The sequence below is a fragment of the Cervus canadensis genome, chromosome 10 (genome assembly GCF_019320065.1).
Source record: "Cervus canadensis isolate Bull #8, Minnesota chromosome 10, ASM1932006v1, whole genome shotgun sequence".
NCBI classification, from domain to species: domain Eukaryota; kingdom Metazoa; phylum Chordata; class Mammalia; order Artiodactyla; family Cervidae; genus Cervus; species Cervus canadensis.
The window spans coordinates 58,981,579-59,053,232 of NC_057395.1; the positions used below are offsets into that span (position 1 = coordinate 58,981,579).

At 48.0% G+C, this 71,654-nt stretch overlaps 1 protein-coding gene across 1 annotated transcript; it reads left to right on the plus strand.

The window, feature by feature from the left end:
* The first annotated feature begins 11,757 nt into the window (after positions 1-11,757).
* RSPO4 (R-spondin 4) lies at positions 11,758-45,532 on the plus strand. Its single transcript, XM_043479946.1, has 5 exons — positions 11,758-11,979; positions 36,541-36,729; positions 37,553-37,693; positions 41,041-41,226; positions 43,863-45,532. Exons 1-5 carry the CDS (start codon positions 11,901-11,903, stop codon positions 43,964-43,966), a joined length of 699 nt encoding a protein of 232 aa, XP_043335881.1. The 5' UTR covers positions 11,758-11,900; the 3' UTR covers positions 43,967-45,532.
* Positions 45,533-71,654: the final 26,122 nt, after the last annotated feature.

A 71,654-nucleotide genomic window follows, 5' to 3' on the forward strand; every position in this document is an offset into this window, starting at 1 on the left:
TCCTTGATTACATGGTCAACGAAGGCCTCCCCGAGGAGGTGACATTCAAGCTGAGAACAGGAGGACCAGAAGAAGTTCAGCGGGGGAGATCTGGGGAGTGTTCCAGGCAGAGGGAACAGCAAGAGAAAAGCCCCCAAGACCGTTGTGAGTGGCTGTGTTTGAAGAGCAGGAAGGTACCCAGTGTGGCCCGGGGGAGAGGTGAGAAGAGGTCAGCAGGACCGCATCCTGTGGGCCCTGCGGGTTGTGATGAGGGGAGAACCGAGGGCCACAGCAAGTATTAAGCAGGAGAAGGAGATGACCTGGTCTCCTTTATATCAGATCCCTTTGGCTTTTGGGGAGTCAGAGGCAGAGGCAAAACTGGAAGACAAGCTGGGAGGTCTTCACAAGCATATAGGCAGGAAGTGCTGGGCACCTGGACTAGGCAGGCAGTCACAGAGGTGATGGAGAGAAGGAGCTGGGTTTGAGAGCTATTTCACAGGTCAAACTGACTAGCCATGGTGATGATCTTAGCAGACTGAAAATAAGAGTTCATGTGCAAATGGCTTACTTGGGAGCAGACCCCAGAAAGCAAGTGGGCAACCTGGTTTCCATCCTACTGGGAAGTCTGGAGACAAGATCATCCCACCCAAGAGGTAAGGAAGCTGAGGCTTATCCACCATCTCCCAGGGTGCTCACCAGCACTCCCAGCCTGCCTGGCAGGTGATCAGGGCCCCAAGTTCTGGCCAGCAAGTATCTAAATTGTGAATACCAAATGGTATGGGCAGGGCATCCACTGATGGAGCTGGAGAAATGGCAGGAGGGGCAGACTTGGGACTGTGGATATCTTTACCAAGAATTCCCAGGAGCTGAACCGGTCCAAAGTTACAAGGAATTGGAGAGAGACTGGGGAGGCCCCCAGGTAGGGACTGGGATTAAGGGGGCTGAAGATAACTGGAGGGCTGATGCCTGTCACTTCTTCCTCAGTCCAATTTTGGTTGAGCCAGCTAGGAAGAAGGAGGCTGAGGACTGTGTGGGCTGCGGGAGGCTGTGGGTTCTGAGGATCCTTAGGGCTGGGAGTCAGATGCCAGAGAAGACAAGGGGGAGATCAGGGAGCCAGGGCTCTGGAGCTAGCGGCAGCCAGATCTGTGTTCCCTCTGTGTGACTTTCTGGGGCCTCCACTTCTCCATCTGTGAAATGGGTTGTTGTGAGAATTAAGGGGAGAGAGTGGAAGGACCCAGAACTCCAGCCTTTCTAATGCCAGTGTCTGATCTTGTCCCTCCCCAGTCCTCCTCAAAGGCGGCAGCCTCTGCTTCCTTATCCCCACCACCATCCGCCCCTCCCATCTCCCTGGGAATATACCCAGACAAGGCTGTGCAGGTCCCAAGCCCATCACGGGTGCTTCTTTGCCCCACTTCCCACACACCACCCCCTGCTCCCTCCACCCCAGCCACTCTACCTCCCTTCACTACCTTGAGCCCAAGTTCATTCCCACCTCTGAGCCTTTGCATCTGCTGTTCCCACTGCCTGAAATGCTCACCCAACTTGTTGACTAAACAACAACACATATGAGGCACTTACAATGTGCCAGGCAAGTTCTAAGTGCTTTGCATGTATTAACTCATTTTAACCCTCACAATAACTTGATTACCATTCCCATTTTACAGATGAGGAAACTGAGGCACAGAGGGTTCCACAAATTGCCTAAGGTCACACATCATGCATGTGTGCTCAGTTGTGTCTGACTCTGCGACCCCATGGACTATAGCCCACCAGGCTCATCTGTCCATGGGATTTCCCAGGCAAGAATACTGGAGTGGGTTGCCATTTCCTTCTCCAGGGGATCTTCCTGACCTAGGGGTTGAACTTGTGTCTCCTATGGCTCCTGCATTGCAGGTGGATTCTTTACCTGCTGAGCCATGGGAAGGTCAAGTAATAAATAATAGAACCAGGATTTGAACATAAGTGGTCTGATGCTGGCTTACATTTACCACCAAGTTCTACTGCCTCTCAGCTGACAAACAATATATTTTTATATTGTTATATATATATAAACATATTTTATATAAAAAAATAAAAATAATAACAATGGCAGGAACTGATATAATTTGCACCCACCAGGGTCAGGACTTGACCTGGGTACTCTGCAGTTGTCATTTGATCTCCAGAGTCTTCCTTGGGCAGATGTATTGTCTCCATTTCATAGACAAAAAAAGTGAGGCTCACAGTCAAGGGTGCGTAGCAATAAGAGGTTCAACTCCTTCTAGAGTGGGAAGGTACAGAGGCATGAACCTTGACTTTTTCCTCCACCTTTCTGCACTCAGTTCCCCCCCATCTCCCTAGAGCCAAGGCTGGTCCCTGCACCCCTGCCCCAGCCCACCAGAGACCTGCCTCCCCCAACTATGCAAAACTTCTCTTTGTCCTTCCCTTCTCTCCCCCAGCCAATTATTGAGAGATCAACTTGATGATGAACATGTTTTAGAAATATTTTCACTGTTGTTTTAAAATTTTTCCCTTTGTTTGAAAAAGTGTTACAACTTTAACCACAAGAGCAAGAAAACCCTTATCCCAGCGGACCAGGGCTGTGAGTGTAAAACCATGAACAACTGTATTAAATAATCAGAACTGAAAGGCACCCAAACAATAGAACTCCTCAGAGTTCTGGCATCAGGAGGACTTGGGTCTTCAAGACTGGCTCTGGGTGGCATTAGGGGGGTCTGCAAACACAGGCAAGGAGATGAGGGTCTTGCCTCCTGTAATAGGTTGTTAACCCTGCTCTGATGCCTGGGTCTTCTCCAAAGGGTGCTGAGAGCAGTTTTCTTTCCTACTGTCTTGCAGGAAATGGACTAAATCCTGGGGAAGATGGGAAATTGGGATTCATAGACCAGATGCAGGAAGAGGCTAGAAGTAGTGTCCCAGGTTAGAGACCCCACTGAGGGCTCTGTCTGGGGCCAGAGTAGAGACTCAGTATGAAACCAGGATCATACGTCAGTATGGGGCTAGGGGTATAAGAAGGACTATAAAAAGGACCAGGATTCAGTCTGTCACAGGATCAGGGTTCCATCAGAGCCTGAAGTCAGCATCTACTGTGAAACAATATCAGAGGTTCCAACTGATCCCAAGATGACAGCTTAGACTGGGACTCAATCCATGATCAAGAATGGGGTCAGAGCCCCATGTGGGACCAGGATTATGATTCAGTCTAAGATTAGGGTCAAGAATCAGTGTGTGATGAAGGACCAAGGTTCAGTGTATGATGGGAATCGAGGTAGAGTGTTACAACCAGGATCAGGATTCATCTTGGGTTCTCGAACCACCAAATAGGTGTCTATCACTTTCTGAGACCTTGGGGGTGTCTGTTCACCTATTAGGCCTCAGTTTCCTTTTTTGTAAGCTGGGCTAACCATAACCAATGCCCTGAATCCTTCTGCAGTTAAATGTCAGGCAGGATGAAAGAGCAGATGTCAGCAAGCTTTGCGAACTGCAGGGCACTGGGCAGATGTTTACATAAACACCCCAGAGGAAACCCCAAACAAGGCTCACTGTGGAAAATCTGAATGTCACTAAGCCTCCTACTCCATCTTCTATTCTACTTTCTCTTCTGCCTGTAAAACTAATAATAGCTAGCAGCTACACCAAGTGGCCTTATGCCAGGCACTGTTCTGAGTTTCATATATATTTAATCTAATCCTCAAACAACCCTATGAAGTAGGTACTAACATGATCCTTGTTTTCAGAGGAGAAAACAGAGGCAGAGATAAGTAATTTGCTTAAAAATATTTATGAAATCTCTGTTTCAAACCTAGATAGTTTGGCTTCCAAGTCTATGCTCAGTATGGGAACTAGGGGTGGGGGGTGAGTCTGAGAGGTTCTTCATGGAGCAGACAGGCTAGGGTAAGAGATGCATGTTAGCAAAGGGCCTAGGGATGACCCATGGCCCCCAGCGGCCTGCCTGTGCCCGGGAGGCGAGACTTTCGGCAGACCCCACTCCCACACAGGGACATAAAAGACTGGGGGAGGAGTTGGCGGGTGGCATTAAGGCATCTCTTTAAACTTGTTTGTTTATGGAAAGAAATTTCAGGCCAGCTGTTGAAAACCTGTATTTTATGGGTAATTTTTCAATTTATTTCACACTGGTATTAAAAACAATAACCCCAACCTACCATGGAGACTGTGATTCCACTGGGGCTGGTGAGGGGTGGGGGGGTGCGGTGCTGGCTTAAAGCAGTGCCTTTGTTTGCCTGAGCACCCCAGGGCCAAGGCTGCTAGCCTTCCCCTGGGAAAAAAATAGCCCAAGTGAAGAAGGAAGACAGGGGTTGTTGCAGAGGTTGTGATTTAAGAGAACAAGACAAAGTTCAGTGGGAGAAGCTGGGGTTCCTCTCTTATGTGTGTTAGTTGCTCAGTCGTGTCTGACTCTTTGTGATCCCACGGACTGTGGGCCACCAGGCTCCTCTGTCCCTGGAATTTTCCAGGCGAGAATACTGGAGTGGGTTGCCATTTCCTTCTCCAGGGGATCTTCCCAACCCAGGGATCAAACCCAGGTCTCCTGCACTGCAGGCAGATTCTTTACCATATGAGCCACCAGGGAAGCCTGACTCTTTTATAGATGATGAAACTGAGTTATAGATAATGGAAATTATTAGTGAAGATTTACTCTGAAATAGGCATTGCTTTTACCTGCACACCTCAAGAGTGATCAGAAGAATTAGTAAGATACTGTATTGGTTTGGGTTGCTGAGAAGGGGACCTTGAAACACAGACTGGAGTTCAAGAAGTTTACTTGGGAATTGATCTTGGGAAACACGGGGCTGAGAATGAATGAAACAGGACCTAAAGGCAACCCATGGATCATCAAGACGATTATCACTGGGCACAACATGATCTCAACCCTGCCGGGGAGTTCTGGGAGACAGCGTAGACCATGCCTCAGGCTCCCCCACTTGCTGAAGGAGGGAACTGGGGTATTTGTCCATCATTGGGTATCTCCACTCTGTTATTGACTCTATTAGCAAAGTTTTTGTTTCAAATATTTTTTCAGTTTTATAAATTTCTTTCTGGTTCTTTTTAGTTAACTTCTATTTCTTTGTTGAGATCTTCCATTTTCATTTTTTCAAAAGAATGTATGATTTCTTCTCAAAGCATTTTTTTATGGCTGCTTTAAAATCCTTGTCAGATAATTCCAACATCTAAATCATCAGGTATTAGCATTGGTTAATTGTCTTTTTTCATTCAAATTATGGTTTTCTGGTTTCTGGTATGACAGTTAATTTTCTACATATCCTAGAAATCTGGGCTGTTATGTTATATCCAGGCCTATTTTAAAACTTTAATTTTAGCAGGCATTTTCACTATTTAGGTATACATATAGGTTCTCATCTACTTTGGGAGCTGTACTTGCAATGGCCATTTGGTTTCCAGAGCCCTTGCATTTCTATTCTGGTCTGCTTTGCTCTTCTGGTGCTACTAGTGCTAGTGTTATCCTACTACCAAAATCAGACAAACTCAGTGCACAAAATGCACAGGGATCAATAGCCTTCATGAATACAGAAGCAATGATCCTTAATAAAACATTGTCAGGTAGATTTTAGAAATATATTAAAAAAATCATACGGGTTTCCCAGGTGGCTCAGTGCTAAAGAATCTGCCTGTAAATGCAGGAGATGCTAGGAGACACAAGTTGGATCCCTGGGTTGGGAAGATCCCCTGGAGGAGGAAATGGCAACCCACTCCACTATTCTTGCCTGGAGAATATCATGGACAGAGGAGCCTGGCAGGCCACAGTCCACAGGGGTGCAAAGAGTCAAATGTGACAGAGCAACTGAGTGTGCACATGCACACACACACACACACACACACACACACACACACATAGACAAATCATACACCATGGCTAAGCAGAATTTATTCCAGGGTGGAAAGGCTGATTCAACATTTGTGTATACTACTCAATCACAAAAAAGGATGAAATAATGCTATTTTCAGCAACATAAATGGAACTACAATCATACTAAGTGAAGTAAGTCAAATAGAAAAAGACAAATATCATATGGCATCACTTACTGTGAAATCTATTTACAAATCTATTTACAAGTTTACTGTGAAACTTATTTACAAAACAGAAAGAGACTCACAGATATAGAAAACAAACTTTGGTTACCAAAGGGGAAAGGAGGGAGTGTGTGGGATAAATTAGGAGTTTTGGGTTAGCAGATATAAACTACAACATATAAAATAGGTGAATTCCCTGGCAGTCCAGTAGTTAGGACTCTGTTTTCACTACCACGTGCCTGTTCAATTCCTGGTCAGGGAACTATGATCCCAAAAGCATTATGGCACAGCAAAAAAGAAAAAAGTCTTAAAAATAAATAACAGTGTCCTACTGTATATCACAGGGAACTATATTCAGTATCTTATGTGTGTGTGCATGTGTGCTAAGTTGCTTCAGTTGTGTTTGACTCTCTGCAACCCTACAGACTATAGCCTGCCAGGCTCCTCTGTCCATGAGGTTCTCCAGGCAAGAATACAGGAGTGGGTTGCCATGCCCTTCTGCAGGGCATCTTCCTGACCCAGGGATCAAACCCATGTCCCTTAGGTCTGTTGAATTGGCAGGTGGGTTCTTTACCACTAACGCCACCTGAAAAGCCCATCTTATAATAAGCTATAATAAAAAAAAGAACAAGATGAAGAATATATATATAAGAAAACCAAATCACTTTGGTGTACCTCAGAAACTAACACAATATTGTAAATCAGCCAAATTTCAATTTTTTAAAAATCAGATGCATTTCTATAGGTTAGGAATGAACAAATGGGGAGCAAAACTAAAAATACAATTGCTTTTTTAGAAAAGAAAAGAAATACTTAGGTGTAAATCTAATAAAATACACACACACACACACACACACACACACACACACACACACACATACACTCACATACATATGCTGAAAATGATCCCAAACACTGATTTTTTAAAAAATCAAAGAAGATCTTAAAAAATGGAGAGACACATATTCATGGATTGGAAGACTCAACATAGTTAAGATATAAATTTTCCCCAAATAGATCTACATGTTTAATGTAATTCTGATCAAATTCAACAAGATTTTTTGTAGACATAGACAAAATTATTATAAAATTTATATTGAAAGGCGTAGGAACTAGAATAGCTCAAACAACTCTGAGAAAGAATAAAATGGGTAGGATCAGTCTACCCAATTTCAAAATTTCTTATGAAGCTACCATAATCTTGGTATTGGCAGACAAGACAACACAGTTTGTGGAATAAAATAGATAACCTAGAAATACATCCATATAAATATACCCAATTAATTTTTGATAGAAGAGCAAAAGCAGTTCAACGGAGGTAATGCAGTCTTTTCAGCATATCATACTGGAGTAATCGGACATCCATAGGCAAAAAATGAACCCTGACTTAAACCTCACCCTTTATACAAAAATTAATTTAAAATACACTGTGGACTTAAATGTAAAACAATATGACATCTAGAAGAAAAATAAGGAAATATTTGAGACCTGGGACCAGCAAATGTTCTTAGATTTGACAACAAAAGCATGATCCATAAAAGGTAAACCTGGGACTTCCCCAGTGGTAAAGTGCTTAAGAATCCGCCTGCCAATGCAGGGGACACGGGTTTGATTTCTGGTCTGGGAAGATCCCACAGGCCTCAGAGCAGCTTAACCCGTGAACTGCAACTACTGAAGCCCATGTTCCTAGAGCCTCTGCTCTGCAAGAAGCCACTGCAATGAGGAGCCTGTGCACGGCAATGAAGAACAACCCTGGCTTGCTGCAACTAGAGAAAGCCTGCACACAGCAACGAAGACCCAGCGCAACCAAAAATAATAAATAAATCAACAAACCACTACTGTAAGACTTTTAGAGAAAAAAAGAGAAACTGATCATGTGAACCTCATCAAAAGTAAAACCTTGGGTCTATGAAAGATGCTGGCAAGAGAATGAAAGGACCAATTGCAGATTAGAAGAAAATGTTAGCAAATAACATATAGTATAAAGAATTCTTAAAATCCAACAATTAAGAAAATCTAATTAAAATGGGCAAATATGTCTGACCTTCACAGACATTTGCCAAAGATAGGCAGAAACTTGTACACAAATGTCCATAGTAGCTTTATACTTATTAACCCCAAACTGGAAATTATTCAAATGTCTTTAGATGGATGAATGCCTAAGCAAAATATATAAAACATCCATATCATGGAATACTGCTCAACAGTAAAAAGCAGCTATCAACACATTCAATAACCTCGACAAATCTCAAGGAAATTATACTAAGTGAAGAAAGCCAGTCTCAAAAAGACACATACCGCATGATTCCATTATATAACATAAGTGTAACAACATAATTATAGAAATGGAGAACAGATTAGTGGTTTGTTAAGGATTAGGGTGGAGGGGAGGGAGTGGGTGCGGCCCCAAAGAACGGCATGAGTAAGGGAGTGTTGTGATAGTCCTGTTAGGTATTTGGATGTGGTGATGGTTACAGGAAACTGTACATGAGATAAAATTGCATCCCAGAAATCTCTTCAATCCCTGGCAAACCAGGACAGTTAGTCACTCAAGCAGGAGCCATCCAGCAGCCCTTGCTGCTCTGAGGAGGAGTTTGGGCTGCACCTGGAAGAAGAGCCAGGTCGTCCGGCTGCTTAGGAAGAAGAGCTCATAGGGGCCCGAAGTGATACAGACAGGAGCCACCACATCACTGGGGTGAGAGTGGCCCAATGGGGCAAACTGGCCAGAGGTTCACCAAACGTTTGCTTTTCCTCCTTAGCACATGGCATGGCTAGACTATATTTCCCAGCCACCTTTGCAGGTATATGGGGTACATGCCTGAGTTCTGACCAATGAGATACGGAAGGACATGCTCTTTACTTCCCATAGGTGGTCCTCCATGCCCTGCCCCTTCCACAGTGAGCTTTAAGCCATGTAGTGGCTCAGTGGTAAAGAATCCTCCTGTAATGCAGGAGGCACCTATAGTCCATGGGGTTGTGAAAAAGTTGGACACAATTTAGCAACTAAACAGCAACAAAAAAGAGACCACAGCACAAGCTGGAAGGAACTGAGGTCCTGGCTCTCCTGCAAAGAAGGACTTGCCGATCAGGAATACACACTCTGAGCATAACGCAGTGCAGCCATTATATCCAGCTTCACTTACTTGTGACAGCGTCCAGTAGTTCCTTAACTGACGGCTCCTGGTGTGTACACCTCCTATTCTGCCAGCAGCACCACTGACCCTGATGTCCTCCCTGTGTTGGGAGAGGGTGGCTGGATGGCAGACGGGGATTCCCAGACTCCCTCCCCACTACAGCTACAGAGAACCCAAGACCCTTTGAGCAGCTCTAGGTTGGGTGGGGGCCTGAATTCTGGCTCTTAGAACCCTAGAAATACCAATTCTGAAAGGATCAGAAGAAAACACAAAATCTCATCTGTGCCACTGAATGAATGGGGGAACTAAGGCCAAGAGAGAGAACAGGAGGTACTTGAGGTCCCACAATGAATCAAGGGATGAGTGGGCGCTCACTCATTCATTTTTTCATTCTTTTATTCATTTCACAGATATTTATTTAGCAGTTATGTGTCCAGTGCAAGGATAAAATAGAAGATTCCTGCCCTCATGGAACTCACAAACAAGCAAATTTCAAACATGAACAGGCCTGGTGGTGCTTGGTACTACAGGCATTAAAACAGGACCAGGAGATAAAGGGCACAGGCATCCTATTTTGCCTGGAGTAGTCAGACAGGGCCCCTCAGAGGAGGTAACCTAGAGTGGAGACAGGCCCTGAGGATATCAGGAATTTTCCAGGCAGTGTGTAATTCAGTTGTGTCCGACTCTTAGCAACCCCATGGACTATAGCCCACAAGGCTCCTCTATCCATGGAATTGTCCAGGCAAGAATACTGGAGTGGGTTGCCATTTCCTTCTCCAGGGGATCTTCCCAACCCAGGGATTGAACCATTGCAGGTGGATTCTATACCACTGAGCCACCTGGATGGGTAGGGGCTGACTCTCCAGTTTCCTAAAGGTTGATCTTCTAGGGTTACCTTATTTCTCTGCATACCCAAATTCCATGTATAAGCTGAGAGACCCTTGCATCTGAAGAACTCATTCATTCATTCATTCATTCTACAAACATGTTGCATACCTCCTCTGTGTCCAGCATGAGCCAGGTTCCGGCATCCAGATATGACCTCATCTCTGGCCTTAAAGAGTTAACAATTCAGAGGAAGGGACAGACACATTTATAGTTACCACCGCATGTGATCCAAGCTGTGACAGAGAGATTGTGGAAGCCCAGAGGAGGCCCTGGACTGGCCCGAGAATCAGGGAAGGCTTCCTGGATGAAGGGTATATTCAGGATGGGTCCTGAATTACTCAGCGGGGAAGGGGGATGGAATGTAGGCCAACATTCCATGAAGAGATCACTCATGAAAGGCTGAGAGGTGTGAGAGACTTGGAGACATCTGTGAAATACTGCAAGGAGTTGAGATCTTTGAGATTAAAGGGGTGAAAGGAGGGGTAGAGGAGAAGGCGGATATCAAAGAGGTGTGAACAAGAGGACTTGGTAGGCTCTGGTGGATGGGGACCACACTGGGACACTTTGAGGCCATCCCACCTCTGCCCTAGATTTTCTGGGCTTCCTGGCCTAGGCACCACTCATCCCGAGGCCTCAGTGGCCCATCTGTAGAATAGAGCCACCGGGAGGGACGGCTCTGACATTCTACCCAGATCCCTACTAGGTTGTTTGTTGGTCTTCATGGAACCCTATTGAAGAAGACCAGCCAGGGCAGAGAGGCCTCACTCTCTGTGTTTCTCTTCCCCTGACATGTCCTCAAATGTCCTAATTGCACCAGGGATCTCACTAAGGATGAACATAAGGGACTGGAGAAAGAGATGCGGGCATTTACTTTTTTTTTTTTAATCAAATTACCACACAGGTAAAAGGAAGAACAATGGTTCAGCAACAGACAGTCAAGGGTAAGTTCCCCTAGTAGTAGCTAAAAGGACCCAGACAGAACAGCGACCTGCTGTGTGGTCTTAGATAAGTCACTCAGCCTCTCTGAGCTTCCCTTTCCTCCCCGGTAAAGTGGAGTTAACCAGAACAGAATCTCACTGGGTTGTTTTGAAGACTGTATTCTGTATAAAGTGCTTAGAACAACACCAAGCACATAGGCCTCAAAAGTGACAAGCAGTATTATTAATTACTGTTACAGTTTTCAGTGGGCAGGGTGGTGGGAGGCAGAAATGTACCCTTTGTTGGGAAGAAGGAGGAATTTGACTCTGAAAGGGTTAAAATTGGGCCAGCTGCTCCCAACCTGTAGATAAGGTTGGAGGAAACACAGTCCAGGCCCCGGGCCCCTTCCCTGGTGAATTTATGAGGTGCTGGTCACTTTGAGGCTTAGGAGAAAGAAGAAAAAGAAAATCGGAGGCAGAGAGTGGGGTGGAAGGAGAGGCTGAGAGCAGGACAGAGTCACCTGGAGTCTGAGCGTCTGTACCTGTGTGTGTGGCGTGGGGGACCGTACCTGTGTTCGCCACGGGGCAGTGCAGGAACGACGCCAGAGCGCTCACAGCCGGACAGACCGACCTCTCGGCCCCTGGCCTGGCGACCCCCTCTGTCCCCACCGCGCGCCAGCCCCTAGCGGGTTAACGCGCCGCCCCCGAAGCGCCAGCTCCTCCCAGCCCGCCGCGTCCGGGCTCTGCCGACGCCCTCACTCGACCTGGAGGCCGGGCCCTGGGCGGACGGCGAGTCCCTGGCGGCGGGACTGACCCCGCGCCCGCGGATGCGCCGGGATCGGCCCCTGCGCCCCGCCGCACCGCCGCCGCAGGGTAGCCGCTGGGTCGTCGGTGCTTCCAGGGCGCCCCGCACGCCCGCCTGGACCAGGCTGCCCAGATGCGGGCGCCACTCTGCCTCTTGCTGTTTGTCGCCCACGCCGTGGACATGCTCCCCTTGAATCGAAGGAAGAAGCAAGGTATGAGGGGCAGCCGTCAGGATGGCCGGGCAGTGCAGCAGGATAGTCGAGGGGTGGCCATGGGGGCATCTGCTTGGTGCCCCGCGCCCCAAGCCGTTAGCTCTTCCGGACTGCTGCCAACCCCACTCTACAGATGAGGAGACTGAGGCCCCAGTATACTGTGGGGCAAGCTGGACCAAGAAGTTCTCCAGGCAAAGAGCTGGCAGGGCTGGCTCCTTATGCCCACTCCCTCTAATAATAGTATTGCTGGGGGAAAGGAAAGTGACTTTTGCAGGGACAAGAAGCCTCAGGTGACACAGGCTAGGGGTGGAAGGGACTAGGGGACAGAGTTAGTGGCTCAGAAATCATCCCGAGCATCCGTACTGAGCCAGGAGGTGAGGTAAAGAGCCCTGAGTTGGGAGTCCCGATGCCCCGGTCTCAGCCCCAGTATAGACCCTGAATCTCTGTGTGACTTTCCAGAAGGCAGTAGTTTTTGGTAGGTTCCCCCTGGGTGAGGGCCTGAGCTGCGTGGGCTCAGGGAGACGGGTTTGACAACATTTATTCTGGGATGACCTGGAAGACATCTACACCCTCCAAGAGCCTTGGTTTTTCCGTCTTGACCTCCTAGGGCCACTAAGAGGATGAACCAAGGTTCAGATTATAAAGGTACTTGGGGCACAAAGCCAGGGGCCCCTTGCACTCTCACCCTGGGGCTCTTCACCATGTTCCCTCCCTGCGGGAGTCAGAATGTCCCTGGAGGTGAGTTTGAGGTTGTCCCTGCAGAGCCAGGGTTGGCAGAGCCTGTGGGGCTGAGGAGGGTGAGCGAGTCCCACACGTGAGCCGGCAGCCCTTTGACCTCTGTCCAGTTGGCAGCCTGAGAGTTGAGGGCCAAATGCCAGCCTCTGTGCCCAGGGTTTTCCACGCACGGAGGGAGTCCCCACCACATCCTCGTGACATAGGGATCATCCTATTCTTGGAGCCAGGTGCCAAGGCTCAGACAGGCTAATTAACTTTGCTAAGTTGACCAGCAGATGAATAAGACCCTGTGTCTTCTTTCTTTCCAGCTCTGGTGTTAGGTTTGAGCAAGGCTACATGGGAAAGAGAACAAGAGTCTACTCTCTGGGGGCTTCTAATCCGTTTTAGTAAAAAACCCTGAATAGACAAAATCACTCCTAGAGTGAAACAGGAGGCGGAAAGTGGTTGTGGGAGAATGGAGGGGTGGGTTTGGGTGGGACAGAGAGACTGAGGCCTGAAGGACTCCAGGTCCAGGCGTGACTAGACAGAGGGGTCCAGGGAAGGGAGAGGCGGGTAGGCTTCAGGTGAGCTGGGGGGAGTCTGCGACCTCATGGGGGCAATGCTCTGTGAACGGCCCTTTTATGGTAAAGCTCATAGGCTCTGGAGTCAGCCTACCTTTTTCAAATCTCTGCTTCCTCAGTTACCAGCTGAGTGACCTTGGGGACGTCACTTTGCCTCTTTGAACCTCAGTTTACCTATCTGAGAGTCGATTAAAAGCTCTTTAAGATTTTCTCAGTTCTCAGAAAGACCAAAAAAAAAAAAAAAAAATTAAAAACCTCTCTCCTCAGTAACTCCTCTTTAAAACAGGAATAATGATCTTCATATCCAACTCACAGGGCAGATGTGGGTAAGACTCAGTGAGTTAGCGTGTCTGTTAAGTGAGTAGCCAAATGCAGTAGTCATTCTCCTTTCCTGCCCGTCATGTCATTGGTCACTCACAACAGCCCAGGGTGGGGGGGGGGTGTGGGGTTGGGGGGATGCTTATTTTCCGCATGAGGATACTGAGATTCAGAGAGAAAGGTTGCCCAGCAGGTTAGTAGCAAAGCAGGTTTGAATCCCAGCCAGTCTGACGTGATGCTGAGAAGATGTCTCCTGAACTCTGTTGGTCTTCCTTCCCTTCTCAGAGTCTCAATTTCCCCCTCTGAAGAGGAGCTGGTTTAGAAGAGCTTCTCGGTTCTAAAACACATGCCACACAGACACACAGAATCAAGAAGAAGAAAACTTCCAGTCCCTCTTCCACCCCCACTTGCTCAGTGAGGAGGTCGGGCATGGCTGCACCTTACATGGCCACTGTTTGGTGAGGGGGCTACTGGCGCCCCTCCCCATGGTTGTTGATGTGTTGCATCTGGAACACATGCACGTCCAGGGCAGCATCTTCAGAGAGAGGCTTTGTGACTCCGTTTACCTGTCAGGTGCAATGGAGATAGCCTTGGATTTCAGTCCCACCCCACCCCCCACTCCTTTTGGGTGAGTGGATTCCCCCAACCTACCTCCTACCCACAGCCTTGGTTTCCCCATTGGCACTAGGGTGGAGGTAGGGCGGTAGCAGAAAGCTTCCTGTAACCTATTCTGCAAGGTGGTCATAGGAGTCTTGGCCAAATAACTTTGAGCTTTGCTGGCTTTAGCAGATTTCTTGATGGTGGGACTTATCAGAGCATTCGTGGTAAAGAGGCGGAGGACAGAGAATAGGACCTTTCCCAAACCACTTACAGATTAGCAACCATTTTTCACAAGACAGCTGCTTGGAAACTTCCACACAAGATCCCCGAGGGTCTTCCCAGCTTTGACATTCTGGTCTAACTTTGGCAGGAGAATGTGTCCTGAAGGCACCTAGATATTAGCAATGCCTCTTTTCTCCTTTCCTCTCCTTTCTTCTCCCCTCCTTCCCACCCCCACCTTCCTTCTTTAATTCCTTCCTTTCTTCTTTCCTTCCTCTCTCTCTTTCCCTTGCTCATTCAATAAGCATTACAGGGCAGACCCCGCGCCAGGCTCTGTGTTGGGGAATCTGGGAGTGTCGAGGTAAATGGACCTGGGGCCTGCCCTCGAGGAGTAGCTAGTGTGGAGGGATGCCCTTCCCTGCTCCTCTCCCACCTCCCCTCCAGCGTTTGACCTGCTCTTCAAGGCCAAGAGGAACGTTCTCTGGGCCCAGCAGCCGCCCAGGCTGAGCTGTCACCCTCGGGGCCTGGCTCCCACAGACCCGTGCTTCGTCAAGCTCCAACATCACTGTTTTTTGATGAAACCTAATTTTTCTGTTTCCAAGACAAGAAAGACGAAAAGAAAAGGCTTGAGAATGGTTCTCAGATCTCAAGTGACTCTTACAAAACAACATGTTGATTAATTAAGTATAAATGAATCAGAACCAGATGGGGACATTTCTCTCGAAACATGCTGGGGTGTCCCGGCAATAGGACAGTCGGGCTGGCTGAGGGGTCCTGGTCTGTAACCCTGCCTTGATGTGGAGCTTCATTTAGGCAATGAGGAGAAGACAGGCTATGCCCGACTTTCCTCAGTGTCCACGGCCTGCCGGGGAGGGGCCTTGTGGATGCAAGTGTCCCCCGCATTCACATGGTGCCTTTAGATCCTTCTGGACCTGGGGCAGCAAAGGGCAGAGGGAGGAGCTCTGGAATTCAGGGCCCTCTCTTGCCCTTGATGTGTGATTTGGGGCAGTCCACATACCTTCTCCAATTCACGGTTCCACATCTGTGAAATGGGAATGGTTGTGCCTACCTCTGGCGTTTGGGACAATTCACCACAGTCATAGAGAAAGGTGTCCAAAGGCACACAGTAGGTGCTTCATAAGGACTCAACCACTTCCCCCTCATTTTACAACAGAGTGGATGCTCCCTGGGCTGGGGGGAGGGAGTCTCATGAGGATTGAATCTCACCTCTGCCCTTCTCCCCTCTCTGAGCCTCTAGAAATAGACATTTCTTTACAAATAAAGAAAATTATCTGTACAAGGACTATGGCAGCGCCCACTCCAGAGGCCTGTTAGGTGGACTGAATATAATAATTCTCCAAACTGAGAACCCCTGTGTGGATGTCCAGACAGGCAGCACTGTTCCCTGCCCAAAGACAGAGAAGCAGGTGCCCAGGGCAGAGGCCGTGATAGAGGAGGACCTGGGTTTCTAGTCTCCAGGTCAGGGCCATGACTGAGCACAGAGCAAGGTGTATCTCACCTCCCTCTCCCCTGGGTAGAGATAAGCCTACCGCTGCCCAGCCAGCAAAGGAGACCCTTAGGGCTAGCACGTGCCAGGAACTCTGCGTGTGGGCTATGAAGTCTGACTGTGGCGCTGCCTGAATTACTCCTATTTCCTAGACAAGGAGGCTCCGAAAGAGGCAGAGACCTGCCCAGGATCTCCCTACAGCTGAGTTGGGAGGTGGACCCAGAGTTTTGGAGGCTCTGAAGTCTGTGCATAGAAAAGGAAGTGAATCCCATCAGAGACTTGCCAAGGGCTACAAGAAGGAGTTCAGTTCAGTCGCTCAGTCATGTCCGACTCTTTGCGACCCCATGGACTCAGCATGCCAGACCTCCCTGTCCATCACCAGCTCTTGGAGTTTACTCAAACTCATGTCCATTGAGTCGGTGATGCCATCCAACCATCTCATCCTCTGTCATCCCCTTCTCCTCCTGCTTTCAATCTTTCCCAGCATCAGGGTCTTTTCAAATGAGTCAGTTCTTTGCATCAGGTGGCCAAAGTATTGGAGTTTGGCATCTGAGGCCCTCCATGACTGGATGCTGGCCCTGTCTGCAGTCGGACCTCCACCCCCAATACAAGGAGGAGGGTTGGTAGTAAAACAGGCTCAAATCCCAGTCAGTCTGACATGATTCTGAGAAGATGTCTCCTGAGTTCTGTTGGTCTTCCCTTCTCAGAGGCTTACTTTCCCCATCTGAAGAGGAGCTGGTTTAGGAGATCCTTAAGATGTTTCTCAGTTCTAAAAGACACACACAGAGAGAGAAAATAAAGAAAATGAAGACTTCCAATCCCTCCCCTATCCCCAGTTGCTCAGTGAGGAGGTCGAGCGTGGCTGCACCTACCATGGCCACTGTTTGGTGAGGGGGCTACTGGCGTCCTTTCCCACAGTAGTTGATCTGTTGCATCTGGGACACATGCATGTCCAGGGTAGTATCTTCAGAGAGAAGCTTGTGGCAGTGAGGAGGCATCTGAGAGGAGCCCCATCCGAGAGCTGCGTCTTGGGAATTTGTCAGGCGGAAGCAGCAGTAGCATAAGCGCTGGGGACTCTCGCAGGTGGAGCGGAGGTCTGGCCGGTGGGAAGGGCCGAAGGGGCTGTGTGGCAGACGGGGTGGAGGTCTGACTGCAGACAGTCCCAGCATCCTGTCATGGAGGGCCTCGGATGCCATTTGCCTGTCACCATTGTCACGAAGAAATGTTTACTGAGCCCCTGCTGGGGATCAGGCCCTGAATGCGGTGTTGACAAGGACAGCGGAGGCGTGCCCCGTTGTCCCTGCTGTCAGCGCTCAGTCCCTCAGTCGTGTCTGGCTCTTTGCGACCCCATGGACTGTAGCCAGCCAGGCTCCTCTGTCCATGGGATTTTCCAGTCAAGAATACTGGAGTAGGTTGCAGTTTCCTACTCCAGTCCCTGCTGTCAAAGAGCTCAGCATTTCCTAGAGGTGTCAGGAATGAATCCAACCTGAAAAAAAATGGCACAGACAGGATCCTGCTGCTTCTCAGTATAGCCCAGAGAGGCTGGTCGGTGGTGGCCCTCGTCTCAGCTGAGGAATCTGAGACGCAGAGGTGGGACGTTGTTCAGCTGAGGTGTCACAGGATAAGGGGACCCTCTTCACTTTGTTCGCCTGCCTCCTCTCATCCATCTATTAGTCCGCTGTCTCTTCATCCATCTTTCCATCCTTCCATTTAGTGAAAAAACTGAAGCTCACGCTGATTCAGAGCTTTTCAAACTGAGGTTTGCAACCATTCAGCAGATCTGGGAAATAAATTTAGTAAATGCAGCTAGCATTTAGAATGCTGAAATGGAGTAGAATGGAATAAAACAGAACAGTATAGAGTAGAATAAAATAGAGTGAAGTCAGCAAACTTTTTTGCAAAGGACCAGATAGGTAATATATTAGGCTTTGTAGGACATACTCTTCCTGTTTTTGTTTTTGTTTTTTTTTTAAACAAACCTTTAAAAATATGAAACCGTTCTTAGCTCACAGGCCGTACGTAAAGAAGCCATAGCTCAAAGTTAGCCCATGGGCCATAGTTTGCCAACCCCCTTCGTGGAAAATATCAGAATGCATTACAGATGTTAAGTAATCATTTTGAGAAATGGGTTTTTGCTTACATATATATGTGAATGTGTGGGTGCATGTGTGTACCCATATGTAGATGTGTGTGCACATGGATGTGGGTATGTGTGAGTGTGTACTCTGTGTACTGCACATGTACTGAAGTAAAAATGTAATTTTTACTATTGTCCAAAAAGTGTGGAGGCCACTGTATCAGCTGAGCCCAGTGCAGTCCTCCCGACAATTCCGAGAGGAGGGTTCCAGGGAATCCTGGGATTGTAGATAGGGAGTTAAAGGCCCCATGGGTCACACAGCCATTGGCATGTGAACCCCAGAAGTCTGGCTCTGGAGCTCCAAACAGGAGGCTAAATTGCCTTTAAAATAGCAATCACCCTCGACACATTTGTCCTCACGCTTGTTTCTGATGGCCCTCAATCTGATGGCCATGTCCTTCCCAAGATGTTTTCTTTTCTCAAAGTGGACTTTAGCCCCAGGAAATGGAATGATCCATCGGGGTCTAAATGTTCTCCTGCATCAGACATCCCCAAGCAGCTGGCAAGTGGCGGACATTGTATGTTCCTTTCACATGGACCCTCCCCCAGCCCCGCCGGGTGGATATGGTTACCCTTCTTCCTTTATAGAAGAAGCAGTCTGGCTCAGAGAGGGAAACCGACTCATCCAAGGTCACATAGCCAATGTTCCTGATTCCATAACCATGAGAGCAGATCCCGCCTACTATAGAGTGCTCCAGAAAGTCCATCTAATCCTGCCGGTACCCACCTGCTCATTCATATAGCTCTTCACAGTTTGTAGAACAGTTCAACTTCCAGTTTCTCTCTGGAGCTCTGGAGAAAGGTTATCGAATGATGGAATGCTAGGGCTGAAAAGGCCAGTTGAGACCTTGGAGACTCATGTTTGTGTAAAAAAAAAAAGATGGAGCTTCAACAGAGGAAGTGCCTCACCCAAGATCACCCAGTCGGGGTGGAGCTGAGGATGCAGGAAAGGGGGCAGGGGCAGCGAGGGTGGCCTTGGATAGGCAGAAGAAGGCAGCTTGCTCCAGAGCCTACAATCTGGTTTGGAGCCTCTCAGAGCCTCATTTTCTCGTGTCACTTGGGAATGCTCCATCTTCTTTGTCTTTCTCTCAGGCCCAGAAGAGATGTTAGATGAGAGGGTGCAACCAAGAGGGCTCGCACAGCTCTGCAGAGGTTTCTTAGTAACCAGAGGCCAAGAGCCTCGTAAGGGCCTCCAGGGGTACCTGAGTGCCATACAGGGTCTGTGGCCTGGCTGTGTGGTTCCATGAGAGGCACCTGGTGGAGGCCTGGGACCCACGCAGAACTGCCATGTCCTTGAAGCCAGTCCTTCTGTCAGAGCCCAGACTGTGGACACTGTTAGGACATAGAACAGCCCCAGGTTCTGTGGACACCCAGGGACACACACATTATGTGTGTGTCAAAGGGTTCTCATGGGGACACACACCTCAACAGGCCAGAAGGAATGGGTTAAGTGTGTGTGCTCAGTCGTTTCAATCATGTCTGACTCTTTGGGACCCCATGGACTGTAGCCCACCAGGCTCCTCTGTCCGTGGGCTTCTCCAGACAAGAATACTGGATTAGGTTGCCATGCCCTCCTCCAGGGGATCTTCCTAACCCAGGGATGGAACCCGCATCTCTTATGTCTCCTGCATTATAGGTCGATTCTTTACCGCTGGGCCACCAGGGATGTCCCCTCATGTGTATGTCCACACACATGTATGTTCCTAAAAACATTTATTTGTTTCTTTAAAGGCACTTGATTTTCACTGCATCAAAGCTTTTAGAAAGTCTCTTTTTTATTTTGTTTTACGGTTATTTCCTCTATGCCAGATGTTACCTGTATTGTTTTATTTACCTATGTCAGGCACTATGCGTATAAACTGACTAAATTCTCCTAATAAACCTGTGATGTGGGTACTATTATTGTCCCCATTTTACGTATGAGAAAACTGAGGCACAGAGGGGTTGAGTGACTTTCCCTAGGTCACACAGCCAAATTCAAATCCTTCCTAGTCCCAGAGCCCAGACTCCAATTACCGAGCTCAGTTGCCTCCCAGCCTTATTTAGTCCTTGCAGCAACCTGGAAAGGGATGTTATTGTCCACATTTCACAGACGAGGAGACTGAATTAAGAGAGAAAGGAGCATTAGTTAAAGAATGTGAAACTGCCATTTTTATAGGCTGAAAAAAGCCAAATATTAGTGATTTCATATGTTCCAGTCTACTAGCTTGGCAAGTAAGTTTGGCAAAGCCAGGATTTAAACCCAGATGGTTGATTGCAAAGGTTGGGTCCATAGCCACCCAGCCTGGCCTTCTCGCAGTACACCCAGATAACAGCCCACAATGTGGTTGGATCCTGTTGGCCTTCCAAGCATAAAGAGGGCTATCAACTTGCCAGGGTCACTCAGCAGGATGGGGAGAGGTTGGAATGTGCCCCCACTCCAGGTCTCCGGAGCCCCTTTGTCTCCCCTCCGTGCAGCCGTCAGCACCACCCAGGACACACACACTCTCGGCCCCACCCTGGGGGTTCCTCCAGGGTTCCACAGTGCTCGGTCTGGTTCCCATTGCACGGGTGAAGCTCACTCATGTTGGGCCCTGCTGCCTCAGGCCAGGCCACCCCCACCTGCCCTGGGATGATTTCTTACAATGTTGTGTGATTCACGGGGCCCCTGGTCTGTGGCCCTTGGTGGGGGCCTCTCTGGGTCATTGTGGGTTGGGGGGGTTCTGTTTCACTAGCTCAGAAGAAAGGCATGCCCAAGCCTGGGGGACCCAGACAGCGTAGGGAAACCACTCCCTTTCGCCAGAAGCCTCCACTTTCCCTGCAGACCGACTGCGGTGCCCACATCCGCAGGGTGGGGACACCCAGAAAGGAATGTCACAACTGCTCTTCTGCAGCCTGCTCTGCTGTTGGCAGGCAGGCATGGCTATCTTCAGCACGTCCCAGATGAGCAGTGGGAGGTCGACCGACTGGCACGAAGGCCACGGGCTCTGCTGCTCACCAGCTGAGTGATGTTGGGCAGGTCACCTCTCCCCTCTGGGCCGCTGGTGGCTCATTTGCAAGATGGGGCACAAAAGTCACCCACAGCACATAGAGCGTGCTCAGCTGGTGACCGTGAAGAGTGTCCAGTGCCGGGCAGGGAGTACGGGATTTGGGCTCTGACAGGCCTGGGCTCAGCTCCCAGCTCAGCTACTGCCATGTTCGTGTGAAGATATTTCACTGCTGAATCCCGGTGTTGTCTCTCAGTACCATGGTGACGATAGTAGCATCTACATCACAGCATTGTCTTGGAGATCACAGTTGTGCATGTAACCCACCTGGGAGGCAGTAGGTGCTAATAAATGGTGATACCAGTCATGCATCATAGAAAAGTTGGCTCACTCTAGTGTCCAGGACATTCCACCCTAACGTCAGACATGCCCCTGCCTGGGTTTCAAAGTCCTTGGCAGATCTAACTCTTCAAAAGAAAGTTATGTGGGGAAGCCCAGATTCAGAGGATAGGGAGGTCCTAAGTGACCTATAGTACAGTGATTCACCTTCTCTGAGCCTCTGTTCACTCCCCTATGAAAGGGGACCTCAGAGAATAGCAGTGAAGATAGAAGTGTGTGGGTGTTGCTCGCACATTATAAATATATAAATGATGTGATGAGGCCATGATGAGGCCTGACATCCTGCCCTCTGCCCACAGCAGCTGGAAAAATGCAGTCAGATGCTGCCTTTCAGACATACTTTTCCTTCCTCCTCCCCTCTTGCCTGCTTCTGGCAGACATGTGAGTCCAGCAGACTTAATTCATAGCACATTATCAGCTTCAATTGAGCTGATAATGTTCTTATTTTGTATTATCTTATTTTTTCCTTATTTTTTAAATGGTTGTGCTTAGTCGCTCAAGTCGTGTCCGACTGTTTGTGCTTCCATGAACATTAGCCCACCAGGCTCCTCTGTCCATGGGATTCTCCAGGCAAGAACGCTGGAGTGGGTGCCATTTCCTTCTCCATTTTAAATGGTTACAAACTGTTGATGTTTAATTTTGCTCTTAACATTTGCTTCACTTATTTTAAAATTTTCATTTTTGTTTTATTTAAGCATCTTATTTTTATTAATTTTAATGTATTTTATTAGTTTATTTTTATTGAAGTATAGTTGATTTACAATGTGGTGTTAGTTTCAGGTGTAAGGCAAAGTGATTCAGCTATATATATATATACATATATATATATATATATATTTTTTTTTTCCCAGATTCTTTTTCCTTATGGGCCATTATAAAGTACTAAGTATAGGTCCCTGTGCTATCCCGTAGATCTTTGTTGGTTATCTGTTTTATATATAGTGCCTTAGCACTTTATAATTTACTGTCTTTGTTCTGGCCATCATCTTGTGGGTAAAAAGCTAATAAACTGTGTTATTTGCATGATATCTAATTTGCTTATCATGTCTCCTTAGATTAGTAAATTTAGGCACTTACAAATAAATGCTTTATATGAACTTCTTTTAAGTGTCTTTTGTGGATTTGTTCAGCTTGTCAAAAAAATGATTTTATTAGGGTTGTATCAAATGTTAATCTTTCTCCCAAGAAATATCAAACTCAGATGAACAAACGTGGTAAGAATTTCATATGATGAACATTTTTGCAGAATCAGTCTGATGCATTCTAAATGGTTGTTACTGTCAAATGAAATTGCCCTCAAATTTTCTTGGAAGGGGTTAATGCAATTTATTTAAATTTACAAGTGTATTTTTATTTTATTCTTACATTTTATTTTTCTAAGCTTTTTGTTTTTATCTTTAGTTTTAAAATGTCTTTTTATTTTAAATTTTTATTAATTTAAATTATGTTTTATTTTAAATCTTTTAATTTTACTTTTTAGGTTGTTAATTTCTTTATAAAAAATGTTGTTGTGGTTTTTATTTGCCCACTTTTTTACTGGGTTTCCTGAATTTTTCTCATCAGTTTATAGGCATGTGTGTGCTCAGTCAGTCAGTCATGTCTGACTCTGTGACCCCATAGACTGTACCCCACCAGACTCATCTGTCCATGGAATTTTCCAGGCAAGAATACTGAAGTGAGTTGCCATTTCCTACTCCAGGGGATCTGCCTGACCTAGGGATCGAACCCATGTCTTCTGCATCTCCTGCATTGGCAAAACAAATTCTTTACCAGTGCGCCATCTGGGAAGCCATCAGTTTATAAGACTTCTTTGTATCACCTACATATTAATCTCCTGTTGGTTTTGACATGGAAGATATCTTTCTTTAATCTGTTATCCCAGCTGCTAACTTTGTATGTCCTTTGGAGAATAGACATTGTTACTTATAATACTGTTCAAGAAAAGGTTTGAAGGTTTTTTGGTAGGAGTGGAGTTTTTCTACCTTATGGTCTGAGCTATTTGATCTTACAAAATATCCTCATAAGAAGGTCTTATGAGAAGGATGTGAGTTCCCAATTCTCTGTCTTTTGAGCAGATCACCCTTCCCATGAGTGATTCTTCCTTGAAAGTGTTTTCAGTCCTGATGCAGTGGCCCTAGGGCCTTCCCTGAGGATACTCCTGGAACTCTCAAATGCAGGTGACTCTTCTCTGTCCACCTGCATTCCTGGTTGTCCCTGGGTCACTGCATTTCAGCCGGCACACGTCTATTAAACCCTTGCTGTCAGTCAGACTCTGTCCTTGAGGGCCCCAGACTGATGAAGGTGGCAGGCCCAACAGAGTGGATAGGAGAGGTGTCAGCTGGATACACTAGCCCCAGGTCAGGGGGAGTTGGCTTGATGTTTTCCCCATGAGCGGAGCATCCCCACCAATGGCTGACATTCTGCGAGGGCTGCTTTCTCTGAATGGTTTCAATTCGTAGACCATCTTATTCTCTTGCATCAATAACCCTCCCTCCAGTCCCCTCCATGTTAAAGGAAAAGGAAAGAAACTGGCACTCAGGACATTTGTGAGGAATGCAGACTTGAAGATTGAAGGTCTGGGCATGCTGCAAAGGTCTCCATCTGCAGCACAGGTGGTTTCAGGCTTAGGGCCACTGGGTCATTCCTGCAGCCTCTTCTGTCCTCCTCCTGTCTGACTCTGCACCACACAGCTCCGTCTGCTCTCTGTGGGTCTTGGGCTCTGGGATGTGTGACCTTCAATGGCACTTTTCTGCCTTTGGAGAGTCCCCAGGCTTGAGGCAGCGGGAAGGGGCTGACAGGCCATCAGGAAGGTGGAGCTCCCAGCAGTTAGGAGTTAGGGCAATGGTTTGCATCCCACTTGACTCTTTGCTGTGAGTATTTGGATCAACAACTTTAGCTTTCTGAACCTTAGTTTTCAATACTTGAAAATGAGTTTACAGCCCAGCTTTGCAAGACTGTGATGGGTTTGCAGTGATTTAACAGAAGGACCTGCTGGCACAGGGTCCTGCACGCTGTAGATATTCAGCAGGCATCGGCCTGGCTCTGCCCCTCTGCAGACCTGGTCCTTCAGAGGGTCTATAGGAGCTCATAGAGATCAGCGTCTCTGGCTGTGGCTGTTTGTCTTGGTTCTAGCCATTGATCCTGCCTTTAACTGGATAAGAAGGATTACAATCCCCATTTTGCAGATGAGAAAACAGACCAGCTAACAGTGGGTGTAGAATTTCCAGGTCCTACAAGCCTGGGTCCCTCCAATTGACTGGGTTTTGGTATGGTAGAGACAGTACCCTAGGACCACGAGAGGTTTCCAAGACAAAGCCCCACGCATACTGTGCCTCTGTCACCTGCTTCTGTTCAGCTCCTCCCTGCTGGCATCATACCATTTTTGAGCACCTACTATGTGCCAGGTGATCTGTGTGCATTAATTACCCATAACCTCAGGAGATAGGACCTGTTTTATAGAAGTAGGATCCAGATAGGTGAGGCCATATGCCCAGGTTTCCATAGCCCCCGTCCATCTGGGTTGGAAGCCAAGCTGGGACTCTGAAGCCAGAGCTCTTATTCACCATGCCAGGAATTGCTGAGCTGAACCCAGGACAGCAATGAGGATAAAGTTGACTCCCATTTGGTGAGTCCTTGGCATATGAACTAGGCATGCCGCCAGTGTTATGTCCCATGTCCGTATCCCCGAGCGGGAAAAGAGAAGGCCTCCAAGACAATGCAACTGGCAAAAAGGGGAAGTTTATTACTGACTCGAGCCAGGGCCCTCTGCCGCATCCAACGCAGTGGTGCAGGTCAGAGAGCCCCGAGCCCAAGCTGTTACACAAACTTATAGGGTGAGCACACAGCAGTTGGTAGTTGGTTTAAGCGGATTGGTTACAAGTTTGCAAAGCAATTTCATTGGTCAAAACTTTCGTGTGGGCGGGACTTTCCTGGGGGTTGCCGCCCCATTCCTAATTTCCTAATTGGCAAACAGCAGTCAGTATTAAGTGAAAGCTAATTGGTCCTAATTGGCAAACAGCGGTCAGTGTTAAGCGAAAGCTAATTGGTTGTATCCAGGTGGCCTGATAATCTTACCAAGTAGGAAGGCCTACTCCTAATCTAAGCTGCGTTACTTCTGCTCACCTCACAGCCAGGTGCTCTGTAGGTTATTGCCTCCCTTCATCCTCCAGACAACCCTTTAATAGCATCATTTTCATTTTGCAGCTGAGATGTGAGGCTCAGAGAAGTGAGAGGGACCCCCACCGCCCCCCCCCAGGGTCAAGGTTGCAGAGCTGGGATTCAAACTCAGATGTATATGACCTGGACTCCTGCCTGCCCCACGCTGCCTCCCCTCATCTCCTACTTCCTGAGCTGGGCAGTTGGTCTGGGGGCCTGGGCGGGCAGATGCCTGTTCTGTTTTTCTCACCTTCAAGAATGACCTGGGGAGCCATCCAGACAGGGCCTCAGGTTTCAGCCCAGCTTGGAGGTGGCGGGTGTGCAGCAGGTGTAGGGAGCAACTGAACAGCAAGATGTGAGTGAGACCTTGTCCCAGTGGCCTGCGAACGTCAAGAGGCCACTGCAGGTCATGGAAGCACAACCCGAGCCAATGATGTGGAGGAGCAGAAGGGATTCAGGCACTTCTGGAAGAGGCTGCGGGCTAGATACCGTCATGGGATTCTCAGATCAGGTCTCTTTAGAGGATGAGGACGGGGAACTGATAGCAGCTCACACCAGCTACCTGCTGCACCATGAACTAGACTGCTTACCTTTTAATTCTCATAATTACCCTTGAGCAAGACTTGTCCGTCTGCTGCTCACAGCCAATAGCCTGGTCCAGAACCCCCCAGATGACCACAGGCCTCCAACTCGGGCTCCCAGTTCCCATTGCTGCCTCTTCCCATCCATTCTGCTCAGCCCCAAAGGGACCTCTTGAGATGCAGATGCTAGTTGGCCTGCACCACGCAGGGTCTTCCCATCTTGCTTCCAGGAAAGCCCAGAACTAGCCTTTTCTGAGCCCAGCACCTTGCTCTGGGCTGATCTGCCTTTCTGACCAATCTCTGTCTTCTGGCCTCACTGCCTTCTTCCATGCTAAGCCCCTGGACCTTTGTACCTGTTGGTTCCTCTGCCAGGAATACGTTCCTTGTAGGTCTCAATGAGTCCTGTCTTGTGGCCGGACCCTTCTGTCCTCTGCTCACTTTGTTTCCTTTCATTCACTTACTGTCACTATCTCAGATGACCTCTCTCTTTCCTTTAGAATGCAGACTCCATGAGGAGAAGGGCTGTCTTGTCCTCTGATGGATCCCCAGTGTCTACAACACTTCTTGGCTCATAGTAGGTCCTTGATACATATTTGTGGAAGGAACAGGCTTTCCAGTGAGTAGATGATTGCCCCTAGCTTACAGTGAGCAAACCGAGGTCCAATAACAGGCCCAAGGAATGAAGTTTAGAACTGGGATCTAAAGGCAGGTTTCTCGGCTTCCCTAGTGGCTCAGTTGGTAAGGAATCTACCTGCATTGTGGGAGAACTGGGTTTGATCCCTGGGTCAGGAATATTCCCTGGGGAAGGGAATGGGTACCCACTCCAGCATTCTTGCCTGGAGAATTCCATGGACTGAGGAACCTTGATGGACTACAGTCCATGGGGTCTCAAAGAGTCTGAGATGACTTGAGCGACTGACACTTTCACTTTTCCTTTCCCATAAAATAAGAAGTGATAACAGCACCTGCCTTCTTGCTTCTTAAAATGAGATATGGAGGCCAGCACCATCAGCATCCCTGGGGAGCTTTGTCGAAAAGCAGACTCTCAGGCCTCACCTCAGACCTTTAGCATCAACATCTACATCTGAACCCAAGACCCCTGGACACTTTGTATGCTCATTAGTTTGGGAAGCCCTGGCTGACCTCATAGAGTAGTTTTTTTAAAAATCACATGAGTTCATACACATATGACACCAGGTAGACCGCCGTAAAGTGTTAAGCCAACAGCACACATTGAGGAGTGGAAGTGCCTCTGTTTTAAATAAGCAGCTCCAGGTGATTCTATTTTTTTTTTAATTTTCAATAAGCATCATAAATATCTTCAAAGAGATAGGCTATTTGGTAGTAACTGATGAAATAACCGCTTCCCAGGTAGCTCAGTAGGAAAGAATCCACCTGCAATGCAGGAGACACAAGAGGTGTCAGTTCAATCCCTGGGTCAGAAAGATCCCTCGGAGAAGGAAATGGCAACCCACTCCAGCATTCCTGTCTGGAGAATTCCATGGACAGAGGAGCCTGGTGGGCTACAGTCCAAAGGGGGTCACAAAGACTTGGACATGACTGAGCAACTGAGCACACATGCAGTAAAATAAGCAGTTATTTTTAAAAGACTAATTGGAGATACAGGGTCTCACAGGAAAATGCATACAGCCCCAGGGAATTCTGATGGATTTGATTCTAAGGATCACCACTGGCTGGGAAACAGCAGATGTGGGTATGAGCCCTGGTTCCACTACCAGCTTCCATCTCCCTACCTCTCCAGCAGGTGGAAACCAATGTCTGAGAAGGATTCAAGCAGGAGCTGGGCCAGGGTACTTCCCCACTTCCCCAAGTCCAGGTGGTGGCAAAAGAATCACTCAGAGAGAGCCTGGAGGGGACCTGAAGGACGGGGAAACAGTTCAAACTCTGATTGAACACATAAGTACTGATCTGCTCCATGTCATGGAGATGAGGGGAGAAGAGCATGGGATTGAATAAGATGCAGAAGGGCGGGGTCAGTCCTGGGACAACCTATACTGCCACTGTCTGGCTAATTTCCTATCTCTGTCAAGGTCAAATGAACATTGAAGGAGACTAACCTTAGCACAGCATAGGAAACCTAGCAAGGCCTTAGCAAGGGGACCTCTTACTCTGTGTGGAGGATTAAAGGAGGCATTGGGATATACTGGCAATGGGAAGGCAGTGTGGCCTTGAGGTGAAACCTTCAGGTTCTGCAGCCACACTGCCCGGGTCAGACTATCCAGCCAAATACCTCTTAGTAAGGCACTTACCTCTTAGTAAGTGACCTTGAGCAAGTGGCAGCATTGCCCTGGACCTCAGTTTCCTCTTTTCTGAAGTGGATACAATCATTGTACCTAAATGAACCTTGCAGCGTCTCTACCTGGAGGGGGTAGCAGCTATAAAAGAGGACGAGGCAGTGATGTACAGCATTCGCCAGGATACTTTAAGTGAGCAAAGCAAGGTGCTGAAGAGTCTGTGCAGGGCACTGTGGTTTATCCTTACCTTCCTGGAGCTTACCTTTCAGTGGTGGGAAAGAGATAACAAAAACTCAAACCAACCTGTCACATATCAGATGGAGATAAGTGCCAAAGAAGAACAAAGCAGGCTGAGACAGGGATGTGCGATGGGTGTGACTTCAGGCCAGGTGGTTAGGGAGGTCTCATGGGGAAGGACGTGCCAGTTGAGATCCCAAGGGGGTGAGCCCTGTGGGTGAATGTGGGGAGGGCACTCCAGGCAGAGGGAAGGGCAAGCGAGTGCAAAGGCCCTGAGTTGGGAGTGGTCTTGGCATGTCTGAGGGACAGCAAGGATGAGCCCAGCATGGCTGGAGCAGGGCAAGTGGCGATTGGGAGGGAGGGGAATTGGTGTTGGCGTAGACTGATTTCTCATAGATTCTATATGGGATAGGACACAAGGAGAAGGGGCAGGGTGACTCCAAGATGTTTGACCACGAGTGGGGTAGCCATTGACCCAGATGGACAGGAGGGGCAGTTTGGGGTGGGCAGAGGGAGGAAAAGTATTTAAAGTTTCCATTTTGGATGTGTGCCTATTATTACTATATTCTGAGGGTTCTACCCGTTAAACCCTTGGTGTCGTGTGCTGACACTGTAGCAAGGATTTGCTCTCTGCCTCTTGCCCAAGCTCCCTCCCTGCCAGCAACTTATACCCAGTGAGTCCCCTACATACAGACGAGTTCTGTTCCCAGAGTGCATTCTTAAGTCCAATTTGTTTGTAATTCCAACAAAGTTAGCCGAGGTACCCAACTAACATAATTGGCTATATAGTACTGTACTATAATAGGTTTATTACCATTTTCACACACATAATACAGAAAAGCAAACTCACACACACACAAACCCATTTTTAATCGTCCAGTGCAGTACCTTGAAAAGCACGGGAGTACAGTACTACATCTGGCACACAGGCGCTGGCAGCACGTGAAGAGGCAGAAGAGTCACTGACTGGAGTAGGGAGAGGAGCTGGGAGATGGTGGAGCTGAAGGGTCATCGGCCATAGGAGATGGGGGCAAGCTGCAGTTTCCCTCACGCCTGACATTGATGGCACAGGCTCTGGTTCATTGCTGGATTCAATCCTCTTGCCCCTCTTGAAAAACTGATCCAGTGACATCTGGATAGTAGCTTTTTCTCTCGTCATAGATGACACAGTAGCACTGCATTGCATTCTGAATGGCTGCTGCAAACTTCATGGACCCTTTCTACATTCAGGTCCTGTTTCTCAAAAATGAACAGCCTTTTCAAATAAAGAACATCCCCTTGCCATCTTCTACATTGTGAGCCTTTTCAGCTCTTCAGTTACTTCTTCTTCCCCTTGTCTCTCTTTATCCTTTCTCTGGACACACTGGCATCTTTGAAAGTTCGTAGCCTGAAGGTTCAAATGTAGGGGATTTCCTATACTGTCATAAACTCACCTTTCTTAGGAAACCTTTCTTCTGACGCAAACCAGTCCTGCTCCAGTTCCCACATCTGCCTCTCCAGAAAACCATCCCTGATGAACTGAAGTCTGAATCCAGCTCCTGGCTGCCTGGGTCCTTCATTTAGCTCTGAGCTCTGCTGGGCAGACATCATCAGCTTTCTTGGCAATGTATGAACCAAGTTCCCCCAACTAGACTGCAGCCTCCCTGAAAACAGCTTTTGAGAACTTTTATTAAGCCATCATTCATTCATTCATTTAAGAAATAGCAGGCACCTGCAGTGTGCAAGATTGTGGAAATTTGAAAGAGAATGAGCCAAGCTGAACCCCCAGCTCTCAAGGGAGCCCCTTGGGGTGCTTCCCATGTACCTCCCATCAATCAAGTACTAAAACAGTGCTCATTTATCTGCCATGAGCTGTGCTAAGTACTCGGCATGGATGAGCTCACAAGTGCTGGGAGGTGGTTGCTACTATTGTCCACATTTTGCAAAAGAGGAGACTCGGGTTCAGAATAGTGAAGCCACTTGCCTAAGATCACACAGCCAGAAAATAGGCGTTTGTCATGCTGGAAGCTGAGACAGTGTCCCCACACACCGCTCCCCCCGCCGCCCGCCCCCCCCACCCCGATCTCTCCAATCAGGAGTCATCACTAGGGCCCATGCCTTGCTGGGGATGGTGAAATCTGCTCCCAAGGCAGGAATGTGCCTGGAGGTCCTCTGAGCCAGCCTCCAGTGGCAAAGACTGCCTCCCATATGTGGCGATCTGAGCAGGCAGATGGAAGCCCAGATGTTGTTTATTTCCTCTGGTCATCGGTGACATGCATCTTCCACTGCCAGGCGGGGATAGGAGAACGCACCGTCCAGCACTCTCTGTGTGTGGGCCCCCCCCCCCACACACACACATGGTTCTGGATCCTTCTCAAGGGTCTGGCCCACCTCAGGTTGCCCTGCCTTGGGATAGGGGATGGTGGTCTCTTTTTCTTCTTCTCCAACCTCCTCTCCCCCAGGGAGTCCTTCAGGACAGCTGTGTTAAATCCTGTAGTCCACCATGACACACACTGTTCTCATGCAAGACACACTTCCCTGGGCACACCCCAAATGTGAAGAAACTCTACCTCAAAAATGTTGACAGCAAATTAAAAGTTCTGCACTGATTGCCAAAGCAAGTCTGAGATCACAAACACCAACGGAGGCATGGCAGGTGGTGATAGCCACGTTACTGAGACCCTGGTTGACTGTCAGGCCTGCTCAGGTCCTCAGGGTTCTCTCAGGTTGGTCAGTGTGATCCCTGTTTTACAGGTGGGAAAACTGAAGCACAGGGCGGAAGGCACTAGTTCAAGGGCACATGAGCAAGGATGAGGGGCAGAGCTGCTTGAACCCAAGCAGTGTGGCTCTTAACCCTGCTCCACTTTAAAGTAGGAACCTGTTAGCAGTGCAGATTCTCAAGCCCTACCCGGACTTACTGAATCAGCAACTGAGGGGAAGGCTCAGCAATCAGTGATTTAACCAGCCCTCTAGGTGAATTTGATGCATGCCCAAGTTTGGGAACCCCTACTCTGCACTGCCTTCTAATGTGGGTGAATGAAGCAACTGTAAGAAAAACAGCTGCCCAAGGATGATAAGACATGGCGGTTGACCTTTGCCCTCAGTGTCAGGGATAACAACTGGGAGTGGTGGGGACCTTGGCAAACCAGAGAGCATAGGCCCCCTCTGTGGAATTCCAGCCAAGCATTGCCCTGCGGGAATGCAGGCCTGGCGTGTTGGCAAGTATTCATACCTTTTCCAGCTTCTTACGTGAAGTCTGATTTTTTAACTGTTAGTGAATTAGTTTTTTGGGGTTTTTTTTTTTTTTCTGGTTTTTTTTTTGCATGTATAGTGAAGTTCTTGGCTTGGGTACTGAGGATTTGTCAATTTCAGGCTCACTGTGGGCTGCCAAGGAGATGGTCCTGCCTGAGAGACCAGGTAATTTTCAGGATCCTAGATGTCGCCCTGTGCCTTCTGACCCCCTCAAGGAAAGGTGGGTGGGAGGCACGATAATGCAGAGATGACTCTGGATCCACTCAGATACCTAAATGAAAAAATATAGCGATCACTTGCAAACACTGAACCATTGACTCCCATCGAAACAAGGGGCTTGCGGTCATTCTCAGAATGTGGGTGACCCTGAGATTGGAAACCCTCATTTCAAAGGACACAGGTCATTCCATGATCCCAACAGAAAGAATAAACTGCCCTCCTCCCAAGACCAAAGCTGCCTCCTCTGTCTCTGCCCTGAGCCCTTCACCATCCCAAGGGAGAAAGGCTCTATGCTAAGACTTTTCCATGTATGATACCGTCTGCTTTCATCACATCTGCAAGTTAAGTACCACCCCCTTTCACAGCTAGAATGACTGAGGCCCAGAGAGTTGGAGTACTTTTCCCATGATCGCACAAGCTGCCACCACATTTTGTAACCACTGAGTCCCTAGCACTGGACCTCACAGAGAGTAGGGGCTCACTAGCTATCTGTTGAATGAATGGTTGGATGGATGAATGGATTACTGAACCTTGGTCTAATGCACGTGCTCAGAGTTGTTATAAGCCTGTATCCCTTAGTGAACTACCAACCCCAATGTGATAAAAGTCTACTGTCATTCTCTATAAGATGGACATCCAAATTTCAACTTATCTCCTGGCTGCTTGAGGAAAGACAAAGTGACTCTGATGTCATTCCAAGCCCCTCTGGATGCTGGAGCAACACAAGATCATCCTTTTGGGGCCATTGGTACTTCAACTGCGGGAGGATGGTCTTGATGAGGGGAAATACTTACTAAGAGAAATCACATGGGGTGTCATCCCCTGTGATGCCCCAAGAAAACTCAGGGAGGTGGCAATCAGAGCTCAAATACTGATACTTCAATGAGAAATATGCCTCAGAGGGGAGAGAGGGCAGCAATGAAGGCCAGCATCCAGTTGAGGTACAGAAGGAGCCAGGGGTTTTCAGAGCAGGTGCCCTAGAACCCCAGGGCCCCTTGGTGTGCCGTGTGGTCAGGCTGAGTGGGCAGAGCTTCAGGCCCTCAGCCTTGCTAAAGCCGAGCTGCCCCACCATGACCTGTTGGGCTCCACCTACCTGGTGACCTGCATCATTCTGACTGTAATTTGACGTGAAGAGAGCTACCTCAAGTTAACTAGCAACTTTCTTTGGGACTATGGAGTGAATCAAGTCTTTGGGGACTAGAAAGATGAAGTTAGAAGATGATCAGAAACTCTGACCATCTGGGCCCCATGAGGTTTCTCTCTCTCTCTCTCTGCATCTGATTTCCCTCTCTGTGTGTGTGTGCTTCTGTGTAGTCAGGCGTCTTTGTCTGCAAGAGGCAGAAAACCATACTCAAAATGGTTTTAGAAGAGAAGAGACTTTATGGACCCTCCCAGGAGTAGATCAGATGCACAGGCAATCTCTTGTGTGGCCTCCATTCTTGGGGCCCTCTCCCCTCATGCGTTGTCCACCAACTCTGATCTACATCTTCTCAAATCAAATAGAGTGTAAACACATGCGCGCGCACACACACACACACACACACACACACAATCCTAAGACTAGGTTCTGTCGAAACTTGCGCCTATGTCTGGACCAATCACTGCAGTCAAGGGGACCTGATGCTGATGCTCAAGCCCACGTTAGATGCATCTGGACAGAGGTGGTACCACATGAACCTCAAAGTCAGAGATGGGTCTTTGCTAGAAAAGAGTGCTAGTGCCCACCAAAGCTTCTCACACTTGTACACTGGAACAGGCCACCTTGCTGCTGCTGCTGCTGCTGCTAAGTCACTTCAGCCTGCCCTCCTGCAAATGTCCTTCGGTCAAGAGGCCATCCTAAACCATGGTCTGTCCGCACACAGTCAAAATTCTCTAGAGAGGTAGTCTAATGGTCCCAGCCTGGATGACCTGTCAGGCCTTGGTACAGTCTGTCCACCACTGGCTAGGGGAAAGGGTAAAGCTGAACAAGCATAGTTGTCAGGTCTGGTTCTCAGGGAAAGGAGATTATGAGTAAGAAAAGACACACACAAAATGCCAATTATGTCTATTTTGGTCTTGTTTAAATGTACATTCCTTGGCCTAGAGGCTTTACAAGCCTCCCTGGAGATTCTTATGCATAGTCAAGTTGAGGAGCCATCAAGTCTGGATCTTTCTAAAGCAACATTGTACAAACTCTAGCTGTCATCACTTATTATTCATAAAATTATCACTCAAGTCTCTACATCTGTAACCGTGGGGAAATGGGAGGAACAGCGTTGCCCTTTCTAATGAGTTATAGAGATGTGATGAAAGCTGGAGTGAGGCCATCAGATTACAAAAGTCAGGGGTGTCATTACAACAGCAAGGCACTAGAGGGCACCCTACCAACTGCAGCAAGAGGCAGAGCCAACCGCTCTTCAAAGACCTGGTGATGAAGGCAGTTGAGATCCATCACCTGTCAACACACATGCATGCCTGCACACACACTGACACCCTCCCAGGTCAGGGGCGAGTCCTTGTTGGGTTTTTTTTTTCTGCAGCATGTTGAAATCTCACTCTACAAATACTGCAGTAGCTCTAGCTGGAATTTCTTTGCTATTTGGCTGCCTGACCTTAGGGAAGGCTCCACCTTCTCTGGCCTCTGGGTTCCCAGTGAAGCTGCAGGGGTTGGGCTGCGTGATCCCTAAACTCTTCTGAGAGAAAACGGTTAGTAAGGGTTTCGCTTTGTCACCATCTGCGTTGCTATTACAGTCACTTCTGTGGGCTGCAACCCTCCCAACCAGGCTGTAAGGTCCCAGAACAGCAGGGCCACGTGTTGCTCATGCCTGCAGCCCCAGGCTCTGCCTGTCACAGAGACAGCCCTGAGTAAATGTGCCGAGTGGCAGTGTGGTGCTGACTGACATGGGTCCCTGCACCACTGATGCTGAGGGATGCTGGGTATGTCATTTCACCTCTTTGGGCCTCTGTTTCTTAAGTTGCAAAATGGGTAGCACCACCCACGCCTGTGTCAGGCTGCGTCTCTGACCACAAACTCAGTTTTCGGGACATACCCTTCTATTTCTCTGTCATTGAACATAATTTCTAATCTGAGTCCTATTCTGCCAAGTGGTAGAGACCACCTCAAGCCAATAGAGGGTCTCTTTGCCCTTTGTTGGTGGGGTCACATCTCAGGGGCAGTGGGCTTACATAATGCCAAGGTAACTAGTTTATTAAACAAGCTGAACTTGGTGAGGTATAAACATGCAACTGTTTCATGTTTCCTTAATCTCTGCCTCCATGAAGCTGCCTGGCCCTTTCTTGTCCCTTAATGACACCTGGTTAATTTCTGACTCTCCCCAGCTCCCGCCTACCCGCAATGGTCTACCCTACTGCCTCTTGCTGGGGCGCCTGCCAGAAACCAGCCTTCTTGGGTGAGGCTTCTTGAGCCTGACTACTCCTGGGGAGACTTGCCACTGAGAACCCCTCATGCAGGCCATAAAGGATATGCAATTTCTTCTGCTGCCTTCCTGCTCAGCTTGGCCCCTTCCCTCTCCTGGTCTCTTTTCTGTGCTCAAAGCGGTGTTGGAAGGAGCAGACCTGTGGGGCTGCCACGCAAGCTAACATCCAACCGGGGTGTGAGGTGCTGGTCACCCCCTTTATGCAGGCAACAGTCTCTGTGAGGGGTACCCTTGCATCTTCTCTCACTTGGTTTTGGGGTTTGGGAAGTGAGAGGAAACCACAGCAACCCCCTCTTGCCCAAGTTGACAGCTCCTAACTCTCCTGAGTCCTCCTGTCTTGGTGTCAGCATGATCAGAGGTAGTCGGACGGCAGAGACTCCCTATAAACCCTGGAGGAGCTTTCTTTCTAGGGTATTTCTCATCTTTTTCTCCCCAGCTTTGGTTGCCACTTCTGGAACAAAAAGTTCCTTCCCTTCACTTGCTGTACTTGAGGATGTTGGGAGCCCTTGATAATGGCGTCAGTGAGGAATGGGGTATTGTTCAGAAAGGCAGCAGGGAGACGAGGGTCTTCCACACCCTCATGCATGTGCACCACAAACACACTCAAAAATACACACTGCATTAGTGAAGATTAAATATGTCAATGAGTGACCGAACTTTTCATCTTATTTCTCCAACATCTTTGACACATGGTCTATACCTCATGATCCAAAAAAGATGTTTGTGCTCCAGCCCTCGTGTTCACATTCCACCCAACGGGAAGGATCAGGGATGACAAAGGGCATGCCCCTGCACTTTAAGCTTTCTAGAAGTTGCACACACACTGCTTTACCTTATAACCTACTAGCCAGGTTTTGGTCACATGACCAAAGTCACATGATCTAGTTGCATGGGAAGTGTAGTCACTTGGATGGCCACGTGCTCAATTACTGTTCTATCCCAATAAGACAGTCTGAGCTGCTGACACATGTGGTTTCACTCTCTCTCTCTCCCTTTCCCCACCCTCCACCCTGGTCTGGCTGGCAGTGGGCACTGGTCTGGGGGGCAACTGCACAGGCTGTGTTATCTGCTCAGAGGAGAACGGCTGCTCAACCTGCCAGCAGAGGCTCTTCCTGTTCATCCGCCGGGAAGGCATCCGCCAGTACGGCAAGTGTGTGCACGACTGTCCGCCCGGCTACTTCGGCGTCCGTGGCCAGGAAGTCAACAGGTGCAAAAGTATGTGGCCCCTCCCTTATCTTATGCTAGCACTGTGCTCCTGCACATTTCTGGTCCACATCCCACCTCTCGCCTAACACAGCAGCCCCTGGGAAAGTAGTGTATGCCTGAGCCCAGACTCAGATATATGCTTGCCTCAGGCTGGCTCTGAAGCCCTAAGCAAGTCAGTGTCCTCTCTGAGCTCAACCCTAACAGGGCAGGGAACTTCCACCCCTACACTAGTTTGTTCTGTGGCCTTTGGCATGCTGCTCACTCTCCCTGGGCCTAGCTCAATGGGAAAAGGAGTCCTAACTCCTAACTTTGGTTTTCAGTGTGAGCTGGGCAAATCATGACCATCTTTGAGCTTTGGTGGAAATGGAGTAGGGAGTCCTCACTCCCAGCCCAGATTCACTGTGTGACTTCAGGCAAGGTATTTACTCTCTCTGAGCCTCAGCTCAAATGATAAAGAGAATCAAAATAACCATGTTACCTTGGACATGACACCTGCCCCCACTGAGCCTCAGTTCAAATGAGAAAAGGAGATCTGAAAGGCAGCCCCATTTGTGGACAAGTCTGGGCTTCAAATGAGATGTTAGTCACTCAATCGTGTCCGACTCTTTGTGACCCCATGGATTGGAGCCCACCAGGTTCCTCTGTCCATAGAATTTTCCAGGCAAGAAAACTGGAGTGGGTTGCCATCCCCTTGTCCAGAGACACACAGAATCTGGACCCCAGTACTGCAGAGCTTGGGTCACTCAGAGGCCCTCCCCAGTCCTGGGCAGTCCCAGAGGGTCCCATCCCCAGGCATCTCCCCTCACCAGGGCTGGTCCTGGCTGTATTACAGAATGCGGAGCCACATGTGAAAGCTGCTTCAGCCAGGACTTCTGCATCCAGTGCAAGAGGCGGTTTTACCTGTACAAGGGAAAGTGTCTGCCCACCTGCCCGCCAGGCACCGCGGCCCAGCAGAGCACACGGGAGTGCCAGGGTGAGTGGGGGCATCCTTGCCCTGCCCTACCCCCTCCCTCCTTGGAGCAGGGGCTGGTGAGGGGTGTCAGGAGACCTGGAAGAAACCATAGCAGAATGTCACATGATGATGGGAAACCCAATGCTATGTCAGGGACACATAGGAACCCTTCAATACACTAGACCCATCATAGGCACCGTTGTGATGATTACTATTACTACCAACATCTACATCATTATTATTGCCAAGGGCGGTTGCAGAGCACAGAAGAAGAGCACTGATTTTGGAATAAGACCTGGGTTCAAATGCTATCTCTGAAAATCACCCATTAGTGAACTTGAGCAAGTCAGTTAAGCTCTCTGTCCTTCAGTTTCTCCAAATGTTAAAAAAAATTACAATAGAACATAAAATCTACTTCATGGAGAGGGTTGTTGTAATGGGTGAATTAATTAATACACTTTAAAGTACTTAATACAGTAGCTGGTACAGTAAGTGCTCAATATATGTCATTATTATTACCTGTCATACTAGTTGTCATGACTGCTCTGTTTTCCCCCTACTCCTTTTCAGATTCCCGTGTGAGCACCACTTCTGTGATCTGTCCTTTTATGAGGCTGTTCCCCAGCGTTCTCACCTGAATCACATATCTCTGCCCACACAGTCTCTCTGGGCTCATGTTCACGGTCATTCCAAACACTGATGGCTCCTAACTCGCTCTCCTCAGCTTCATTTTCTCACGGGCAGCAGACTCACATCTTCACCTGCCCTGTGGATGCATTCTTCCCTCCCTGCCCATCCCCAGCCTGGTGCTTCTTCTGGGCTTCCTCCTTCAATGACCTGCTTCACCACCCACAGGCTGGCCATCCTGGAAGCATGGGCATCACTGTGGACTCTTGCCTGTCATCCTACATCCAATCCAGTCTTGTTCATCCACTCGGGAAATATTTGCTAGAGTATCTTCTATGCTCCAGGCACTTTCCAAGTCATTGAGGACATATTAGTGAACAAAACAGAAAAAGTTTCTGCCCTTGTAGACTTGACATTTTACTGTGGAGACAGAAGACGCACAAGAATAAATACAGATGTTAGGTGGTTAAAAAAAAAACTTTGGGGGAAATGAAGCGGAATAAAGCTTCCAAACTTGCCCCAGCCTTCCTTTCCCTTTTCCCCCACCCTACACCCAAACATCACTTTCTCTCCCCACCCTCTGCCCATTGCTATGATCTTGGCCACAGACTCCTGCCCATATGCCTGCCTCCAGTCTCACTGTCTGCAGCCCACACTGTCTCTCGTTCCAGAAGCCAGAGCGATGATCTGAGAATGACAATCCGATCAGGTTTCTCTTCTGCTCAAGGCCCCTCAGTGGCTCCCACTGTTCCCCAAGCTGTGGGCAATGTAGCCCCCATCTGCCACCTCTCCAACTCTATCAGGTTTTTCCTCCTCCATTTGAGTCTGTGCCCCAGCTTCCCCACGGAGGGCAGAGTCATCCAGGGATTTCGCTTGGGGTATTTCTTTCAATTATGGGCTTTTCTGGGGGCTTCCCTAGTGGCTCAGAGGTTAAAGCATCTGCAATGTGGGAGACCTGGGTTCGATTCCTGGGTCAAGAAGATCCCCTGGAGAAGGAAATGGCAACTCACTCCAGTATTCCTGCCTGGAGAATCCCATGGAGGGAGGAGCCTGGTAGGCTACAGTCCACAGGGTCGCGAAGAGTCGGACACGGACACGACTGAGCAACTTCACTTTCACTTTCATATGGTAAAGAATCTGCCTGCAATGCAGGAGACCAGGGTTCAATCCCTGGGTCAAGAAGATCCCCTGGAGAAGGGAATGGCAACCCACTCCAGTTTCCTTGCCTGGAGAATGGACAGAGGAGCCTGGCGGGCTACAGTCATGGGGTCACAAAGAGACACGACTGAGTGACTTAACACTTTCACTTTCATTTCTTTCAACTGGAGCACTTGTCCTTCCTGCTCCTCCCTGAATCTGGCTGACCTCCCCATGCCCACTTCAAGACTCAGATCAGGAGTCTCCTCCTCTAGGAAGCCCACCTGGTGGCTCAGGACGGGGCCTCCTGATCTCCTAGTGCTGCTGGAGCGTCCCTGTCTGTACAAGCGCCCTGCCTTCCAGCCCCACTGCTGAAGACGGTGAGCTCTGGGAGGCAGACCCGGGGCTGTCCCTTCCCTGCCTCACCTGGGCACCCGCATGGCAGGAGGCACACGGCAGGTGCTCAGACTGTGCTCCCAGATGAATGCGTCTGTGAAGGACCATCGTTCCAGGGTCTGGAGACTTGGGTGCTGGGCCCTGCTGGATCGTAAACACTTGTGGTTCTGCTGTGCAAGCACCTCTTTTCCCTAATTCAGTTCAGTTCCCTAATTCAATTCCCTAGTTCAGTCGCTCAGTCATGTCCGACTCTTTTCTGACCCCATGGACTGCAGCACTCCAGGCTTCCCTGTCCTTCCCCATCTCCTGGAGCTTGCTCAAACTCTGTCCATTGAGTCAGTGTTGCCATCCAACCATCTCATCTTCTGTTGCCCCCTTCTTCTCCTGCCCTCCATCTTTCCCAGTATCCAGGTCTTTTCCAATGAGTCGGCTCTTCGAATAAGATGGCCAAAGGATTGGAGCTTCGGCTTACCCCTTACCTGCTCTAGGCCTCCGTGTCCTAATCTGCAAAGCGGAGGTATTAAGAACTGCCCTATTCTCTGCCTACCTTTCTAGGACTCTTAAAAGAACCAAATGTGAAAGAATACTATATATTATATATTCATATATTAAAAAAAAATTACTCCCTACCTTTTCTGTCCATGACCTCATTTTTCCTCACAACAGCACAGCCTAACTCCCACCTCCTAAAGCTTATCAGAGGCACAAGATCAGGTTCAGAAACCAGGTCTTGGCCCTGAGGGCCTCCCAGCCAGCCGTGCAGCCTGTCTCCTGTCCCTGCCGTCCTGAACCTTCACTCTGCCCATCACTACAGCATCCTCGTGCCCCACACAGGATGGCCAGGCCTCCAGGGCTGTGCACAGCTACCTGGGATGCGCTTCTTTCCGCTGCCAGCTGATAAGTCTGCTCTTCCTCTGGCTCCTACGTCACCTCCTCAGGGAAGCCTTCCCCTTTAAAGCCACACGGTCTGTCACTCGGGCTTCCGGCTCGCCACAGCCTGTGTTTGCATTAGTACCGCTCTCATCCCAGGATCTCAGAAGTAGCTGTTTAAACGTTCCCCCTTGGCTCCTTAATGATAGCCTGAGACTCTTACATGTGGAGATGGTGTCTTCAGGGAGCTGAACCCCTCAGACCCTGCACTTGATCTGAGGGACACTCACTGCCAACTGACCCCATCTGCCTGTCTGTCTCCCCCTCCACCCCCGCAGAGGAGTGTGAGCTGAGCCCCTGGGGCAGCTGGAGCCCTTGTACGCACAACGGGAAGACCTGCGGCTCGGCCTGGGGCCTGGAGACCCGCGTGCGGGAGGCCGGCCGGGCCGGGCGGGAGGAGGCATCCACCTGCCAGGTGCTGTCTGAGTCAAGGAAATGCCCCATCCGGAGGCCCTGCCCAGGAGGTGAGCATCAGGGTGGGCATGGTGGGCAACAGGCAGGGCATAGTGACTGCAGCACCCAGACCCCACAAAGTGCCCCTGTAAGGCTGCCTGAGGGCTTCGCTAGTGGCTCAGATGGTAAAGAATCCACCTGAGATGCAGGAGACCTGGGTTCAATCCCTGGGTTGGGAAGACCGCCTGAAGCCCATGCCAGTATTCTTGCCTGGGGAATCCCCATGGACAGAGGAGCCTGGTGAGCTACAGTCCATGGGGTCACAAAGAGTCAGAGGCAACTGAGTGACCCAGCACAGCCCAGCACAAGGTTGCCCGAAGGCCCCCACTAGCCCCAGCTTCCTGTGTGTTGAGCATTGCCTTCCCCAGTGTCCCCCTGCCAAGGTCAGCCTCAGACCCCTTGGGAAGATCAAGCTTGTCCTTTCCAGCAGGGGTTTGAGACCGCTTCAGACTGATATCTCCTATAATAAAGGACTTGGGACACCCCCTTGACACTCTGAAACAAAGTCAAGGATAATGTGACCCACTTGCTCTGGTCATTAAAAAAGAAAAATCAGTGTAGTACCTAACTGGGCTTCCCAGGTGGCGCTCGTGCTAAAGAATACTACTGGCAATGCAGGAGATGTAAGAGATGGGAGCTTGATCCCTGGGTCGGGAAGATCCCCTGGAGGCGGGCATGGCAACCCACTCCAGTATTCTTGCCTGGAGAATCCCAAGGACAGAGGAGCCTGGTGGGATATGATCTATAGGGTCACAAAGAGTCGGACACGACTGAGGGACTTAGCAGGCAACCTCGCATAGTGCCTAACTATAAGGAAAAACAAATTTCATTATGGCCGTGCTTGGGTGCCACACACCAGAGAGTACTGACTGAAGTCGCCTCACAGCAAAGGCGGTAGCCGTCCACAGTCAGGGCCTCAGGCACACCATGTTGCCATCAGAGATGCAGTTTCCCAAATGGCGACCAGTTCTCTGTGAAGTCCAACAGAGCTGCTTCACCTCCTGATTGACAGCACACTGGTGGCCCTAGAATAGTCAGCAATGGGACAGGTGTTCCACAGCACTTGGCATTCATTCACACACAAGACAGAGTTCAGCTCTGAGCGAGCTGATTCCTCGCTATGTGAGGCTGGGGCAGCCGTTAGGGAACTGGACAGGATGAAGCTTCTTCCTGGGGGACTGTCCCATGTATGGTGGGCAATTGGGGACAGGGGATGAGTTTGAGATGGGACCAGAGAAACTAAGAGACCCCAGACCTAGAGAAGCACCCAGCAGCTCCTGTAGAAGCGTGTGGGGCCAGTGATGCAAGAAGATGGCCTGGCTGTGCAGACACTTTTAAACCAGAAATTTAGGGCTGTCCTTGGTCCCACCAGATTCCCTGATAGCTCAGTTGGCAAAGAATCAGCCTGCAATGCAGGATACCCCAGTTCGATTCCTGGGTTAGGAAGATCTGCTGGAGGAGGGATAGGCTACTCACTCCAGTATTCTTGGGCTTCCCTGGTGGCTCAGCTGGTAAAGAAACCACCTGCAGTACAAGAGACCTGGGTTCCATCCCTGGGTTGGGAAGATCCCCTGGAGGAGGGAAAGGCGACCCGCTCCAATATTCTGGCCTGGAGAATTCCATGGACTATATGGTCCGGGTCACAAAGAGTCGGACACGACTGAGCGACTTTCACTTTTTTGCTCCCACCCATGCCTCCGTCTTCTTGCTTGTTGTCAACTGCTAATAACAGGAAGAGCATTCCAGGCAGAGGGCACAGCCAGTGTGAAGGCGTGGCGGTGGCATGAACCTGCCAGTGATGAGGATGGTGTGAGCAAGGGCGGGGGTTGGGGGACAGGCCGCGGAGACGGTGTGGTCTTTTGCTCCAGGCGAGCCCAGAGTCACTCAAAAGTAACGCCCTGAACTCCAGCCTAGGCTGTGCCTCTGAGTAAGCGAGGGTCCTCCTGGGCCTCAGTTGCCTCACCTGAGAAATGGGACTTGATCATGTGTTTGTGTTAGACACTCACGCCAGCTCCATGGGGGGCGGGGGGCACAGCGGGGTCAGGATTCCCTGGCAGGTCTGGGGTTTGCATCCACTCCCCACGGTGGGAGAGCCAGTGGGTACAGACACCAATGACGGCGTCATGTGGGGCATCCGGGCTGCCCTTGCCTCCCGGATATCCTGGAGATGAGATACACAGGGCACCTGGATCCGCAGCTGGCAACCCAAGTGCTTCTGTCACTGTTGTTGTTTGAGGGCAGAGCTGGGCCAGGAGCTAAGTGGGGAGGTTGGTGCTGAGACCCTGGTGAAAGGTGTTGAGTCTCTGGCAAAGAGCCCCGTAAACCTCGCAGTGAGTGCACGTGGGCGGGTCCTGGCCCCCCGCCCCCCAAAGCCACCCTAAGTCTCGACAAAGGGGGCCCCACATGGACCTCGAGGCCTGATGAGCAGATGCCCAGCATGGGTGGTGCCTCGCATGTCAGTGACCTCTTTACCCACTAAGGAGTTGAGAGTGTCCGGTTTAGGGTAAGTGATGCTGCCGTCCCAACTCCCAAAAGGAGTAGTTGTCAGGTCAGCACCCCTGTGTCATTCTGAGCCTGCTGCGGGGAGTGGGGGGCCCCTTGTCTGTCAGGATGGCCTCAGCAACAACACTCTGTGCTCTTGTTGCAGAGAGAAACCCCAATCGGAAGAAGGGCCTGAGAGAGCGGCGCCCGCGCAAGGACCGGAAGCTGGATGGCCGGGGGGACGGGAGGCCCCGGCCGGCGCCCACCTAGGCGCCCAGCCCACAGCCAGGGCGTCGGCCGCTTCGAGTTCTCTCTCGCCCCTTCACTCTCTAGCTGTTCCCCCTCCTCTCCCTTCCCTGTTCTCTTTTGCTCACTCACATCTCCTCTCTTTTTTCTCCTGTATTTCCTACATTTCTGCCACCTCAGTTTTCCCTCCTTCCTACACCTCCTTTCTCCTTTTTCTTGCTTTCCTTTCATCTTTTCCTTTCCTCCTGTTTTTCTTCACTGTGTCCCCCCCACCACCACGCACACACTAAGACAGAGACCAACTCCTGCGCACCCCGCCCCCCCAACTCCTCACTCTCTATTCCTCCTTAAAGAAAGCGCACCTCTTTTATTCTAGGTCTTTCCCTGACCCTCCTCAGCCCAGTTGCAGAGAAGGTGTTTCTAAGAGTGGGGCCCAGGCCACAGCCCCGGCAGGCTTGTTGAGTCCTGAGAGCCCTACTTCCACTCCAGAGGATACTCCAGACCCCAGAGCTGTGGGTGCCTCCACTTCTAGCCAGTCCCTAGAGGCATCTCCGCAGCCCCCAGCTTCCCTGGGAAGCCCCTGGAAGAGGCTCCGCGGGTTTCCGGATACCCCAGCTGGCCATGGAGGAGCTGTGACGGGGCCTCTGGCCGGACAGCCAGCCTTGTGCCGAGGCCAGCCTTCTGGAAGCTTCCTGCTGCATCCATCAATGCTCCCTCAGCACCCTCCCTCTCAAGGTGCCCTGGCCCCTGCTTCCCGAGTCCCTGTTCACCTATGTCCTGCATCCTAGCTCATCCCAGAAAAGGCCATGCAGGCTGAAAGGAACTTCAAGATTCTCCAGGCCACTCCATTTCCCCCAGCTCCTCCTGCTTGTTGTACCTCTGGGGAGACTGAGGCCGAGAAGGGACTTGTCCAAGGTCACCCAGGGATCCCATGGGCTGTGCCTTCCACTTGCTCACTTGCTCAGCAAACCCACAGCTGCGAGGAAGCTTTGGGAGCCTTGGGGAGGTGAGGAATGAAGTTGTCGGGTCAGGAGTAAGGGAGGATCCCCCTCCTCACCCACCTCACCCCTGACACCCCAGCCTGTGGCACCTCCCAACCGCCGGCCAAGGCCATACACCAGCAGGAAGAGCAAGACAAGGCATCTCCTCACTGCCTGTCGTTCCACCATCAAGTGCCTCCCTCTTCCTTTGCTCTCCTAACTCCCAGAAAGTGGTGCTTCCTGCATTGGCATTGCCAGCAGCCAAGGCCAAGGAGAGCATGAGACCCCAGGGCCCCAGGGTGGCCTGGGAATGGAGGTGTCAGTGGGTGGAGGAGAGGCTGAAGGTGATGAAGAAGGACAACCCCGCCCAGAGACAGCGCCCACCCTCAGGCTTCCCTCCACCTGGCACAGGCGGATCCCCTATCATTGCCTCCAACAGACTCTGGGGGCCCTGTCCCCCAAGGCCTCATTCTTTGTCTCCCTGAGGTCAGAGAGAGCCCCTTGCCTGGCCAGACCACTAGCTTCTCTTCTGCAAAAGTTTGTGCCTCTGAAATGCTCTGTTGTTGTTTCAAGACCCCACTTTTTTTTTTAATAAAGGGAAAAGAAACTCACAGATGCTTCTTGGGCATCAAGTGGTGTTGCAAAATCATGATCCTGATGAGTTTGGAGTAATTGAACCAAAACCATGTGGGGTGGTTTTCTCTGGAATGCCCAGAGACCAGAGGACCAGGATGTGTAAGGGACTGGGTGGGGAATTTTCGGGCCCTCAGCCCCTCCAGGCCTCTCACAAGAAGGGGGCTCAGCCAGAGGCAGACGAGAGCTGTGCTCCCCTACTCCTGTACCTCTCAGCCCCAAGATCACAGGAGAGGCCCCTGGAACTCATCTGTGCCCTGTATGACATGTCTGGAGGGTCAGCGACACCTAGGAGGTGTGACAGTTCCACAGAGCTGTCTAAACTCCCTGGGCAGCTATTGGCAGGAGGGGCGGTTAGCGCTGGGAGGCACAGGTCCAAGTCTCAGCTTGTCACTGGCAACCAGAGGGTTCAAGGCCAAATCATTTCCTCGTTCTGGGCCTCGTTCCGTGCCCCCTTTTGATGGATGAAGAGGAGGCGTAACTGGGCTAAATCCATTGCCTAACCTGGGGGAGGGGTCTTCCCAGGTGGCTCAGGGGTAAAGAATCCACCTGCCAAGCAGGAGACGCAGTTTCCATCCCTGGGTGGCGAAGATTCCCTGGGATAGGATATGGCAACCCACTCCAGTATTCTTGCCTGGAAAATCCCAGGGACAGAGGAGCCTGGTGGGCTACAGTCCATGGGGTCACAAAGAGTCAGGTATGACTGAAGTGACTAAAGAGCAACAACAAAAACCTAGGTGGCCTAACAGCATTTTCTGGTGTTGCCTAAACATTCAGATTTCAGGGCCCTGTCCCAGACTTAACTAATTGTGAACAAATTTAGGAGCAGACAGTGAGAGCAAATTGACTACGCCAAAGCCTTTGACTGTGTGGATCACGACAAATGGTGAAAAACTCTTAAACAGGTGGGAATACCAGACCACCTGATCTGCCTCCTGAGAAATCTGTATGTAGGTCAAGAAGCAACAGTCAGAACTGGACATGGAACAACAGACTGGGTTCCAAATCAGGAAAGGAGTACGTCAAGGCTGTATATTGTCACCCTGCTTATTTAACTTATATGCAGAGTACATCATGCGAAATGCCGGGCTGGTTGAAGCACAAGCTGGAATCAAGATTGCGAGGAGAAATATCAATAACCTCGGATACGCAGATGACACTTACCCTTATGGCAGAAAGCAAAGAACTAAAGAGCCTCTTGATGAAAGAGGAGAGTGAAAAAGTTGACTTAAAACTCAACATTCAGAAAACTAAGATCATGGCATCTGGTCCCATCACTTCATGGCAAATAGATGGGAAACAACGAAAACAGTGAGAGACTTTATTTTCTTGGGCTCCAAAATCACTGCAGATGGTGACTGCAGCCATGAAATTAAAAGATGCTTGCTCCATGGAAGAAAAGATATGACCAACTTAGACAGCATATTAAAAAGAAGAGACATTATTTTGCCAACAAAGGCCCATCTAGTCAAAGCTATGGTTTTTCCAGTAGTCAAGTATGGATGTGAGAGTTGGACTATAAAGAAAGCTGAGGGCCAAAAAGAATTGGTGCTTTTGAACTGTGGTGTTGGAGAAGACTCTTGAGAGTCCCTTGGACTGCAAGGAGATCCAACCAGTCCATCCTAAAGGAAATCAGTCCTGGATATTCATTGGAAGGACTGATACTGAAGCTGAAGCTCCAATACTTTGGCCACCCAAGGTGAAGAACTGACTCATTTGAAAAGACCCTGATGCTGGGAAAGATTGAAGGCAGGAGGAGAAGGGGATGACAGAGGATGAGATGGTTGGATGGCATCACCAACTCAATGCATATGAGTTTGAGTTAGCTCCGGGAGTTGGTGATGGACAGGAAAGCCTGGCATACTGCAGTCCTTGGTGTCAGAAAGAGTTGGACACAACTGAGTGACTGAACTGTACTGAAGTGGGAGCCAACATTCATTCCAAGACCAGACTCGGGGCAAAGGACACTCTCGGATGACTTCCAGTCCCAGGTTACTGGGTCTAAAGTGGAGTTGACTGTACTTCTGATTCCGATCTCAAGACATAATCTGATTCTACAGAGTTAATATTCCACATGAAGTTTTCTGATAAGCGTCAAATTCTAGGATGTTGAATGTTCTAAATTCCAAAATTCCAAGACATGAAGACAGGAATGGAAAGTTCCAGTCCTGCTATCCCCTGACCATATTCTTTGCCTCAGAGGACCTGGTTCTCTGCCCCACCCAACTGGGGGCTGTAGACAAGGTTTTTTCTAAACATTTTCAAGTTAGGAGATGAAGTTTCTTCAGGTCCTAAACCCCTCCGACAACCTTTGGATCTCAGGCCTTTCATTGCCCCTCCACCCCAGCTCCTGTTGTTGCTCTGTCGCTGTCATCTCCAGCTCTTTGTGACACCGTGGGCTGCCGCATGCCAGGCTTCCCGTCCCTCACTATCCCCCGAAGTTTGCTCAAACTCATGTCCATTGTGTCTCTGATGCCATCCAACCATCTCATCTTCTGTCACCCTCTTCTCCTCCTGCCCTCAATCTTTCCCAGCATCAGGGTCTTTTCCAGTGAGTTGGCTCTTCACATCAGGTGGCTAAAGTATTGGAGCATCAACTTCAGCATCAGTCCTCCCAGTGAATATTCAGGGTTGATTTCCTTTAGGATTGACTGGTTTGGTCTCCTTGCAGTTCAAGGGACTCTCAAGAGTCTTCTCCAGCACCACAATTTGAAAGCTTCAATTCTTTGGCACCCAGCCTTCTTTATGGTCCAGCTCTCACATTCGTACATGGCTACTGGAAAAACCACAGTTTTGACTATACAGACCTTTGTTGGCAAAGTGATATCTCTGCTCTTTAATACGCTGTTGAGGTTTGTTGTTGTTTTTCTTCCAAGGAGCAAGCATCTTTTAATTTTGGGACTGCAGTCACCATCCACAGTGATTTTGGAGCCTAAGGATACAAAGTCTGTCACTGTTTCCACTTTTCCCCCATCTATTTGCCACGAAGTGATGGGACCAGATACCATGATCTTAGTTTTATGAATGTTGAGTTTTAAGCCAGTTTTTCACTCTTCTCTTTCACGTTCATCAAGAAGCTCTTTAGTTCTTCTTCGCTTTCTGCCATAAGAGTGGTATCATCCATGTATCTGAAGTTGTTGATGTTTCTCCTGGCTATCTTGATTCCAGCTTGCGAGTCATTCAGCCTGGCATTTTGCTTGAGGAACTCTGCTTCTAAGTTAAATAAGCAGGGTGACAATATGCAGCCTTGACAATCTCAGTCTCACCCACATTCTCCCCAGAATTTAGGCCCCTTCCTTGGAAGAAGACCCTCCCAGGTGACCACCTTTTGCAGATCAAGCTCAGAGAGAAGCTCAGAAACTGGTGGGACCACCCAACAAAAAAGGGCAGTCACACAGAATACATGGGGAGGTTCTGGCAGCTGGCCCCTCCGGACTACCCCAGAGGGAGAGAACAACAGTGTAGCCCAAGTTTAGGCTCCCCTACCTGACCCCTGTAGGCCCCACTCCAGCGAGGCCCACTAAGACTCTCTCCCTAGGCCGCCTCTCTGCATGGCCTGTGCTCACTTCATACACCTGCCTGACTAGGCACCACGGTACTTGTTCTACCCACTTTCCGTCACTAGAGGGCGCTGCCCAACCAGGAACAGGCTTGCAACAGCCCACCAGTGGCAATGGGATAAGCGGCATTCACACGGCTCCGGAGGGTCAGGCGTAGGTCCAGAGCCCAGGCCCTTTCTCACACAGAAGGGAAACAGATCAGCAGAGGAAGTTCACCCAACATTCCATAGCCAGTCTCCATGATGGTGGCAATTCTGAACCTCTTGCCAAGACATACAACATACCCCACCCTACCCCCAACTTCTGGAGCTTCATAGGTTCCATTTCCATTTCCACATGTGTGAAAACCATGCTATGGGTCCTTCTGGCTCAGGAAATCTGCTTTCTTATAACAAAAAGAAAAGAAAAGAAATAGTAATAAAAATAATGCTAACTAATAACAAGAATATCTTCTATGTATTGAGTACCTACTGTGTGCCAGACACTGCTAAGTGTTTTAGGAGCAGTATCTCATTGTCTTTGCTTTCCCCTCTTCAGTATAGATTATATTAACTCCCATTTTTCTGCCTGCCTCTTATGTGCATATATTTTCACGTCCTTTATCTCCTGCCACCTTCACAGCATCCCTGAAAACCAGCTTATAGAAGAGGAAATTGAGGCTCAAGTTAAAGCCATTCAAAAGTCATTGATCTCATCTCTTTATCCACTCGGTAAATATGCGCAAAGTGCCTGCTGTGTGTCTGGGACTGTGCTGGGTGTTGGTAATAAGGACCCAGACCTTGTCCCTGGAGCTTTCAGCCTGTGGACAAGTCCATACAATGGTGTGATAAGGCCCCTCCACAGGGAGCAGGATCTAGGAGGAGGGACAGCAAATCTGGGAGCTCCATTTCCAGGACCAGAGAGCCAAGCTGGGAACTGACGAATGAGGTGGTGTGAATGTGATGGGCGGGGAGGGTCCCAGCTCAAGGAAAGAGTAGGTGCAGAGAGGCCTGGAGAGGAAGCTGCTCGTGGGGGTGCCACGCCCAGAACTCCTAAGGCCCTTAGGCTGTTAGACCCTGGAACATGGGGACACAGCCCTGGTGAAGAAGGAATTCATAGGGCCTGGACTCCATCTTAGGCCTGTTCATGCTGATCATGTTTGGCCACCTCTCCAATGGACTCTGAACTCTGTTTAGTGTCTATGGAAATGACAACAGAAGGATAAGACCCCCTCTGGACAGGGGAATCTTGAAGATTGTATCCAGGTTACTCATCGCCTAAGATAACACATACACTGATCACCCCTTCCTCCAGACAGGCCATAAAGTTTTCTGTACCTATTGGAGTGTAACCTCGTGTTTATTGATTATTGGCTAATTGTTTAACTGTGTGAGCACATGGCACATGAGTGATGGGGTTATTGGGATTGTATTTACCCTTCCTTTGTTTATGTAAGTCTCAAGAAATTTGGGGTCGTGGGTTCGGACACGTACACATGGGGTATAAAAGATTTTCACAAATGCTGGTCGGGGTCCTTGGCTAAGAGGAGACTCTGCCTTGGGCCCGCCGGTGTAATAAACTGCACTCCACTATCTGCATTGTCCTTCTGAGTGAGTTTGTTTCCTGGGACACATGGCTACGACACTGGGGCCTGCTGGCTCCCCACCCTGCCCTCCATGACTCCCAGCCTCACCTTTAGCAGTGCTTTTCCATTCAACCTGCCACCCACGAGGCAGAATATCATCCAGCCAGACCAACCACTAAAGAAGCCATCTCCAGAGTGGGTCTGCCAACCCTGCCCTTTCTAGCCCCAGCTGTAGTGTCTTCCCAGCCAAGGACCTGGCAGAGATAAGCCAGCCCTGCTCTGATCTGTCTGGACTCTGATCCTCAGAACTCATGAGCACAGTAAAATGGTTGATGTTTTCCACCTCTCAGATTGGGAGGTTTTGTAGCAACAGACAATGGAAACAGGGGTTGACCGCGGTACCTCTCTCCTAAGGTGGAGAGACAGACGGCAAGGCCACCAATCCCATCTCCATCTCTGAGCCTTTAGGCAAGACCCTCTGGTTTTCTCAATCCAGTATTCATGCCTGGAAAATCCCGTGGACAGAGGAACCTGGTGGGCTACAGTCCACGGGGTCGCAAAGAGTCGGACACAACTGAGTGACTGACACACTCTGGTTTTCTCTGTGCCTCAGTTTCCTCATCTGTAGAAGGGGGAAATGGGTGTCCCTCCCATTGTCACTGTGAGGTTTAAATAGGTTAATATAAGAGCAAGGGTTTATATATACACAGCCAGTGCTCAATAAAAGTTTTTATTATGACATATGTGTTTATTCACTCAACAAACATTTCTTATGCACTAAGTATGAGCCAGAAACTTGTGCCAGGCACTTAACACTAAAAACTTAAATTTGTGCTCTGCTAGATCTCTCTGGAGGAGATTTTATTATTATTCTTGTATTTTTTACAGACAAGGAATCTGAGTCTCAGAAAGTAAGCAGTGGAATGGGAGCTCAAACCGTTGCCCTCCACCAGGCTGCCCCTTCATTCATGCAAGGGCACCCGAAGGCTTTGCTCATTTATGGCAAAAACATTGATCCAGAATAAGAATTCACATGCACTAGTGAAGATGGTCAACCTCACTCAAATTAAATGACAATAAAATCACACAGAGCTATTTTCCACCTATCTGATTGGCAAAGAGCCAGAATTTCAAACCACTGGGCTGTGGGTCAACTTTTGGCACTCACTCCTACCTTCCCCAGGGAAGCCCAAACCCTACAGAAAGGAAAAGGCCAGCCTCTACAGCTGACAGGGAAGCCCAACCTCTACAGTAGACGTCTATCAGAATTACATTGCACATGTCTCCTTTCCTGGCAATTCACTTCTAGTGATTGATCCTCTAATTAGCCTTGTTCATGAGCAAAGTAACAAGCATACATGGTACTTGGCTATTCCTCGCAGGCTATGTGTGATCACAAAAAAATTGGAAACATCCTGAACTCTCTAAGAGATCTGTTTATGCTACAATCTGTTACAATCTAAGAGATCTGTTTAAGCTCCAATAGCTTGGAATGAACACCATGCAGCTGAGAAAACTGAGGAAGCAGGCAGCGTGCTGGCCCAGAGTGATCCTGAGACCCACTGTTACCTGGGCAAGGCCAGTGGCTCAGCCCAGTGTGGTGTGCATGGGCTGGGGTGAAGGGCATCGAAAGGAGATTTGCTTTTCTCTTCTGTTCCTTTCGACTTTTAAGAGATAGAAATATACTACTGAGTCCAAAAAGTAAAAATGAAATACTCTGGAGACATTTTGCAAACTGGTCATTAAATAATATCTTTAATAAAAATTCAAAGGGCTTTGATATAAATTCTGAAATGAAGCTTTTTTCAGACAGTGCCTTAGAGACACGTCCTTGAGTGCAGAGAGTGAGACCCCACCTTTGATCCCCAAGTGTGGGCACCCCAGTTGCCTGCCAAAGAACAAGAGGCAGCTTCCGAGGTGAGGCCCCGCAGGCCATCCCACAGCGAGCTTCCCTCTGTCTCCGGGGGTTCCATTCCCATTACTTGTGCAGACCTGATGTGAAATTCTGCGAAGGGGTTGTTCAGATGCCAAGATTCAGGGGTAAATTGTGCCTGGGATCACTGGTTTCCTTGATCCACCCCAAAGTGAAAACGATTGAGTAAACCAGACAGTCCCCCAGACTGGGTGCGGATCCTTGGGTGTGTCACCTTGCTCCCTGAGTCTCCCTTTTCACATCTGTCAGTGAGGCCAAAAGCATTAACACTCATTCCCGGGTGTTGGAGGATAAAATATCAGGTGTGTGAAGACTGGCACACAGCATGGCTTAGTGATGGTTGTTGTTCAGTCTGTAAGTGGTGTCTGACCCTTTGCAACCCCGTGGACTGCAGCACGCCAGGCTTCCCTGTCCTTCACTATCTCCCGGAGTTTGCTTAAAGTCATGTCCATTGAGTTGCTGACGCCATCCAAAGATTTCACCTTCTGTCACCCCCTTCTCCTCCTGCCCTCAATCTTTCCCAGCACCAGGGTCTTTTCCAATGAGTCAGCTCTTCGCCAAAGGATTGGAGTTTCAGCTTCAGCATCATATCCCTGAATATTCAGGGTTGATTTCCTTTAGAATTGACTGGATTGATCTCTTTGCTGTTCAATGAACTCTCAAGAGTCATCTCCAATACCACAGTTCGAAAGCGTTAATTCTTAGGCACTCAGCCTAATTTATGGGCCAACTCTCACATTCCTACATGAGTACTGGAAAAACCATAGCTTTGACTGTACAGACCTTTGTCAGCAAAGTAATGTCTCTGCTTTTTAATATGCTGTCTAGGTTTGTCAAAGCTTTTCTTCCAAGGAACAAGTGACTTTTAATTTCATGGCTGCAGTCACTGTCCGCAGCAATCAACTTTTGATAATATATTAATAACACCACACTTTCTTTCATTAGCTTATCACTATCCCAGACTCCAGATAGTATCTATCCTTCAGCATAAATGCTCCTCCAAGGAATCAACCTGCCTGACTTCAGACTCTACTACAAAGCCACAGTCATCAAGACAGTATGGTACTGGCACAAAGACAGAAATATAGATCAATGGAACAGAATACAAAGCCCAGAGATAAATCCACGAACCTATGGACACCTTATCTTCGACAAAGGAGGCAAGAATATACAATGGAAAAAAGACAACCTCTTTAACAAGTGGTGCTGGGAAAACTGGTCAACCACTTGTAAAAGAATGAAACTAGAACACTTTCTAACACCATACACAAAAATAAACTCAAAATGGATTAAAGATCTAAATGTAAGACCAGAAACTATAAAACTCCTAGAGGAGAACATAGGCAAAACACTCTCCGACATAAATCACAGCAAGATCCTCTATGACCCACCTCCCAGAATATTGGAAATAAAAGCAAAAATAAACAAATGGGACCTAATGAGACTTAAAAGCTTTTGCACAACAAAGGAAACTATAAGTAAGGTGAAAAGACAGTCCTCAGATTGGGAGAAAATAATAGCAAATGAAGAAACAGACAAAGGATTAATCTCAAAAATATACAAGCAACTCCTGCAGCTCAATTCCAGAAAAATAAATGACCCAATCAAAAAATGGGCCAAAGAACTAAACAGACATTTCTCCAAAGAAGACATACAGATGGCTAACAAACACATGAAAAGATGCTCAACATCACTCATTATCAGAGAAATGCAAATCAAAACCACAATGAGGTACCATTACACGCCAGTCAGGATGGCTGCTATCCAAAAGTCTACAAGCAATAAATGCTGGAGAGGGTGTGGAGAAAAGGGAACCCTCTTACACTGTTGGTGGGAATGCAAACTAGTACAGCCGCTATGGAAAACAGTGTGGAGATTTCTTAAAAAACTGGAAATAGAACTGCCATATGACACAGCAATCCCACTCCTGGGCATACACACAGAAACCAGATCTGAAAGAGACACATGCACCCCAATGTTCATCGCAGCACTGTTTATAATAGCCAGGACACGGAAGCAACCTAGATGCCCATCAGCAGCGAATGGATAAGGAAGCTGTGGTACATATACACAATGGAATGTTACTCAGCCGTTAAAAAGAATTCATTTGAATCAGTTCTAATGAGATGGATGAAACTGGAGCCCATTATACAGAGTGAAGTAAGCCAGAAAGATAAAGAACAATTACAAGCATACTAACACATATATATGGAATTTAGAAAGATGGTAATGATAACCCTATATGCAAAACAGAAAAAGAGACACAGATGTACAGAACAGACTTTTGGACTCTGTGGGAGAAGGCGAGGGTGTTTTCGAGAGAACAGCATGTATATTATCTATAGTGAAACAGATCACCAGCCCAGGTGAATGCATGAGACAAGTGCTCGGGCCTGGTGCACTGGGAAGACCCAGAGGAATCAGGTGGTGAGGGAGGTGGGAGGGGGGATCGGGATGGGGAATACATGTAACTCCATGGCTGATTCATGTCAATGTATGACAAAACCCACTGCAATGTTGTGAAGTAATTAGCCTCCAACTAATAAAAATAAATGAAAAAAAAAATGCTCCTCCAGGAAGCCTCACTGGATCCATGTCTTTCCCAATCGGAAATCCCCTTCATCTTGTGACTCCATCTTCCTTCCTTCTTTCACACCCTTCGTCTGATTCCCTGGTAGTGGCCTGGGTATGCTTTTGAATTGTGATGCTGGAGAAGACTTTTGAGACTCCCTTGGACTGCAAGGAGATCAAACCAGTCACTCCTAAAGGAAATCATTGGAAGGACTGATGTTGAAGCTGAACCTCCAATACTTTGGCCACCTGATGTGAAGAACTGACTCATTCGAAAAGACCCTGATGCTGGGAAAGATTGAAAGTGGAAGGAGAAGGGGACGACAGGATGAGATAGTTGGATGGTATCAGTGACTCAATGGACATGAATTTGAGCAAACTCTGGGAGATAGAGAAGGATAGGGAAGCTTGGCATGCTGCAGTCCATGGGCTCACAAAAAGTCTGGACAAGACTGCGCAACTGAACAATTGGCAGTGGCCTGAGTTTTATCACTGTTTTGGCCACGAGAGGGCAGCACTGCCTAGGAAGCTAGACAAGCAAGACCTGAGCCAGTGGCTGGAAGACACACCTCAGAAGCTTGGCTGTGTGCCATGACCACACTGAGTACTCTGCCCACTTTGGCTCATTGAGGAAAACATTGCTATGGCCACCCTTCCATCATACCCATTTTATCTTCATTTTGTTTTTACAGTGTGAATGCCAAGAAAGTTGAGTTAATGGTTCTCAATTCCCGTAAACGCCTCTCTTGCTTTATTTCCCTCTTGATGGTCCTTGCTCTTCCACTGTCACCCAGGCACCCACTCTTAGGGTCCAGTCTGTGTGCTTGAATACTCGTGATCCTTGTGAACCATGTGGGAATGTTTTGTGGTGTGTGTGGCCTTTTATTTATAGAAATGGCCTCATGCTACAGATTTCTATCTTCTTTTATCCCCCCACGCACCTGGTGTTTCTTAACTCCAGTTGCATTGCTCCCGCATCCCTGGGGGTCACTTACCATGACATCAGATGTGGCTTATTGTTGACTGGTCCCTTCCTCACACCTCAGGACAGGCGAGAGACCCATTACCGCTTAGGGTCCCCTCCAGGGCCTGCGGGAGAATCTCTCCAGGTTTTATATGCAGGAGAAGCATGGCTGGATCAGCACCACGTCAGTCCAAACACCAGCAGGATGAAGAACTCCCATCTCCCACATCCTCGCTAATACTTGGTAGTTCCCGGCTTCCGAACTTTTGCCAGTCCACTGTGTGCGTGTATTTGTCACTCAGTCATGTGCGACTCTTTGTAACCCCATGGACGGTAGCCTGGCTGTGCATGGAGTTCTCCAGGCAAGAATACTAGAGTGGGTAGCCATTTCCTTCTCCAAGGGATCTTCCTGACCCAGGGATCGAACCTCAGTCTCCCACACTGCAGGCAGACTTTTACCATTTGAGCCAATGGTCCAGTAGGTGTAGGTAGAGAGGTTGTGCCTCTTACTGTATAACCCACATTTCTCCAGTTTCTACTGAGGTTTACATGCATCTGTTCACACACTTGTTGGCTACATTCTCTCACATTTTACAGGTGATGCAATTGAGGCTCAGGCCCCCAGGAAGTAGAAGCAGGAGCACTCACTTTGGGCCACCTCCCGAACAATGGCAACAATGCATTCATCACCCACTCAGTCAATGAATGTTGCTGATTCCTTGATGATCTCGGGGGATGTGGTAGAGAGCAAAGGCAACGGTAACCCAGCATTAAACAAGAGGACTGAGGATTCTATGAAAAGGGGGTGCAGGGAAGGTGGGCCTTACTGTTGGATGAGCCGGGGTTGGTGGAGAGGCACTGGGAGGGATCTAGAGATGGCCAACCTGCCCACTGGCCTTGACAAGAACAGAGGAGGAAGCAGGGGGCCAGGAGCCACCGGGAACAACGATCCGGAGGGCATCTTGCACTATGTCAGGGCCGGTACAAGCTCACAGTGACCACAAGGCCCAACCTAATCGACCCCCATGCCCCCTCTGACCTTGTCTTCTGTCCTCTTGTCCTTGTCTGTTTCAACCACGCTGACTTCCTTTGTTCCTTAAACACACCAATCTCATTCTGGCCCCAGGGTCTTTGCATTTGCTATCCTCTCTGCCCAGAATGCTCTCCCTCTAGATCCCATGCCTGGCCCCATCTCTTCCTCTGAGTCTCTCTGGTCAAATGCCACCTCTTCAGTGAAGCCTTCCTTTATAACCTTATCTGAATAACACGCGCCTCCCCACAAGTCATTCTCTGCTTAGTATCTTTGAAGTTTTTCTTCACAGCCTTTATCAAGATATAAAGGATCTTGCTTATCCAATTCTTTACCTTTTACATCTTCCCCCTCCCCGGGTTCTGACCCAGTTTCAAAAGACTTCCACCAGATGTCCCCCTATTCCCCTTCAAGCCCCTAAATGTCCCTCTGCCTCCTCTTCCCCTATGGTGTAGACCTAACTGTGCTTCGGTCACCTTACACACATTCTCTTGAATCATCTTGCCCACTTTGAGAGGCTGGGTCATTGCACTCTTCTCCAAATGAGGAACTCAACTGCAAGCGAGAGTGAACGGCCCGTGGCTGCAGAAGGTGTGAACTATGTGACTCCCCCCTCCACCCCATCTTACCCCTCACCTACACACAGCTCTGCTCTCTGCCTGGAGCCCTCTCACCCTCCTCTTCACCTGGTTAACTCCATCATCCTGGAGGTTTCAGCTCTGGCTCTGCCTCCTCCTGGAAGTCTTCCCTGATAGCCCCCCAGGCAGGACAAGTACCTTTCTTGTTTGCTCTGCACCAACTTCCCTGTGAGGTCCTGACTCTATGTGTCTGTCTCACCCCGAAACGAGAGCCCCAAGAGGGTCAGGCCTGAGTCTGACTCAGCTCTGAGTCCCCAGAGCCCATTTCCAGTCTGGTACAAGGGTGGGACCCAGGCACTGCTGAAGGGATGAGTGAATGAAAGTAACTCTGAGCAAGAGTGAGGTCTGGGGTGACCTGACAAGGAACAGGCACTGCCTGTGCCATCTGCAGGCACCAGAATATCTGCATCCAGTCATGGCCCTAAAGCCCCAGAACACAGGCTCGTCTGGTCACTGAACCACCCCCATTCCCTACCCCCTGTGCTGTGCTTAGTCGTTCAGTCATGTCTGACTCTTTGCTACCCCATAGACTGTAGCCCACCAGACTCCTCTGTCCATTGGGATTCTCCAGGCAAGGGTACTGGAGTGAGTGGGTTGCCCTTCTCCAGGGGGTCTTCCCAACCCAGGGATCAAATCCAGACCTCTCACACTGCAGACGGATTCTTTATTGTCTGAGCCACCAGGGAAGCCCTACTACCCTTCAAAGCCCTGCTCTCACTCACTCTAGGAGGGCAAACGAACTGCTACAATCTCTATCTCTATGGGTCATTTGGAAGTAGTTGTTAAGTTTACAAATAAATGTATGGTTTTCTTAAATATTTTTCCAGACTAAAATATTCAATATTGAATTTATTACTGCTTTGTTGAAATATAATTTACTTCAGTAAGTAAAATTTATCCCTTTGAGTTGTAAAGTTCATTGTGTTTTCTCTTTTTTCTTTTTTTTTCCCATTTATTTTTATTAGTTGGAGGCTAATTACTTTACAATATTGTAGTGGTTTTTGCCATACATTGACATGAATCAGCCATGGATTTACATGTGTTCCCCTTCCTGATCCCCCCTCCCACTTCCCTCCCCATCCCATCCCTCTGGGTCTTCCCCAGTGCACCAGCCCTGAACACCTGTCTCATGCATCCAACCTGGGCTGTTGATCTGTTTCACCCTTGATAGTATACTTGTTTCAATGCTGTTCTCTCTGAACATCCCACCCTCACCTTCTCCCACAGAGTCCAAAAGTCTGTTCTGTACATCTGTGTCTCTTTTTCTGTTTTGCATATAGGGTTATCATTACCATCTTTTTAAATTCCATATACATGCGTTAGTATACTGTATTGGTCTTCATCTTTCTGGCTTACTTCACTCTGTATAATGGGCTCCAGTTTCATCCATCTCATTAGAACTGATTCAAATGAATTCTTTTTAATGGCTGAGTAACATTCCATAGTGTATATGTACCACAGCTTTCTTATCCATTTGTCTGCTGATGGGCATCTAGGTTGCTTCCATGTCCTGGCTATTATAAACAGTGCTGCGATGAACATTGGGGTGCATGTATCTCTTTCAGATCTGGTTTCCTTGGTGTGTATGCCCAGAATTGGTAATCCTGGGTCATATGGCAGTTCTATCTCCAATTTTTTAAGAAATCTCCACACTGTTCTCCATAGTGGCTGTACTAGTTTGCATTCCCACCAACAGTGTAAGAGGGTTCCCTTTTCTCCACACCCTCTTCAGCATTTATTGCTTGTAGACTTTTGGATAGCAGCCATCCTGACTGGCGTGTAATGGTGCCTCATTGAGGTTTTGATTTGCATTTCTCTGATAATGAGTGATGTTGAGCATCTTTTCATGTGTTTGTTAGCCATCTGTATGTCTTCTTTGGAGAAATGTCTGTTTAGTTCTTTGGCCCATTTTTTGATTGGGTCATTTATTTTTCTGGAATTGAGCTGCAGGAGTTCCTTGTATATTTTTGAGATTAATCCTTTGTCTGTTTCTTCATTTGCTATTATTTTCTCCCAATCTGAGGACTGTCTTTTCACCTTACTTATAGTTTCCTTTGTTGTGCAAAAGCTTTTAAGTCTCATTAGGTCCCATTTGTTTATTTTTGCTTTTATTTCCAATATTCTGGGAGGTGGGTTACAGAGGATCCTGCTGTGATTTATGTCGGAGAGTGTTTTGCCTATGTTCTCCTCTAGGAGTTTTATAGTTTCTGGTCTTACATTTAGATCTTTAATCCATTTTGAGTTCATTTTTGTGTATGGTGTTAGAAAGTGTTCTAGTTTCATTCCTTTACAAGTGGTTGACCAGTTTTCCCAGCACCACTTGTTAAAGAGGTTGTCTTTTTTCCATTGTATATTCTTGCCTCCTTTGTCGAAGATAAGGTGTCCATAGGTTTGTGGATTTATCTCTGGGCTTTGTATTCTGTTCCATTGATCTATATTTCTGTCTTTGTGCCAGTACCATACTGTCTTGATGACTGTGGCTTTGTAGTAGAGCCTGAAGTCAGGCAGGTTGACTCCTCCAGTTCCATTCTTCTTTCTCAAGGTTGCTTTGGCTATTGGAGGTTTTTTGTATTTCCATACAAATTGTGAAATTATTTGTTCTAGTTCTGTGAAGAATACGGTTGGTAGCTTGATAGGGAGTGCATTGAATCTATATATTGCTTTGGGTAGTATACTCATTTTCACAATATTTATTCTTCCAATCCATGAACACAGTATATTTCTCCATCTATTTGTGTCCTCTTTGATTTCTTCTCATCAGTGTTTTATAGTTTTCTATGTATAGTTCATTGTGTTTTAACCAAAAGCTAGTCATGTAGTCAGCACCACAGTCATGATCTGGAACAGGTTCATCACCCTATAAAGTTCTTTCCTGCCCCTTTAAATTGATCTCCTCCACCCACCCCTCCTCCCCCACCTGCCCATTGCAAACACTAATCAAACTGCTCTCTGTCCATTGGTTTGCCTTTTCCAGAAGGTGGTAGAAGTGAAATCACACAGTATGCAGCTTTTTGAGTCTGATTTCTTTCACCCCACATCTTGCCTTTGAGAGTCATCTGTATTTTTGCTAGTATCAATAGTCCATTCTTTTGTCTTGCCAAGTAGTATTCCATTTTATATCCATTCACCTTTGTTGAAGGACTTTGTTTGGAGTGATTATGAGAAAATCCGCTATAACTATTTGTGTACGATTTTTTCACAATTTTAATTTCTCTTGGGTAGACATCAAGGAGTAGTATTGCTGGGTCATATAGTAAGTGTAGGTTTAATTTTATAAGAAACTGCCAGATTGTTTTACCAAGTTACAGTGGCTCTGTACCCTAATCAGTGCTTGGCATCAGCATTACTTTTAACTTTAGTCATGTTAATAGGTGTGTAGTGGTATCTCACTGGGCTTCCCTGGTTCAGTTCAGTTCAGTTCAGTCTCTCAGTCGTGTCCGATTCTTTGTGACCCCATGAACCGCAGCATGCCAGGCCTCCCTGTCCATCATCAACTCCCAGAGTTTACTCAAACTCATGTCCATAGAGTCGGTGATGCCATCCAATCTTCTCATCCTCTGTCATCCCGTTCTCCTCCTGCCTTCAATCTTTCCCAGCATCAGGGTCTTTTCAAATGAATCAGTTCTTCCCATCAAGTGGCCAAAGTATTAGAGTTTCAGCTTCAGCATCAGTCTTTACAATATAGGACTCCCTCATCTACAGATTAATTGCTCCCATTTCACCACCATTGCCAGGCCAACCACTGGCAACAAGAAGAACCAAGAGATATGGGGCATCAAATGCCCACTGTCACTGGAGAAGCCCAGTTGTCTATGAAGCCTCTATTGCAAGATGGTGTCTCCTCTTTTCTTTGAACAGGGAAAGTAAGAAGGGAGCCCAATTGTGGAGAGCTCAGCTATTTTTATTCTTGGTTTTCTGTTGCCTTCCTTCTACAGGTATATTAGAGAACCTTTGGAGAGAGAAAACTATGAAGTGTTGCTTTTTAGAAATGACTATGAAAGCTTTTATCACTGCTATACTCTTAAAAGCCTAAGCTCTACGCTTTTTGAAATTTTAGGGAGAGTGAGCCTATAATTTCAAGATACCTTAAATAGCAAAATTTGAATCACAACTTCCAAAGCAATGCTTCATAAATCTATTTAGAATCAAGCTTAAAAATCACCACCAGCAAATCATTTGCATAGCCTATATGGCAGCTGAACTTTCTTCTATTTAATTTTTCAGCACTGCTTTATTATAAGACATAGGTTACAAAAAATAATAAACTATTTGTATTGTAAGCTGAAAAGAATGAGAATCATAGAGTAGATGTGAAGCAGTCTCTTCTGAGGATAGCAAGAAATATAGACATTTCAACGGTGTCTTTAGATTCGCAATCGGGTTGGTGGAAACAAATAGCCCAGGTCATTCACCTTAAAACCTAAATAAACAAACAAGCAATCAGCCAACCATAGGTGTAGAATCTGTGTAGAATTCAAAGACTCAAGGGCAGTTTTCTGTAACAGGTTAATCTGGGGTATCCTCTAATGCACATTAATGACGTCTCCTTTATGTACAGTTGGGAAGGTCCCCTGGAGGAGGAAATGGCAACCCACTCCAGTATTTTTGCCTAGAGAATCCCATGGACAGAGGAGCCTAGTGGGTTACAGTCCATAGGGTCGCAAAAAGTCAGACACGACTGAGTGACTAATACTTTCCAATGAATATTTAGGACTGATTTCCTTTAGGATGGACTGGTTGGATCTCCTTGCAGTCCAAGGGACTCTCAAGAGTCCTCTCCAACTTCACAGTTCAAAAGCATCAATTCTTCGGCACTCAGCTTTCTTTATAGTTCAACTCTCACATCCTTACATGACTACTGGAAAAACCATAGCCTTGACTAGACAGACCTAGTGGCTGTAAAAAATCTGCCCGCAATGAGAGAGATCTGGGTTCGATCCCTGGGTTGGGAAGATCCCCTGGAGGAGAGCACAACAACACATCCCAGCATTCTTGCCTGGAGAATCCCTATGGACAGAGCAGCCTGGTGGGCTATGATCCATGGGGTCACAAAGTGTCAGACATGATTTAGCGACTAAGAATAGCACAGAACAGTATCTCATTGTGGCTTTCATTTGCGTTTCACTGATAATTGATAATATTGAGTGTCCTTTCATGTGTTTTTTGCCATCAATATCTATATTTTGGTGAAGTATCTTTCTAAATCTTTTGCCCATTTTTATTGGATTATTTGTTTTCTCATTATTGAGTTGTGCAAGCTCTTTTTGTATTGGGTTGGCCAAAAAGTTCTCTTGGGTTTTTCCATATGATATTGAGGAAAAATCCAAACAAACTTTTTGGCCAATCCAATATATTCCAGATCCCATTTTTTTAAATCAGATATAGTTTTTGCAAATATTTCCTCCCAATCTGTGGATTGTATTTTCACTTTATTAACAGTACCATTAGAAAAAAAGAAGTTTCTGATTTTGATTAAGTCAAATATAATTTTTTTTTCTTTCCTGACTCATGCTTTTAGTGTCTTGTTGAAAAAATGTTGGTCTAACCCAAGTTGACAAAGATTTTCTCCTACTTTTTATCTGGATATTTTATAGGTTTACCTTTGACATTTAGCTCCAAGACCCATTTCAAGTTAATTCTTGTATATGGTGTGAGGTTAATTCTTGTGTATGCCTTGTAGGTTAAAATAATTTTATTTTACTTATTGATGAAGAATGTAATTTCACTTCTAGAAAAATATCCTACTCATATCTTCCCACAAATGTATAAAATAGATACTCAATGCAATTGCAACCTAGATTGAAAATGGAAAATATTGGAAACAACTTAAGTGCCCATCACTTGAAGACTGGTTGAGTACATGTTGACATATTCATGCACTGACAAAGCTATGCAGACACAGAGCTGGCACCAGCCACCAGCACTGTATGGTTGTAGGGTTTGTGCACTGTTGGGGTTCATTCTACTTTGTCAATGTCTGTACCAAATATATTTTGACTATCACTTTGGTCAGGCATCAAAAGGAATGAGATACTCTTCGTGGAACATATAGAAAGACCTGTAAAGGGAGTTTTAGACAACAAAAGGATGGTGCAGAATAGTGTGTGAAGTCTGCCATCACTGAGTAAAAAAATTCCTCTGTATTTCCTTACAAGTGCATAAAGCATCTCTGGGCAGATTCACAAGAAATTGGTGACAGGGTTGCCTTGGGAAAGAAGGGTCTGGGTGTCTGGAGGATGGGGTGGGAAAGATTTTCACTTTTCACTATGTCCCTTTCTTTTCGTACCTTCAAGATCTTGCCCTATGAATATGAATTATACATTCAGAAAATAAAAGCCAAACACAAAGTCCCTACTTTTCCAGTGCACTTGGTCTGGAAGATTCTGCCCCTGGTGCACAGGCCTCCACAGTTTGGGAAACACTCTCATGCTCTTCCTCAAGTTTCCCGGCACACGATGGCCCTGCCAGGCCAGAGTGAAGGAGAATGCTTATTGCAGGAGAATGTCTGCTTCTCAGAGGGAGAAACTAGGGTCTAAGCAGGACCAACATTCCTGAAGTCACCTTGCCCAAACCCAGGTATACTTCTGGTTATTTACCAGCAACAGCGGGCCTAAGAGCCAGAGAAGAGGTCTGCAGTCTGGCCCCGCAGGGACCCAGACCAAGTCATGTAAGGTACCGCTCAGAGCTGAGCCCATCTGGAAGCCATCGCCACCCCCATCCTGTGCTGCAGAGGAGGGTGGGCAGGGCCCGGACTCTGTGCATCTGTTCCTCATCAAGGCTTGTGCTCTGAACTGGGCTCCAGCCCTAGAAATCCCATTTCCCAGCCGGGCCAGGCCACCCTCACACCAGCCACCCTCCCCTCTAGGACCTGCACAAGGGGAACAGCAGGCGGTGGCTTTCCAGTTCCAGCCTGCACATCCCTTTATTCTCAGAGCTTTGGGTTCCTGTCATTGTAAGGATTAAACAAGCCAGTTCATACACAGAACCCAGCACACCAGCATCCAACACACTGTTGTTCTTGTTCCATTGCTCGGTGGTGTCCGACTCTTTGTAATCCCATGGACTGCAGCACACCCCGCTTCCCTGTCCTTCACCGTCTCCCAGAGTTTGCTCAAACTCATGTCTATTGAGTCAGTGACGCCATCCAGCCATCTCATGCCCTGTCACCCCCTTCTCCTCCTGCCCTCAATCTTCCCCAGCATCAGGGTCCTTTCCAGTGAGTCGGTTCTTTGTATCAGGTGGCCAAAGTATTGGAGCTTCAGCTTCAGCATCAGTCCTCCCAATGACTATTCAGTGTTGATTTCCTTTAGGAGTGACTGGTTTGATCTCCTTGCAGTCCAAGGGACTCTCGAACTCTCAACACCTTTCTTGTCTCCTAATACCCCTCCACATTTCATTCCTGTACTGCAGGTGCTCAAAGGTCAATAGCTAATGTGCCCAGCGATGTAAGTACCAACTATGTACTAACTCCTCAAAACAACCATCAGAGGTGGATGCTCCTACTAACTTGGCTTTTCTGATGGCCCAGCTGAAGCTCAGAGATGTTGAATAATTTGCCCAAAGGCACTCAGCCAGCAAGGGTCACAGCCAGGATTCAAACCCCAGGCCTCTGAGCTCTAGAACCTCTACTCCAAAGCGCTCCCATTCCCACTTCTGTGGACCCAAACCTCTTCCCCGCTGACCTCTGATTCCTGTAGGTGCCTGTGACAGTGTCCCCTGAGATGGTGATGAACACTGGTCTTGAGCTGTGATGGCTGACTGAGAGACGAGCATCAAGACACAGCAGGGAGACGATGCTGGAACTCCAGTCACCTTGAAACCAGCAAGCAAACCAAAGAGGCAGGAAGGCTGGGGCCTGCCAGGGTGGAGGGGTGGGAGCCACTGTGGGGGGAGTATGCAGGCTAGAGCAGCCTGTGGGAAGCTGGGACCTGATGGTACCCTGCACGTAAAGAGCATGTCAGCCTCGGGCCCAGGAATCTGCCTTCGAGAAACTGGTGCCCATGTGGATGAAGAAGCACAAATGTGATCCTGACTCCCTGTCACAAATGGGAGGTGCTGGGCTGCAGCTCAGGGGTCCACCTGGGACACTGGCCCCACTGACTGAGCCGCAGCCAGACTGTGGCAAACTACATGGGGATGGAAAAGCCTGACACAGGGGTCCTGCTCTGCCAGGACACCATGCCTAACCCTCTGTGTGGCAGTCAAAGGGGCTGCAGGGCCGTGGGTGGGCGGAGGGGGCTGGTCTGTGTGCACAGAGTGGGTGGTGAGGGGGGCAGAAGGGGGCTGCGGGTGGACAGACGCATGTAATTTTAACTCTTACACCCTTCCAGAATGTCTTTCACTGAATCATCATCTCTCAGAAAGAGAGAGAGAGGCAGGCACCCCTGAGTCTAACACATATGGAGCTCAGTTGAAATGGGCGGAGGTGTTCTGAGCCCCTGATGGCTGCAGGGCAGAGAGAGAGGTGAAGAGGGCTGGCCCTTGGCAGCCCCTACCTGCAAGGTGACTCCAAGTACCTGATTGAGAACTGGGTGGATGGAGGTGACGAGACGGTCAAGAGGAGGGGACAGTGGGAATCAGGGCTGAAGTCTTAGGGAGGATTTATCGTTGCTTGAAAGGGCTAGGCGAGGTTCTAAGCAAGAAATCTTATATTATCATCCCCATTCTGTAGATGGAGAAACTGAGGCTGGAGGAGTGACCCCTAGGCTATCCACCTCACCTTCCACTCAGGACTCCTCAGCTCACAGCCCTCTACTCAGAACTTTCTGCTCACAGTCTCTCTGCTCACGGCCCTCCCACCCAGCCTGAGCACTGGGCCAGGAGTCCAAAGCCCAGCTCGTGACCCACTCTAGCCTCTGCTCCCTCATCCATCAGCCCCATCCAGTGCTGGGTGAGGGCAGCCAGAAGCCAGTGGCTTTTCAGCCAAGAAGGCTGGGAGCCATCAGGCCCTAGCCTCGTTTTTTGGACAGAAGCGCCTTCTGCATTTTAATCAAGCAGGGCATCAAGAGACCAGCCCAAGTTTCTGCTCTCCAGTGGGACTGGGGCAGGACTTAGAGGAGAGAAGGAGCATCCCCTCAGGAAAGAGGAGGGAAGGGTGGGCAGAGAAGCCCAAAGAATGTGGGGCACCTGATCCACTGGGCCCCTGGGCTGAGACCAGTCCTCCTGGAGGCAGAACTGGGCTTTCGCTTCCTCGCTGCTCCTCCTTGCTCCCTCCAGGCTCTCAAAAAATGTAGGCCTCAGGGCTGATTTGTGTTCCTGACTGCTCCTCAAGGTGGAAGCCACCTTGGGTCCCAGCAGAAGGGAGCTGGGCAAGGCTAAAGCAGGAAGGAAGGGGTTGGGTCCATTTCATGAGAGAAGGTCAAGCCCCCTTCCCCACCCCAACTCCACGCAGGGCATCTGTGAGGTAGGTGAACACTGTTTCTTGACAATGGCTGAGAGGAGGAGGTATAGGCAACAACTGAGTCGGTCTGAAAGCTGGAAGGGGCCTCAGAAAGGACCCACATTAATAGTTACAGCAACAATAACAGTAGTAATAGAATGGTCAAATAACACTAACTCCTAGCAATTACTGAGTGCCAGTCACTGTACATTTAATCCTCACCATAACCCCAGGGACTTGGCCATCCCCAGTGCACAAATGAGGAGATTGAGGCCCCGGGGGTTAAATAACTTGCCTAAGGACAGACAGCCAGGAAACAGTAGAACCAGACCAGCTCCCTCTTCAAACAGAAGAGAGAAGGGAGGCCTAGAGACAGGCAGAGACCAGCCCCAGGTCACACAGTTAGAGGTGGAGCAGAGGCTAGAGAGCCTGACTTTCAGGGCTGTCTGAAAGTCAGACGATATAATAGGATGGGTTCAGGATGGTCACAGCCTGGTCCTGAGAAACACTGTGCAAGTGGTGTTTGATGCAGTCTTTAAGGCTTGTCCTTTACTCCCAGGGAGACCCCCCTATCTGGACAGTTCCCCTGACTTATCCTCCCTCCACCTCCCCAGTGAGACGTCTGGAGGACAAATGAGCAGATATCTCCCTCCATGTTCCAGGAAATGATGGAGGGAAACTCAGGCCATGAGCAGGTGTCTGACGTCTTCACAGATCCTGGGGTGTAGGGAGGGCAGCCACCATCTCCCTCCTCTGCTGACAGCCCTCCGCTTGCCCATGGAGGAACCATTCCTGCCCACTATCAGCCTGTGTGGTGAAGGAGGCTGCCAGGGCAATCAGCTGGCATATCCCATCCCTGTGGGCCTCCACGGTTGGTCCAGCAGTGGGACAGGACCCTGTCGGAGCCAGTGTGATGCCTTCCCAGAGATCTCACAAGGACTGGACAGAGAGCTACAACAGTCAAGAATGCTTTCTGCTATAAGTAATGGGGAATAATGCAGTGGCTTGAACAGCAGAGGCTTATTTTTCTCTCTTAGAAGTCTGAAGGTAAGAATTCAGCAGATTAGCAATGTCAGGGCTAATACCATGATGATTTTTTTGGTGTTTCCCTCAAGGTTGCAAGATGGTCCCTGGTCCAAGCATCACGCATGGTCCAAGCATCATGTTTGTTGACTTGAAGTAAATAGACAACCAGACATTTCTCCCACAATGATGGGTTTATTCAGGATCCACAGAGGATTGTGATTTGGGTTTGGTAACCATGGTTGAGCCATGTGCAAGACCCTGCATGGTAAGGAAAGGGGAATGCTTTCAGAGTGAAGAAATCAAAGTTGCAAGTTAGAGGGCTATAGTAAACAATGAGCCAGTGGCTTTTCATTGGGTGAGTCCTCGCCAGGAGGGAAGTCTTTCTTCTTCCTGTTGCTTGGCTATCATCGCAGACTGGGAAGCCTCCCTGTTCTGGTCTCTCACCTCTTATTTAATTGAGGCTTCTGTTTATTAATTATTTGTATGTTCACTGCAAGACAAAGTGAAGAAATGCGGCTCCAGCCACTGCTGCCCTTCTTATCAAAGTAGCAAAAACTCTCTTCTTGCCAGCTGGCTTTGACTTATGTCTCAGTGACCAGCACTATGTCGTGTGCCCCCACAGCTGTAGAAGAGGCTGAATCAGTGGATATTTGGCTACGCAGCTACTATGGTGGAAGGAAACTGATGGGAATGGGCCCTTGATTAGCCAAGTCCAAGGACTGTGATTAGATATTGTTTCCCTCAGAGCTTGGTTCTTTGGGGACGTGAGAAAGGAATGGGAGGGCTAGCATTGCAGCCAGCCAGCCATCCTGCTATTATGATGTGAGAGGTCATCTGAGAATGGATGAGTCAATTTTGGTGATGCTGTTCAAGATCCTAGATCCAACCATGCCTGGAGACTGCCCCTTGTGGATATACTCATTACATAAGCAAAAATTAATAACAATGATGTATTATATTTCATTTAATTTTTAAATTTTATTAAAATTTTAAAAATAAAAATATATCATAAAATAGTGTTTATTTTCTTTTTTTTGAATTTTGTATTCTTTCTTTTTTTTCCATTTATTTTTATTAGTTGGAGGCTAATTACTTTACAATATTGTAGTGGTTTTTGTCATACATTGACATGAATCAGCCATGGAGTTACATGTATTCCCCATCCCGATCTCCCCTCCCACCTCCCTCTCTACCCGATCTCTCTGGGTCTTCCCAGCGCACCAGGCCCGAGCACTTGTCTCATGTATCCAACCTGGGCTGTGATCTGTTTCACCCTAGATAATATACATGTTTTGATGCTGTTCTCTCAAAACATCCCACCCTCGCCTTCTCCCACAGAGTCCAAAAGTCTGTTCTGTACATCTGTGTCTCTTTTTCTGTTTTGCATATAGGGTTACTGTTACCAACTTTCTAAATTCCATATATATGTGTTAGTATGCTGTAATGTTCTTTATCTTTCCGGCTTGCTTCACTCTGTATAATGGGCTCCAGTTTCATCCATCTCATTAGAACTGATTCAAATGAATTCTTTTTAATGGCTGAGTAATATTCCATAGTGTATATGTACCACAGCTTCCTTATCCATTCGTCTGCTGATGAGCATCTAGGTTGCTTCCATGTCCTGGCTATTATAAACAGTGCTGCGATGAACATTGGGGTGCATGTATCTCTTTCAGATCTGGTTTCCTTGGTGTGTATGCCCAGAATTGGTAATCCTGGGTCATATGGCAGTTCTATCTCCAATTTTTTAAGAAATCTCCACACTGTTCTCCATAGTGGCTGTACTAGTTTGCATTCCCACCAACAGTGTAAGAGGGTTCCCTTTTCTCCACACCCTCTTCAGCATTTATTGCTTGTAGACTTTTGGATAGCAGCCATCCTGACTGGCGTGTAATGTACCTCATTGTGGTTTTGATTTGCATTTCTCTGATAATGAGTGATGTTGAGCATCTTTTCATGTGTTTGTTAGCCATCTGTATGTCTTCTTTGGAGAAATGTCTGTTTAGTTCTTTGGCCCATTTTTTGATTGGGTCATTTATTTTTCTGGAAATTGAGCTGCAGGAGTTCCTTGTATATTTTTGAGATTAATCCTTGTCTGTTTTGCTTCGTTTGCTATTATTTTCTCCAATCTGAGGACTGTCTTTTCACCTTACTTATAGTTTCCTTTGTAGTGCAAAAGCTTTTAAGTTTCATTAGGTCCCATTTGTTTAGTTTTGCTTTTATTTCCAATATTCTGGGAGGTGGGTCATAGAGGATCTTGCTGTGATTTATGTCGGAGAGTGTTTTGCCTGTGTTCTCCTCTAGGAGTTTTATAGTTTCTTGTCTTACATTTAGATCTTTAATCCATTTTGAGTTCATTTTTGTGTATGGTGTTAGAGAGTGTTCTAGTTTCATTCTTTTACAAGTGGTTGACCAGTTTTCCCAGCACCACTTGTTAAAGAGGTTGTCTTTTTTCCATTGTATATCCTTGCCTCCTTTGTTGAAGATAAGGTGTCCATAGGTTCGTGGATTTGTCTCTGGGCTTTCTATTCTGTTCCATTGATCTATATTTCCATCTTTGTGCCAATACCATACTGTCTTGATGACTGTGGCTTTGTAGTATAGTCTGAAGTCAGGCAGGTTGACTCCTCCAGTTCCATTCTTCTTTCTCAAGGTTGCTTTGGCTATTGGAGGTTTTTTGTATTTCCATACAAATTGTGAAATTATTTGTTCTAGTTCTGTGAAAAATACTGTTGGTAGCTTAATAGGGATTGCATTGAATCTATAGATTGCTTTGGGTAGTATAGCCATTTTGACAATGTTGATTCTTCCAATCCATGAACGCGGTATGTTTCTCCATCTGTTTGTGTCCTCTTTGATTTCTTTCATCAGTGTTTTATAGTTTTCTATGTATAGGTCTTTTGTTTCTTTAGGTAGATATACTCCTAAGTATTTTATTCTTTTTGTTGCAATGGTGAATGGTATTGTTTCCTTAATTTCTCTTTCTGTTTTCTCATTGTTAGTGTATAGGAATGCAAGGGATTTCTCTGTGTTAATTTTATATCCTGCAACTTTACTATATTTGTTGATTAGCTCTAGTAATTTTCTGGTAGAGTCTTTAGGGTTTTCTATGTAGAGGATCATGTCATCTGCAAACAGCGAGAGTTTCACTTCTTCTTTTCCTATCTGGATTCCTTTTACTTCTTTTTCTGCTCTGATTGCTGTGGCCAAAACTTCCAAAACTATGTTGAATAGTAGTGGTGAGAGTGGGCACCCTTGTCTTGTTCCTGATTTTAGGGGAAATGTTTTTAATTTTCCACCATTGAGGGTAATGTTTGCTGTGGATTTGTCATATATAGCTTTTATTATGTTGAGGTATGTTCCTTCTATTCCTGCTTTCTGGAGAGTTTTGATCATAAATGGGTATTGAATTTTCTCAAAGGCTTTCTCTGCAT

Excerpts from the sequence above, each read along its gene's own strand:
- RSPO4 (XM_043479946.1), top strand. The coding sequence starts at position 11,901 with ATGCGGGCGCCACTCTGCCTCTTGCTGTTTGTCGCCCACGCCGTGGAC. Across the intron at positions 36,730-37,552 it reads GGAAGTCAACAGGTGCAAAA|AATGCGGAGCCACATGTGAA; the intron begins GTATGTGGCCCC and ends GCTGTATTACAG. Across the intron at positions 41,227-43,862 it reads CCGGAGGCCCTGCCCAGGAG|AGAGAAACCCCAATCGGAAG; the intron begins GTGAGCATCAGG and ends CTCTTGTTGCAG.